The 72,089-nt window shown below is 42.1% G+C and overlaps 1 protein-coding gene across 1 annotated transcript; it reads left to right on the top strand.

The window, feature by feature from the left end:
* Positions 1 to 23,518: 23,518 nt before the first annotated feature.
* Positions 23,519 to 64,797, top strand: lman2 (lectin, mannose-binding 2). The gene is made up of 8 exons (XM_063053703.1): positions 23,519 to 23,952; positions 35,807 to 35,925; positions 45,299 to 45,416; positions 54,041 to 54,120; positions 56,165 to 56,326; positions 57,028 to 57,142; positions 57,611 to 57,730; positions 63,330 to 64,797. Exons 1-8 carry the CDS (start codon positions 23,754 to 23,756, stop codon positions 63,488 to 63,490), a joined length of 1,074 nt encoding a protein of 357 aa, XP_062909773.1. The 5' UTR covers positions 23,519 to 23,753; the 3' UTR covers positions 63,491 to 64,797.
* Positions 64,798 to 72,089: the final 7,292 nt, after the last annotated feature.

Raw genomic sequence — 72,089 nt, 5'->3', positions numbered from 1 at the left:
CTCCATTTAGATAATAATCTGCCTTCTCGTTCTCACCACCAAAGTGGATAACCTCACACTTATCCACATTAAACTGCATCTGCCATGCATCTGCCCACTCATCCAGCCTGTCCAACTCACACTGCATTCTCATAACATCCTCCTCACATTTCACACTGCCACCCAGCTTTGTGGCATCAGCAAATTTGCTAATGTTACTTTTAATTCCCTCATCTAAATCTTTAATATATATTGTAAACAGCTGCGGGCCCAGCACTGAACCCTGTGGTACCCCACTGGTCACCGCCTGCCATTCTGAAAGGGACCCGTTAATCGCTACTCTTTGTTTTCTGTCAGCCAGCCAATTTTCAATCCATGTCAGTACTCTGCCCCCAATACCATGTGCCCTAATTTTGCTCACTAACCTCCTATGTGGGACTTTATCAAAGGCTTTCTGAAAGTCCAGGTACACTACATCCACTGGCTCTTCCTTGTCCATTTATTGTCTTGATACAATTGCAAGCTGTCCAAGTGCTGAGGTAGCAAAGCAACCCCAAACTATGATGCTCCTTCCACCATGCTTCAGAATTGGGATGTGGTTTTGGTGTTGGTGTGCAGTACCCCTTTTCCTCCAAACATAGCCGTGTGCATTTCTGCAAAAAGTTCAACTTTTGTTTTATGTGTCCACAGAACATTGTCCCAGAAGCATTGTGGAATACCCAGATGGTCTTTTGCAAACTTGAGATGTGCCGCAATGTTTTTTTTTGGAGAACAATGGTTTCCTCCATGGTGTCCTTCCACGAACACTATTTTTGTTCTGTGTTTTTCTGTCGGTCTTTTGCTGTTACTCAGGGGTTCTTTTTCACCTCTTTCAGCATTGCATGTTGTGCTCTTGTTCTGAATTTCCTCAATTTCTTTTACTGTGGACTGATGAACACTCAGGTCTTTAGAAATGCTTTTGTAGCCTCTTCCAGCTTCATGCATCTCAGAATTCTTCTTCTAAGGTCCACTGAAAATTGCTCTGATCAAGGCATGGTGCATATAAACAGATCTTTCTTGAGAAGAACAGGCACTAAGAAGAACCTAACTTTGTGTGCCTTTTTTGTATGTAGGGTAGGGCACCTCTACAGCCCATACCTCCAATCTCATCTCTGATTGAAACACCTGTCTTCAAACAGCTTTTGTAAAAGGCAATACCCAAGAGGTTCACATGCTGTGATTTTTTAAATGTTGCACTCAGTATTGACGAGAACTACAATTTTCTGTGAGTTATTAGTTTTCTGTGTCTATTAATGTGACTTAGATTAGACCACATTTTATGAGAAATTAATGAAGAAAACCAGGTAACTGCAAAACTGCAAAGGGTTCACAAACTTTTTCTTGCAACTGTACATAATACACCAGGAAAAAATACTCTGTCTATGCAATGAAGCAGGTTTCAAAAGGTGAAATTCTTAATTTGTAGGTTTTCTGGCCAGGGAAATCAAGAACCTAATAGAACCTTAAGAAATAGAAGCACAGTTGTCCATCTGGCCCGTTCAGCCTGCTCTGCTCTGCCATTCAGTAAGATCATGGCAGTTTCTCAATGTCTCTATATCTCCATCCTGAATCTTGAAACTATTTCCCAGTATTAGTCTCACTTACCAGTGGAAACAATATTCCTGTCTCTATCTTATCTATCCTTTTCATAATTTTCTAAGTTTCAATGATCCTCTCTCATTCTTCTAAATTCCAGTGAATAGAGTCCCAAATTACTATACTTCCTCAGACTAGCCCCATCATTTCTGGAATCAACCTGGTGAATCTCCTTTGCATTGCCTCCAAAGCCATTGTGTCTTTCCCAAAATAGAGGCCAGAACTGCATGCAATACTCCAGTTGCAGCATAACCACCCTGCTCTTAAATTCAATCCCTCTAGCAATGAAGGCCAACATTTCATTGCCTTCTTGATAACCTGCTGTACTTGCCAATTAACCTTTTGCCATTCATGCACAAGTACTCCTGAGTCCACCTGTACAACAGCATGCTGCAATCTTCCACTGTTTAAATATTAATCTGATTTTCTATTATTACTTCAAAAGTGGACGACTTCACATTTATATATAAAAAAAAATCGCACTCCATCTGCTGAACACTTGCCCACTCATTTAATCTATCTATATTTCTCTGCAGTCTCTTCACATCCTCTGCACAATTTGCATGTCATCAGCAAATTAGCTATGCTACACTCATTTCCCTTTTCCAAGTTGTTAATGTATACCATGAACAGTTACAGGTCCAGAACCAATCCCTAAATCACTCCACTCACTGCTGACGGCCAACCAGAGAAACAACCATTTTCCCAACTCTCTGCTTTCTATTGGTTAACCAGTGCTCACCATGCCAACACATTACTCCCAACTCAATGTGTAACTTAATGGGAGTAACTTAACTTCTATTACAGCCAAGACATTTATGTGGCACCTTATCAAATGCCCTCCATTTGTTTCCCTCTGTTCACTGTGCTGAACAGATAGATACTTTATTGATCCCAAAGGAAATTACAGTGTCATAGTAGAATTACAAGCACCCAGATATACAAACATTAGAAGAGAAGTAAGAATGAATACAAAATGAGTTACATTAGTCTTAACAGGAGGGGGAATCATTTCCACAGTTATAGGTTGACTCATTATAGAGCCTAATGGCAGAGGGTAAGAATGACCTTGTGTAGCACTATTTGGAGCTGCACAGTTGTCAGCCAAAGTGGCATGCAGAGTGTGAGAAACATCGTCCAGAATTGCCAGGTTTTTCTGTAGGATACTTTGTTCTACCGAAGCCTGTAGTGTGTCCAGTTTGACTCCTATAACAGAGCCAGCCTTTCTAATCAGTTTATTGAGCCTGTTGCCATTACCCCAACACAACACTGCATAAAAAAAATTGTACTGGCGACAACAGACTAGTAGAACATGTGAAGGAGAGGCCTGCATACTCCAAAGGACCCCAGTATCCTCAGGAAGTACAGGCGACTCTGGCCCTTCTTGTACATAGCCTCTGTGTTGGCGCTCCATTTCAAGTCTGTCATCCAGTTGCACCCCCAGGTATTTGTAGGTCCTCACCGCATCCACTCCTCACCATCAACAGAAACAGGGAGCAGTGCAGGCTTAGTCTTCCTCAAGTCCATCACCATCTCCTTTGTCTTACTGATGTTGAGCTGCAGATGATTAGCTTGCACCATTTGACAAAGTCCTCAACCAGGGCCCTGTCTTCATCCTCTTGTTGTCCCTTTATATCCTCAAAGAACTCCAGCAAGTTTATCAAACAGAACCTGCCCTTCATGAACACACACAGTGCCTGCCTGAGTGAACCATGTCTATCCAGATATCTCGCAAATTCTTCTTTAACAATAGCTTCAAGCTACAAATATTCCAGACTACAAATATTAAGATAACTGGCCTATACCTACCTACTTTTTGCCTACATCTTTTTAAAAATTAAAACAGAGGCGTGATACTCGCTGTCTTCTAATCTGCCAGGTCCTGCCCAAGTCCAGAGAATTTTAGTAAATTACCATAAACACATGTGCTGTACTGTATCGATTTCATTCAGTACTCTGGTATTCTTCCCATCAGGACCAGAGGACTCATCTACCTTTGGGCCCACCAGTTTGCATATCACAACCTCTTTAGTGACAGCTATTGCGTTGAAGTCCTCACTTGCCATCACATCCAAAACATCTCCCTTTGGTGTGTTAAGACATTTCATCCACAGTAAAGACCAATGCAGAATAGTTATTCAAAATCACCCAATATTAATTTCCCATTCTCATCTTCCAAGGGACAACATTCCCTTTAGGCATCTTTTTCCACTTTATACAAATCATAAAATCTTTTTCTATTCAGTTTTATATTTTGTGTTAATTTACTTTCATAATCTACCTTCCCTTTTCTTATTGCTTACTTAGTGGTTCTTCGTTGCTTTTAAGATTTACCCGATCTTCTAGTTTCTCACTACTCTTAACAACTTTGTATGCATAAACTTTTAGGTTGAGGCCTTTATTTCCTCAATTATCCAACACTGGCTCTCGTGCCCTTACTGTCCTCACTTTCAACTGGAATATCTCTAGGAAAAGTTTTCCACTGTTTCTCAACCACCCCACCATATAGCCCATCTAACCTGGCCAGCTCCTCCCTCACCCCCTTATATCGTCCATCGTTAAGGCCTAATACACCGATTTTAGATCAAACTATTGCATACTTCATTTGTACAACAATATCATACTGTAATCACTCTTCCTAAGAGGATATCTAACTATCAGATCATTAATTTTACATGTCTTATTGCCCGGGATCAGATCTTAGAAATCATTTTCCCTTATTCATCCACTAACATGCTGCTCAGGAAAACTATCACAGATGCATTCCATGAATCCCATGCTCCGATCCTCTGGGAACACAGAAAACATCAAAGCATCTCAAAAGGCTGAGAGATTTGATTATAAAGAGGTAATAATAGCAGTTTGTGATGGGTACAGTTACCAAAGATAAGTTGAATAACATTTGTATAGTCCAATGCAGTAGCATCATATTGCAAAATCTTTGACATGATTGTTCAGTGATTGAATAAGTGAGGCAGGAGCTTGGAAAAAAATGTTAAAACTCATCTCTGCAAACAGATGCATTATAAATTTGGTTAATCACAAAGCAGTAACCGCTTTGATGTACTTGTGAGTTTAACTGGCAGAGCTTTGTTACCTTTGAATGGAGGTAATTCACTTAGGCATTTCACTTAGAGGATATTAAGATCATATAGAGTAACATATAGGCCAGACTGAATAAGGATAACTGATTAATTTCCAAAATGCATATGAACTAGAAGGGTTTTATGAGATTGCAAAAGTTTACAATATCATTACTGAGGGTAAACCTTTACATCTGGATTTATATAATTAAATTTAAATCAACCAGAATGATCTTCTGTTTAGGCCTTTAAATTACTTGTCAAGTAACTTACTAACAAACCAGAAGATATAACTTTAGTTATGCCATCAGAATCATAACATCATTTAAAATATATGATCAAAGATAAACTTTACAGGCACTCCCATCTCTCTCCAAAGGAGAGTTCTCTGGAGGATGATAAACAGGATGATTTGCCAAGCTTCTTGGTCTCTTGCTTTGACTCTTTGAATAGGCTTTACCTGGTATATCTACCTCTCATGAGAGAAAGAACAAGTCTTATCTGGTCTACTATACTATACTACTACAGGTCTTAACAGCTAGTATGTCAGTGGGCCAGTATTAGAGTGGAGAGACTTTGGCTCCTCAGGCTTGGGCGAGGTAAATTTTGTGTTCTTCATTCCTCATCTGTAAGTGCAGTGAAAACGGCTCCAGTGACTTTGTTGTGTTTTTCATGTGAGATATGGGAATTCTGGGAGACCTTCGGAGGAGGGAGGGGGTGCGTAGTGACCAGTTCTCGGGCACTGAATCTGACATTGTGGCTCAGAAGAAAAGAGAAAAGGCCTGGAGTAGCAATAGGAGATTCCATACTTAGAGGAATAGAGGTGAGATTCTGTGCGTGCAATAGGGACACATGGATAGTACGTTGCCTCACAGATGCCAGGGTCAGGGATGTATTGGATCAGGACTATGACATTCTAAAGAGGGAGGGTGAGCAGCCAGAAGTCTTGGTACATATTGGCACCAATGGCGTAGGTAGGAAAGGAAAGGAGGTCCTGAAGGGAGATTTCAGGGAGTTAGGTAGAAGACTGAAAAGCAGGACCTCCAGAGTAGTAATCTCTGAATTTCTGTCTGTGCCACACATCAGTGAGGGCAAGAATCACAGCATTTGGCAGATAAATGTATGGCTGAGAAACTGGTGCAGGAGGCAGGGCTTCAAATTTCAGGATCATTGGGGAGGTCCTGGGGAGGTCACAACCTGTACAAAAGAGACGGGTTACACCTGATCCCGAAGGGAACCAATATCCTTGCAGGTAGGTTTGCTAGAGCTGTTCAGGTGACTTTAAACTAATTTGGCAGGGGGATAAGAATTGGAGTGATAGGGCTGATGACAGGGAAGTTGGTTTACAAACAGAGGCAGTGTGTAGTGGACACCTAGCAAGGACAGACTGATGATAGGACAAAATTGCTGTCAATGAGATGAGTTATAAAGTAAAAAGGGAGACAAAACACAGAAAAGGATGATGAATACAGGACCAAAGGTATTGTATTTGAATGCACAATATCTGGAATAAAGAAGATGATCTTGTAGCACAGTTAGAGATTAGCATGCACTAAATTCTAGAAAGAAGTGACATAAGATCAGAAGATTAGAATCAGTGTGGGTGGAGCTAAGAACCTGCAAGGATAAAAGACCCTAATGGGACGTCCGAAGAGTAGCCAAGATGTAGGCTACGAATTACAACAGGAGATAGAAAATGTACAACAAAAGGGCAATGTTACAATAGACATGGGGGAGTTTCAATACACAGATAGCTTGGGAAAAAACAGGTTGGTGTTGGATCCCAAGAGGAGGGATTTCAAGAATGCCTACAAGATGGTTTTTTAGAGCAGCTTGCTGTTGAGCTCACTGGAGCATCACCTATTCTGGATTGGATGTTGTGCAATGAACCTGAATTGATTAGACAGCTTAGGGTAAAGGAACCCTTAGGGAACAGTGATCATGATATGTTAGAATTAAACCAGCAATTTGAGAGAGAACAGCTAAAGTCAAATGTATCTGTATTACACTGGAATACAGTAAAGGGAATTAGGGTGGCATGAGAGAGGAGCTGGCCAAAGTTGATTGGAAGGGGACACTAGCAGGGATAACAGGGCAGCAATGGCTGCAATTTCTGGGAGGTAATAGGTAAACACAGGATAGATACATCCCAAAGTAGTACTTAAAGGCAGGATGATGTAAATGTGGCTGACAAGGGAAGACAAAATCAACATAAAAGCAAAAGAGAGGGCATATAATACAGCAAAAATTAGTGGGAAGTTAGAGAATTGGGATGCTTTTAAAAACTAAGAGAAGGCAACTAAAAAACTAATAGAGGGAAATATATGAAGGTAAGCTAGCCAATAATATTAGATTATGAGAACACTCAGTCCTCTTTTATTGTCATTTAGAAATGCATGCTTGCATTAAGAAATGATACGATGTTTCTCCAGAGTGATAACACAGAAAAACAGGACAAACCAAATTCTAACACTGACAGAACCACATAATTATAACATATAGTTACAGCAGTGCAAAGCAGTACCATAACTTGATAAAGAACAAACCATGGGCACTGTAAAAAAAAAAAGTCTCAAATTCCCCGAGTCAATCGACTCCCAAGTCCCCGATAGCAGGCGGCAAAAGGGAGAAATTCCCTGCCATAAACCTCCAGGCACCGACAACTTGCTGATGCCTTGGAAGCAGCCGACACCGAGTTCGTCCATCCGAAAACTTTGAACCTCCCACCAGCCCCTCCAGTGCAGCCTCCCGAGCGCTATCCTCTGCCGAGCGCCTTCGACCTCGCCCCGACTGCTGAAACAAGCAAAGCCGAGGATTCAGGGCCTTCTGCTCCGGAGATTCCAGTTACCACACAGTAGTAGCGGCAGCGAAGCAGGCATTTCAGAAGTTTCTCCAGATGTTCCTCCGTACTTACACGTCTGTCTCCATCAAATCAGAATTGTGCACGGTACCCTACTTGACAGATTACAGATATCATTCACCGGAGAGGCCGCACGCGCTGCTGTCGCACCGTCATCTTCTCCCCCTCCTATTAAAGAGCATACCAAAAGTTTCTTCAGACAAAAGAGAAGCTATGAATGTTGTGTACTTGGGTTATCAAAAGGCCTTTGAAAAGGTGCCACACATGAGGCTGCTTAACAAGAGCCTATGGTATTACAGGAAAGATACTAGCATGGACAGAGCACTCACTGGCTGATTGTCAGGAGGCAAAGAGTGGGAGTAAAGGGGGGGCTTTTCTGGGTGACTGTCAGTGACTAGTGGTGTTCGAAAGGGGTCTGTGTTGGGACTGCTTCTTTTTACGTTATATGCCAATAACTTGGATGACGGAATTGATGACTTTGTGGCCACATTTGCGGACAATACAAAAATAAGTGGAGGGGAGATAATTTTGAGGAAGCAGAGAGGCTGCAGAATGACAGTCAGATTAGGAGAATGCGCAAAGAAGAGGCAGATGGAATACAGTGTCCAGTCGTGTATGGTCACGCACATTGGTGGAAGAAATAAAAGTGAAGACTATTGAAGAGAAATGAAGAGAAAATTCAAAAATTTGAGGTTTCAAAGGTTTCAAAAGGACATTTAATGTCAGAGAAATGAATATCCTGAAATGCTTTTTCTTCACAACCATCCACGAAAACAGAGGAGTGCCCCCAAAGGATACATGACAGTTAAATGTTAGAACCCCGAAGTCCCCCCAGCTCCCCTCCCTCCTGGGCGTAAGCGGCAGCAAGCAGCAATGCCCCCTTCCCCCCACCAGCAAAAAGAAGCATTGGCACCCGGCACCAAGCATTCAAGCATGAGCAACAGTAAAGACACAGACTTGCAATACCCCAAAGACTACTTGTACACCCAGTATTCAAGATACTACAGGCTCTCTCTTTCCCTGGTGCAAAGAGACTTGGGACTCCTTGGGCAGGATTCCCCAAAGGTTAATTTGCAGGTTGATTCAGGGTGGTGAGTAAAGCAAGTGCAATGTTAGCATTAATTTCAAGATGACTAGACTACAAAACCAAGGATGTAATGCTGAAGTTTTATAAGGCACTGGTGAGGCCTCACCTGGAGTACTGTGAGGAATTTCCAGCCCCTTATCAAAGAAAGGATGTGCTAACATTGGAAAGAGTTCAAAGGAGGTTCGCGAAAATAATTCCAGGATTGAAAGACTTATTACATGAGAAGCATTTGATGGCTCTGGGCCTGTACTTACTGGAATCCAGAAGAATGAGGGGTGATTTCATTGAACCCTCTTGAATTTTGAAAGGCCTTGATAGTGTGGATATGGAGAGAATGCTTCCTATGGTGGGGTGGGGGAGGGGGGGCGGGTCTAAGACTAGAAGACACAGCCGCAGAATAGAGAGATGTCCATTTAGAACAAAGATGAGTAGAACACACAAAATACTGCAGGAACTCAGTAAGGCCAGGCAGCATCTATGGAAAAGAGTACAGTCAACGTTTGGACCTGATAAAGGGTCTCAGCCCGAAACGTCAACCGTTGCTCGGATTTCCAGCATCCGTAGATTTTCTCTTGTTTAAATCAGTAGGAGTTTCTTTAGCTGGGGAATGGTGAATCTGAGGAATTTGTTGCTGCGAGCGACTGTGGAGGCCAAGTCATTGGGTATATTCAAGGTAGAGGTTGATATATTCATGATTAGTCAGGGCATGAAGGGTTATAGTGAGAACATAGGGGATTGGGGCTGAGAGGGAAATGGATCAGCCATGATGCAGAGCAGACTCAATGGGCCATATCTGCTCTGCTCCTATATCTTGTGGTCTACTTCAATCTCATACCCGTGTAGTTAATTATTAAAAGTTGGAAAATGAAATGTCTTAATTCATTCAGTAGGAAAACTGTAGAAGAACACAGAACACATCCATAATTAAATGAACAAACTTAGTCGGACACCACAATCTCAAAGAACAAATTCTAAAAGAGAGCGGAAGGAACATCACCAATTTCAGAAGTCATCTTACCAGTCAGTCATTTGGCCATCATGTGAAGATCATAAAAGCAGATGACATTTGTCAGCAAATAGAAATGCAAGTTACCAGCACATAAAGTGGATTAACTCATTTCCAGATGTCAAGAAGAATGGATAAAAGCTCTGTTAAGGGAGATGCATTGTTCTGACACCATTGCCCAGAGGAAGAAGCAATCCTTTTAACTAACAAATAGGAATAATAAGGTGGTAGTAGTTGCAGGAAATTACTCAGTGTATCCACAAGCACTGACATGTTCAATCAACTGCCGTTCAACTTGAGTTGACAGCTCGCAAGTGAATATGATTCTAAATTAATCCATTAGAAATTAAGTCCATCCGAGACACCAATTTCAGTGATGAATTGATAATCAGCACTCAGTTAGCACCTCTGTCACATAATTGATGTGTTTTTATAACCTTCCTAATTCATTTGTTAGTTAACCTCAACCAATTACTAGCATTTCTAATGATTACATTTAAATATGGCTAAATATAATTATGCAGTCAATACACATCTCACTGACTTATTTTATTTTAATATTAGAGTTGATATGATTACCATATAACTTCTGTATGTTTCATTATAGATTGGAAAGATAAAGACTAAAAATCTCAACCATACAGAGTGGATGAGTTAGAATTTGTCTGGTCCTTGATGAAATATGTATCAGATTGTTGTTCTATTACCTTTCTTGGTCTTTTTGTGATCTGTATGTTAATAGAAAAACATTTACATCATGAGTTTTCTAATTTCAAACTTGCTGTAATTCTGTAATAAGTCCTTGTTAACATCACCAAGGAATGAAAGCTTCATACTGTTCTAGATCAACTAACAGCCAATGTTAAACATAAATTCCAATGAAAATTGTCTATCAGTTTCTCATGCTTTGTAACTAAAACTAAAAATCACTCATGCTAGTAGTGGGGACTACATCACAATGTTTACCACCAGCATAAAGTACGGTGACTGGAGATCACACCATCTCCAAATTACAGGAAATACAGTACTGGGGTAGTATTACAACCTCAGGCAAAAGGAAACACACATACACACACACACACACACACACACACTCTGAGTAAAAATGCACAATCCACTCAATGTTAAAACGTTCCTTTTAAAATGTAATTCACACAACTTGGTAAACAGTTGGCATCCGCACCCACCTATGAGGCGAGTAGTCCGAGTTTATAATCCAGCTGACTCCTTGCACGCTTGCTATCTGTGCTGGCTTGAGCGTCAAGCTAGCAAATTGGCCTTGTAAAAAGCAGACAAATGCTAAAGAAACAACAAGGTTACTGCCAGATGTCCCACAAGACGTGGAAAGGAACAGTTGTTATAAGTAAAACTTTGGGAGTAAAGTATTGCAACTTTAGAATTAAGCTGTTAATGACTTGGTATTTCTTTGTGCTTGCAGATGTCTAGTGTATTATCTGCACCATTGAATTGTACATGTACATGCCTTCTTGTCACAAAAGTTTACCTCCAACTACACCATATATCATCTGGCCATTTTTTCAGTTTCCCCAATTGAAATGAGTTGCTGAGTCACATAGAAGTGGAGCCCCAAAAATGTTCAGTGCTAAGTTAGTCCATTTTTGCTCTATCAAGAAAAAGGCCTATCAGATGTCCTGGACTAAAAAAAAAGGGAGAAAGTGGTCACAATTCCAATGTCTGATTGCTAACACATCACACTAAAAAGAATATAAACATGAAGGCATGTTACCAAGATGTTGGTTGAAGGGCAAATATTGGCCAGAACACCACAAGAATAGTTTTGAGGCACCACTTAAGTATCTCTTTTAAAAAGACATTACCTCAGCAAAGTCTCAGGAGTAACCTACTTCAGCTATCATTGAATCATCAGACATTAGACTATCAGCTGATTGACAAGTAGATATTGGTGATACAAAGCATGTCCTATGCTGGCATTGACATCTGGTACGTGGGAAGATAATGAGATTAATGAAGGCTGTTTATAGAAACTGGAACAACCAGAACATGCTCCAGTCTTTTGTAGCAAATTCCATGCTGTGTCTCCAGAATAAAATTGGCTTGAGAGTGCATTTGTGAAATCTGTCCATTTCAGTTAGTTTCATGGAATTAGTTGAAAAGTATCCTGTTCTAATAAAAGATCACTAACGTGAAACTCTAGCTTATTTTCCCTTTATGTGGATGCTGTCTAACTTGTTAGATGCTTCTCCACTTTCCTTAAAATATCCATGTTTACTTGATAAAGTATCTTTCCCTCAAGTCTGTACAAGTTTTCTTTTCGACTTTCAAAGAATTTCTGTTAAATATTTACCATTTACAATCCACTTTGTACACCTAGAGTATTATTTAATCTTTGCAAAAATTGAGAAAATATTTTAACATATGTCCATTGAACAACCATTAATATCAATCTGTTCCAATAAAACATTAACACTAACAGCTTATTCAAAGTAGCTTCAAAAATATCCTACCTGCCTGATAACTAACAAATGGGAAAAAGTTTAAATAGTTTTAATTATGTTTGTTCCAATATTTCAGAGGGATTTGAATGGACTATATGGTTACATCACTGTAAGACTGTACAAATCCAGTCTGAGGCTCATGTCATCCACAGGAGAGGTCATTTCAATTTTTAATTGAGTGGTGCTGCAAAACTGCCTTTGCTGCTTGGAAATGTCAAGCCAATTGTACTGCTTTGCAAAGGACAATTCATTTACCTGTGTAAGATCATTACATTTGCAACACAGAGTTGGAGCTTTGATCTAGTAGTGCATAGTGGTGGCAGGTGAGAGATTATTGCAAACCATTCTACTGTGGCCATTCGCTTTCAACCATCAGACCCACAACACAAAAGGTACAGGTCAGCTTATTGTCTGTGAAAATGCAAACAAAACACTTTGAATTGGAATATTATTGTTGCTTGTACTGAGGTAGAGTGCAAAGCTTCATACAGATCAACTCAGAACTCAGTGCATGGGATCATACAAGGTAAAGCAATAATAGAATGCAGAATAAAGTGCAACATCTAGCACCAGATCTCACAGCCATTAAACAGGTCATTTGTCCTCAATCATTTATCCTTTACTTCATCACTGCATGCCTTTTCACATTAAATTCACTTTCACTTTTTGAACCTTTCAAGGACTCTTCACCACACATTTTCAAAATGTATTACTTATTTTTTTCTTTTGTATTTCCACAGCTTGTTATCTTTTGCACATCGGTTGTTTTGCCCGTCCTGTTGCGTGCAGTCTTTCGTTGATTCTATTATGTTTCTTTGATTTACTGTGTATGCCTGCAAGAAAACAAATCTCAGGGTTGTACAGGATGACATGTATGTATTTGGATAATAAATTTACATTGAACTTTGAAAACCTTTTAATTATTTTGTGACTGATGTGTATCCACTATTTTTGTAATTTTTTTTCCATTCAAGGCATTGCTGTTTCCATACCAGGCTGTGATGCAGCCAGTCAATACAGGTTTCCCCCGCTATCCGAAAGTACAGTGTTCCTATGAAACCTTTTGTAAGCCGAAATGGCATAAAGCAAAGAAGCAATTACCATTAATTTATACGGGAAAAATTTTTGAGCGTTCCCAGACCCAAAAAAAAACCAAATCACACCAAATAGCACATAAAACCTAAAATAACACTAACCTATAGTAAAAGCAGGAATGAGACTCATTCCACCGAGATGCAACACTGAGCGTCTTAGGAAGTCATTCCTGCCTGTGGCCATCAAACTTTACAACTCCTCCCTTGGAGGGTCAGACACCCTGAGCCAATAGGCTGGTCCTGGACTTATTTCCTGGCATAATTTACAAATTCCTATTTAATTATTTATGGTTTTATTACTATTTAATTAATTATGGTGCAACTGTAACGAAAACCGATTTCCCTTGGGATCAATAAAGTATGACTATGACTATGTTATGATAAATACACAGCCTATATAAAGTAGAAATAATATATGCACAGTGTGGTTTCACTTATCAGAATTGGGAAGATTTAGCCAAAACTGACTTGTAGAGAAAAAAAAAAATCGGAACATACATGCAAGCGCACACACCTGCACGCACAAGGCTTCATGGTCATGGTAGTCTTTCTCGGGGTAAACACCAGTTTAGAGCAGGCACCTTTTCTCGTAAAAGCGAAAATCCTCTTCAGATTTCTTTCGGTTAGCAAAAACAGGTACTAGTGTAGGTCTTTCGTAAAAGCAAAGTGGCGTAAAGCGAACTTTCGTAAAGTGGGGGACACCTGTAGACTCTCCGTTACACATCTCTAGAACCTTGTCAAAGTTTTATATCTCATGCCAAATCTTCACAAAATTCCAGGGAAGTAAAGGTGCTGTGCTGGACCCAGAACAGATCATTTGAAATGAAAACACAAGGAATTTAAAGCTGCTGACCCTCTCCATTCTGATCCCCCAATGAGGACAATTTTCTGTTCCTGAATTCAATAAATATCTCTTTGGTCTTGATGACGCTGACAACAATGAGTAAGTGGTTGTGGTACACCTGTGCTGCTGGAGATTGTGGAGGAGATATTGTTGCCAATGCGAACTGACCGTGGTCTACAAGTGAGGAAATCAAGGATGCAACTGCACAAGGAGGTATTGAGGCCAAAGTCTTGAAGCTTATTGATTAATTTTGAGGGGGTGATAGTATTAAAAGCAAAGCTATAGACAAGAAAGAACATTCTGATATACAAGCAACACACATAAAAGTTGCTGGTGAATGCAGCAGGCCAGGTAGCATCTCTAGGAAGAGGTACAGTCGACGTTTAGAGATATCAGAATGGGAATGGGACGTGGAATTAAAATGTGTGGCCACTGGGATATCCAGCTTTCTCTGGCGGACACAGCGTAGGTGGTCAGCGAAACGGAGTCCCGACGCCAATATATAGAAGGCCACATCTGGAGCACCGGACGCAGTATATCCACGGCCTCCTATACTGTAAAGCTGAAGCCACACTCAGGTTGGAAGAACAACACCTTATGTTCCATCTGGGTAGCCTCCAACCTGATGGCATGAACATTGACTTCTCAAACTTCCGTTAATGCACCACCTCCCCCTCGTACCCCACCCGTTATTTATTTTATAAATGTATTCTTTTTCCCTCTCTCCTTTTTCTCCCTCTGTCCCTCTCACTATACTCCTTACCCACCCTCTGGGCTTCCCCCTCCCCCTTTCTTTCTCCCTAGGCCTCCCGTCCCATGATCCTCTCATATCCCTTTTGCCAATCAACTGTCCAGCTCTTGGCTCCATCCCTCCCCCTCCTGTCTTCTCCTATCATTTTGAATCTCCCCCTCCCCCTCCCACTTTCAAATCTCTTACTAGCTCTTCTTTCAGTTAGGCTTGACGAAGCGTCTCGGCCCGAAACGTCGACTGTCCCTCTTCCTAGAGATGCTGCCTGGCCTGCTGCAGATTTCCTCATGTTTACATTCTAATGTATGAATCTTTGCTGTTCAGATGGCCCAGGATTGTGTGAAGATCGATGAAATGGCATCTGCTATGGACCTGTTGCACTGGTAGATAAATTGGAATAGATCCAAGTCACTTCTCAGGCAGGAGTTGATATGTTTCATCACCAACCTCTCAAAGCACTTCATCACAGTGGATGCAAGTTCTACTGGGAGATAATCATCGAACAGGTCACCATGTTCTTCTTGGGCACTGGTATAATTGAAGCCTGTTTGAAGCATGTGGGTACCTCAGCCTGTTGAAGCAAGAGGCTAAAGATCTCAGTGAACACTCCAGCCAGTTGGCGAACACTGGTCTTTAGAACTCGGCTGGACCGCATGCTTTCCGTGTATTCACCCTCCTGGTGGATGCTCTCACATCGGCCTCAGAAACTGCAGTTATAGGGTCACCTGGGGCTGTGGGAGTTCATGAAGGTTCCTCCATGTTTCATCGGTCAAAGCAAACATAAAAGGCATGGAGTTCATCTGGGAGTGAAGCCTTCTTGTCATCCATGTCACTTGGTTTCACGCTGTAAGAGGCAATAGCATTCAAGCCTTGCCACAGCTGTTGAGAATCCTTCAGTGATTCAAGTTTGATCCAGAATTGCTTTCCATACGTTGTACCTGGACCTCTTATTTTACTTGGTCGCCAGACCTGAATCCTACTGATCTGGTCTTCAGCAGACTGCAGATCCCGTGGTTCATCCAGGGCTTCTGGTTAGGGAAATGTCTGACTGATTTTCTGGGACACACTTGTCTATAACTGTTTTTATAAAGTCCGTGGCAACTGATATATTAATTCAAATTCTCTCATTCCAAGCATTTCATGACAAGATGGCATCAGTGATGTGTTGCGGGCTGCTAACAAAGCTTTTAAATATATCTCTTGTCACGTGATTGGCAACAATGAATATAAAATTGAGTCAGGTTTTATAAACAAATAAACATTTATTCAACTCTGCTCAATATAAAAAAAACAAATGAAAATCTTAACCGGAAGTAAACTGCTATGCAGCCATTTAACAAACCGCCACTCAGTACTAGTTCTTAAAGCGATAAATGCTAAAACAGTTCTTAAAGTGGTAAATTCAAACACAGTTCTTAGAATGGTAAATTTGAAAGTCCAAGAGATTTATACAGTCAATTAGGAGAGACTTTCCTAAAGTACAGAATTCCTCAAAGACACCATGTCACTACCAATCCCAGCCAGATCCTGCCTTGTCTGCAGGATTCACGACGACGGAAATAAAACGGTTTAAAGGCACTGACCTTTCCCTCTGGATACTAGATACTGCACAGTCTTTTCTGCTGCTTTTTAGCAGAGGCCATCTCATGCAGATCACTCTTTCTTGAACGAATTCAATAACGGTCGATACTATCCAAAACCGCTGAACAGCTCCTTCAGGTTCCCGTATTCACTCTCCAATAATACTGAAAAGGTATATCAACAAATCTGGCAGCGATTGGTTAAACTGCCGGCCCAACTTTGTTGTACCCTACAATAGAACGTAAAACTCCGTTTTAAATCAAAGCTGCATCATAGAGCAAATACACAGCGGAGCGGAGTCTCTGGCTAACGTTCTAATTGGAAAACCAACTACATCATCAGGGGTCTACACTTATATACCTGGTGAGAACAGGTCATCATGTGACCTCACATCGGTAGGAAAATTACATCATGTGACCTTCGCAAGACCATTACATTATCCTCACAAGACAGTCACAAGAGATCCATGAGGTATGTAACACTCTAAATTTCTAAGTACCCTCAGTTTACTGAACACTATTTTTAGTGCAAGTCATGGGGTGACAACACATCACCTTACCGCCATAATGGCAGACAGAATAAACAAACCAATTTTGCAAGGATTGGCTACCCAAAATATACAGTGTTGGACAACATTGCGTATGTGAAGTGAACTGGGAGATGTACTGGAAACAAAGTGAATTCACCCTGTCAATATTCAAGATAATATCTTCTTAGGCTATTCTTCGAGAGAATGACTTGTTCTCACTCTAACCCTGTGTAACGAGGTATTAGGTGGAGCTAAATTGGAACCTACAGACTCTGCAAAGGTATGTAGCTAGGGAGCTTTTCCTATGTTTTTTTTACACTGGACTTCTGTGTTCCTGATGCATAACTAGGGATTTCAATGTCGTCCTGAATGCTTTTATCCACTTTGAGTGATCACAGATCAGGGATTCCGGTAGTTAGTTGATGAGTCGCACCTTTTCATAAAGGTTTTGAGAACATTATACAATCTTTTTCTTTGTCCACCTGGTAACCTCTTGCTGCAAGAACTCAGGATAGAATCTGCCCCCAGACAGGAGAAACACATAATGAGTCAACCATTTGTCACTAGGACTACGATGCTGATGAACTTGGTGTGGAAGAAGATTTAACTGTCAATTTAATTTATGCTGCTAGTCCATTTGAATAATTGAAACACACTGACTGCAGATGTTGGAATCCAGAACAAATAAAGGGTCTCGACACAAACATCAACTGTCCATTTCCCTCTACAGATGCTGCCTGACCCACCAAGTTCCTCCAGCAGTTAGGTTTTGCATTTGAGGATAGTTGCAGAGACACCTTTAGTGTCATCTCTCCATTAATTTAAACGGTGCCAACTGTAAAGCAGTTTAAATCTTAAGAGCATCCAGAAATACAGAAATCACTGCTATTCAGTAGACCAAGAACTTTGTGCTGAATTTTGTCCCAAAGATGGGACTAGGCGCAGTGGATGACCAGGACGTCTTCTGTGTCTTGTCCTGCTCTACACATTCCACGACGCTTGCAGAGACCGCCTTCTTAACCGTTGGACCTTCCATTGGTCTCGTCCGCTCAATCGGCCGGAGTCTGTCTTCGCATGCTGGGGTAGACAACTCCCTATCTCACCGAGGGTTTGAGACCCGTCGGCTACCCACACCTGGTTTAGCCGGCTTGTCGAAGCCATTGCCCGGGGTGTGGCCGCTGTTGCATGCAAACTGCTACGGGGAGCCACAGGTGAGAGCTGAGTGCCAGGTGGGGACCAAAGGTGGACAAACCGCCCTGAAAAGGACGCGACATGTTCCCCCACCAGAGGTGCTACCCCTCCCTGACACCCCATATACCCTCCCTGACACCCCAGGGACATCAGTGGATAAGAGCGGAACAAGTGCTACACATGCCCTTACACTTCCTCCCTTACCACCATTCAGGGCTCCAGATAGTCCTTCCAGGTGAGGTGACACTTCACCTGTGAGTCGGCTGGGGTGATATACTGCGTCCGGTGCTCCCGATGTGGCCTTCTATATATTGGCGAGACCCGATGCAGACTGGGAGACTGCTTTGCTGAACACCTACGCTCTGTCCGCCAGAGAAAGCAGGATCTCCCAGTGGCCACACATTTTAATTCCACATCCCATTCCCATTCTGACATGTCTATCCACAGCCTCTGCTACTGTAAAGATGAAGCCACACTCAGGTTGGAGGAACAACACCTTATATTCCGTCTGGGTAGCCTCCAACCTGATGGCATGAACATCGACTTCTCTAACTTCCGCTAATGCCCCATCTCCCCCTTGTACCCCATCCGTTATTTATTTTTATACACATTCTTTCTCTCGCTCTCCTTTTTCTCCCTCTGAATATACCCCTTGCCCATCCTCAGGGTTTCCCCCCCCCACCTTGTCTTTCTCCCCGGACCTCCTGTCCCATGATCCTCTCATATCCCCTTTGCCTATCACCTGTCCAGCTCTTGGCTCCATCCCTCCCCCTCCTGTCTTCTCCTATCATTTTGGATCTCCCCCTCCCCCTCTCAAATCTCTTACTAACTCTTCCTTCAATAAGTCCTGACGAAGGGTCTCAGCCTGAAACGTCGACTGTACCTCTTCCTAGAGATGCTGCCTGGTCTGCTGCGTTCACCAGCAACTTTGGTGTGTTGCTTGAATTTCCAGCATCTGCAGAATTCCTGTTGTTTGCGCTGCTAAGTTTGATGTCGGATTGAGTCAAGGATACTCATCTCATAGCAGAACAGCACTTAGGGAGTTTCTTTACGAAGTACTCAGTGGGTTGGGGTATGTGGGGTGTCCAGGGACGTGTAGTACTTCCTGATGAAGAGGTTTATGTCCAATCTAGGGCAGTTAACTCACCTTTGGTCCTAACTGGACACTTAGCTCTCACTTATGGCACCAAGTAGCTGTTTGCATGTGACAGTGGCCACACCCTGGTACATTGCTTTGACTGGCACTCTCACCCAGGTGAGGGCAGCCAGTGGGCCTCACACCCCAGTGAATTATGGACATGTCTGTCCTAATGTACAAGTCAGCCCTGGCAGACTGGGCAGATGAGATCTACAGTGAGATCCAATGGCGAGGAAGGTGGTTCTGCAATGCTATGTGGAAAGCAAAGGGCATGATGAGGCACAAAAGAAGTCCTAGTCATCCACTGCAACCAGTTGTGATGACTACTTGTACCCAGACAGCTGAAATGGAGAGACTGGAACTGTCCCAACGCAATGGCTTTTCCACTTTAAACGTTGTCCCGCACAGATTTCCTGTCACCGGTGGATAGGACAAACAACTGCCACCATTGCCAGTGGGTGCCTCCTTCCTTAATAAATTAACTATCATTGTTCGAGGGGATCTGAAGTATTTTTTTCATCCAGTGGGTAATCTGAATCTAGAATACACTGCTTTAGTGGATGGTGCAAGGGTGCAGTCTCACAATCTTTAATGATCTAGATGAACACTGGAATTACTATGGCTTAGAAGCCCACAAGGCAAGTTATTGATGGCAGGCATGATGAGATGCACTGAGCAGCCCGTATGTACGAGAAACCTGTGTTGTGGCTCTAGGTCATGACCCTTCATACGCCTGAGGAGTCATCCTTGAAAAGGCGGATGTCAATGTGGACTTTCTCCAATACCCCTTGCCCATCCTCTGGGTTCCCCCCCCCTTTGTCTTTCTCCCCGGAACTCCTGTCCCATGATCCTCTCATATCCCCTTTGCCAGCTCTTGGTTCCATCCCTCCCCCTCCTGTCTTCTCCTATCATTTTGGATCTCCCCCTCCCCCTCCCACTTTCAAATCTCTTACTAACTCTTCCTTCAGTTAGTCCTGACGAAGGGTCTCGGCCTGAAACGTCGACTGTACCTCTTCCTAGAGATGCTGCCTGGCCTCCTGTGTTCATCAGCAACTTTGATGTGTGTTGCTCAAACTTAGTAGCCCAGCTTCACTGCTAAATGTGTCATTGAAACAGCAGTATAAATACAATACTTAAGTTGTCATAATCATTATCATCTTCAAGAAAGATTGCAGTAGCCACAGCTAAATATGTCTGCTGAGACGGGGTCCTGAATTATCCCTATGAACCGTGCTTTTGAAAAGAGAGAGACAGAGTTATTTAACACCGACATGAGGGAGAGGGAGAGGGAGAGGGAGAGGGAGAGGGAGAGGGACGAAGAGTACTCACAGTTTTGTTTATACTTTCCCAAGGACATTGCCTGCTTGTACGTTCTTACAGACAGCGAAGAGAGGAGCTGTTTGAATGACAGTTGGTACTTAGTACAGGGAGATAAATAGAAGGTCAGATGATAGACCTCAGACACATGATTTTGGACACTGAATGAGCTTTGTTGTGCCCACAGAAAAAGTGGGTTTTGGAGGATCGATCAGTGGCTCTTGCAGTGTGGAGAAGGTGTGACCAGTGGGGAGTTATTTGTGTCCAACCCTCGCCTGGGTTGATAGCTCCACCACAGAAGAACGGTCCCCTTTGTTGTGGTCACAGTCGGTGACTTCTAAAGGATTTCGAAGGACAACGGGAAGATCGACGGCATCAGCTCACCTGAAGACTCAAATCTCTCCCTCTCTCTCTCTCTCCATCACTAGTCAACTCAACACCACAAACTGAACTGAACTTTACTCATCATCGTAAGACTGTATCTATTTACCCCCCGACTTGAAGAAGCTTGGCTTTCATATATATTCCACACTTACATATAGATAATCATTGCTGACCTGTTTGATTTATCTGATTTTATATCACTGTATTGCATAGTTACTAATAAATACCATTAGTTAACAGCAATACCAGACTCCAAGGTGTTTTCCATTTCTGTTGGTTCTTTAACCCGTCACGGGGTACATGACACTGCCATCTACCACAGAGAAAGCTATTGGCTCAGTTGTGCTCTCCCAAGGTTCAAGCAGCTGTTCATTGAATTCTGGCATAGCTTTTACCCATCGAGGAGCACAATGGAGTTAATGCTCAACAAAGATTATATGTCCAAAGGATCAGTACAAACTGTACTCATAGCCTTTCTGATTTTGCAAATGTCCTCGACTCCGCCCCCCCCCAACCCCCTCGGCTGTCTCCTCACCTTATATTTGCTCAACGATTATTTGGATCCACCACACATCCACACGGATATCAAGCAAACCTGTATCATTGCTCCAATCAACTTTTCTCTGGAGTGGAGCTGATCCAAAAGGCTAATGGTTCTGGATTGGACACCCCAACATCAGCAGCATGCGACCATACAGAGCACATTATGGCTGCCACTGTCTGAAACATAACATATTTATTCTTTGCTAGTATCCTGCTATGAATCAAAGCCTCTTTTACAAACAAAAGGGTGACGACTAACTGCAGAGTTGGCAACTCTTCTACAAAGTTCGAACACATTTAACAAATGCCTGCAAAATGATAAAATGGACTCACGCAATGGCTCCATTGACTGAAGCACCATACACAAACTAAACCACACTACAGTCACGAGGCCATATTTAGTAAGAAACTACTGCAGAGCAAGAAAATGGATGAGGGAATGAATAGTCCTTATGCAAGATTCCCTACTTGCAGGTTGAGTCAATGGTAGGAAGGCAAATGTAATGTTAGCATTCATTTTGAGTGGTCTAGAATATAAAAGCAAGGATGTAATGCTGAGGCTTTAGAAGGCAACGCCATAACGGTTTGAGCCCCACTATTGATGACGGTAACCGCCCCCCCCTTCCACGGGAATAAAATGTCAAAATGTTGTCAGTCATGTTTGTTATTGCTGTCAGCAGTTATGCATTCCCTTGCCAAGTAATCTACACTACACTAATTAGGTCTGTATACTACATCAAATGGTGTGTTTGATCACTAGCCAACAGTGTGTTCAAGATGTGAAATACGGTTGCAATGTTCAGGAGGTATGTAATTAAGTATGTGAATGTCAAATCCAAGTCTACAGTTGCTTGACAAGACCGTTATTCAAATGTACGCACTGCAATCAACTGGACAATCCATACTAATTCCATTTACTGGAATTTGGTCTGTAACCTTTTTTACTTTTGTAACTATAGGTATACCTTAAACAGTTCAGTATCGATCCCACCTCCAAAAGTTTTCCAGTTTCTAGGCATCCACTGGATTAAACAAAAACTTCTGAGCTACCCACTAAACCCTCTGCCCTCTATCCTAACTTTTACTTTCTGCTCAGTTTCTTACTATCTTTCTATACCCGTCATAATTTTGTTTACTTCAAACAGTTTCCTCCGCTCCGACCAGAATATATATCTCACGGTATAGTTGAACTGCTTCATCCCAGACAAATCCTAGTACTCTTGGCCCCCTCTCCAGCGCTGTCACATCCTTCCCGACAGTATTTCACAGTGACCTGCAGTTATCCCAAGTAAAAAGCGGGGCCACCTTAAGGCAAACCCTGCGATCTGGACGCAGAATTAGAAATAAGAGAGATACTGCACATGTTGAAAAACTTCAGCAACACACACACACATCTTAAGCATCTATGAAGATGAATAACAGTTGAGATTTCGGGCCTAGACCCTTCATGAGGGCGCCTCGGCCCGAAACGTCAACTGTCTATTCCCATCCACAGATGCTGCCAGACCTACTAAGCTCCTCCGGCATTTTGTGGGTTACCCCCATATGAGAGGTTACCTCCACCGAATGATACCAAGGTCCAACGTTATCATCTCCCTGCAGGACTGTCTGCCTCCACTGTTTGTTCGGGGTGTGCCAGACCGGACAGCTACACGAAACAAGCCTGCTATCGAGGCCTTCAAGAGCAGCCATGGTGAGTTGAGAAATCCATTCATTCCCTTCTGCAGGATTTGCAGCGTGGCCGCCAGTAAACACACTAGGCGACTGCAGACATAACCCCCGCCCACCACTGCTCACGAGCACGCTCTACCGTCACTGAACGCCGCGCTGGTAACCGGCGCTCTGGTGTCTTAACCAATTAGTGATCGAGGCGATTTCTTAGCCTATCGCCGGCGACCAGTCGTGACATCATAACCAATCGCTGGCGACCACGCCAACGCCATAGCGAATTGCCGGCGACATTTCTGACGCCTTAGCCAATGGATTATGGCGATACTCCAGGGTTGTTCTCTCACGATTGGCTGACAGTGTTGTAGCTGCGTTTATCTTCCGGCTTTTCCGTCGCTGGTTTTTCCTCCTCGGGTTGATGCTTACGATAGGTTTTGCCCATTTACAGAGCGCGTTTGCGGGAGGTAGAAATTCTCTGGACGGGAAGAGTGTCACCCACCACATCCCCCTCGAATTTCTTCCTTTACGCTGTCCATTTCCGGGCGGCACCTGGAAACAGGGGACTAACTGGAAGTGTCTGAAATAGAAGATGGCGGCTGGTCGGCGAGGTTGGGAGTGTGTGTGTGGCAGCTGGCGGGTAGACTGGCCCTTCTCCCGGTCTAGGCTGGGCTGGGTGTTGCTCCTAATACATTATCTGAGCTTGGCTCTGGTCCCGGCGAACGCTGACATGACGGATGGGAACAGCGAGTACCTGAAGCGGGAACACAGTTTAATGAAGCCGTACCAGGGTGAGTGCGGGGAGGGAAGCAAAGGCAGCGAGAGAGGCTTAGGGCTCGGGTATTACACGCTGACTCCAAGCTCCGAAGCGATGAAGTAACCCACCATGCTTTCCTCTGCTTCAGCACGCTGCCTCTCTATAAGTTCATGGTTGGTTTATTTCTGTTAGAGATACAGTATGAAACAGGCCTTTCCCGTCCAACCAAGCCGGGCTGCCCAGCAACGCAACTATTTGACTCTAGCCTAATCATGGGACAATTTACGATGACCACAGCTACGTAGTAACTTGCAGTCACCATTACATACGGAGAGGATATTTTCTATAGTCCATTGATTAAAGATTGGGTAGGGTCAACAGGGATGTGACTAATTTCTTTATTCACTTGAGGGAGAGGCATTGGTGAGCTTCCTTGACTATGGTATCTACATAGGTTGAGCTAGGACACTGTGATGTGCACTTTTGGAAACTTGAAACTTTTAACCCTCTCAACCTCAGCACCGCTGATGTAAACGGGAGTACCCCCCCCCCCCGGTCCTCTTGAAGTCAATAACTAGATCTTCTGTTTTGTTGATAATGAGTGAAATGATGTCATGACTAAGCTCTGTCTCCTGTATTCGAAATTATCGTTAATTGCGATTAGGCTGCTATGGTGGTATTTAACCACACAGTCTTGAGTGTATAGTGAGTAGAGGCGCGGCCATTGTTGAGAACATAGCTGCATACAGGTATTTGAAATATTTAAGTATCCTGTTAAATCAGTTGATCTGCTGGGTGCCCTCTCTCTGCCCAATCATCATTGTAAACAGTTACATTATGTCACTCTGCAGTGACAGCAGAGATTCACATGTTCAAAATCATATGATGGCAAAAGATGGGGGTTATACAAGGCAGCTGAGCACAAAATTGAGGAATATGTGTTAGTATGGGTTAAAGACTGATTTAACTGTCTTTTTGTATGATACCTATAAAGAGTATTCACCTCCATCCCACTGGAAGTTTTCATGTTTTATTATTTTACAACATTGAAACACAGTGGATTTAATTTGGCTTTTTTGACACTGATTAACAGAAAAAGACTCTCGTGTCAAAGTGAAAACAGATCTCTACAAAGTAATCTAAATTATAAAAAACAAAATTGATTGCTTAAAGTATTTACAGCCTTCAAGTCAGTATTTAGTAGATGTACCTTTGGCAGCAGTTATAGCCTTGAGTCTTTGTGGATTGGTCTCTATCAACTTTGCACATATGGACACTGCAATTTTTCCCCATCTTTATAAAACTGTTCAAGCTCTGTCAGATTGTGTGGGGGTTATGAGTGAACAGCCCTGTTCAAGTCCAGCCACAAATTCTAAATTGGATTGAGGTCTGGACCCTGACTTGGCCACTCCAGGACATTAACTTTTGTTGTTTTTAAGCCATTCCTGTGTAGCTTTGGCGTTATGTTTGGGGTCATTGTCTTGCTGGAAAACAAATCTCCTAAGTTGCAGTTCTCTTGCAGACTGCATCAAGTTTTCCTCCAGGATTTCCCTGTATTTTTCTGCATCCATTTTACCCTCTACCTTCACAAACCTTCCAGGGCCTGTTGCAGTGAAGCAGCCACCATCATCCTTCATGGTAAGGATGGTGTGTCTTTCATGATGTGCAGTGTTTGGTCTGATGACTGAAAAGCTTGATTTGGGTTTCATCAGACCAAAGAACCTTCTTCCAATTGACTTCAGAGTCTCCCACATGCCTTCTGACAAGCTGTAGATGAGATTTCATTTGAGTTTTTTTTCCAACAGTGCCTTTCTCTTTGTCACACTCTTATCTTAGCCACCGAAGCTTCTAACTCCTCCAGAGTTGCCATAGGTCACTTGGTGACCTCCCTCATGAGTCCCCTTCTTGTACAGTGTCCCAATTTTTGAGGACAGCCTGCTCTAGGCAGATTTACAATTGTGCCATATTAGATTAGATTCAACTTTATTGTCATTGTGCTGAGCTCAGATACAAAGCCAATGAAATGCATTTAGCATCTGACCAGAAATGCAAAGAAGTGTTATTTGCAAAATAACTGCAAATAAAAAGTGCTACAGCACACAAATATAAAAGTACTGAGACAGTACAATATGAATGCAATACTGCTTAGTGCTGTGATGAGAGGTTCAGCAGTGTCACAGCCTCAGGGAAGAAGCTCTTCCTGTGCCTGCTGGTGCGGGAGCAGAGGCTCCTGTAGCGCCTACCGGATGGGAGGAGAATAAAAAGTCCATGGTTAGGGTGAGATGCTTCCCTGATAATGCTTTTCACCCTGCCCAGGCAGCGTTTATAGTAGATGTTCTCAATGGTGGGCAATTCTTTCCATTTTATGATTGACTTGCCTGTATAGGTGTCCCCCGCTTTTCGAACGTTCGCTTTACAAAACCTCACTATTACGAAAGACCTACATTAGGTACCTGTTTTCGATAACAGAAGGTGTTTTCACTGTTACGAAAAAAGGAAGTGCGCGCCCCGAGCAGCTGCTCTCCCCCGGATTCGGAAAGGCATTGTCGCCAGCATTGCTTAAACACGTGCCTGTGAGTAGCCGTTTGCAAGATCAGTTCTGAGGTATCGGAAAAGCCTGAAAGAGCTCGTAAGGGTGTTACACTTAGCGTAAAACTAGACATAATTAAGCATTTTGATCGTGGTGAACGAAGTAAGGACAAAGTGAGTTTGGCTTGTGGAAATTGATGAAGATGATGTTGAAGAGGTTTTGGTATCCCATGGCCAAGAACTGATAGATGAAGAGCTGATGCAATTGGAAGAGGAAAGGATAACAATTGAAACCGAATGCAGTAGCGAACAGACCGAAAGTGAAGTCGTCGAGGAACTGACTGTGAGGCAACTGCATGAGATTTTTGCTGCAATGATAAAGTACGATTTTAATTTTGAAAGGGTACATTGGTTTAGAGCATATTTGCAGGATGGTTTGAGTGCTTATGATCTAAAAATGCGTGAGGCTAAGTAGTCAAGCAAGTCTTCCATATCAGCCACAGACGATGAACCTCGACCTTCGACCCCGGGCCGCGGACAGATACTGATTCGCGGAGAATGCAGCGATAGCCGGGATGCACCCAGCACATCCTTAAGAAAAAAGCCAGAATAAACAAGCTAATTAATTAGGTGCCGCCTGGCACGTAAATGTCGGCGCAGATCAGAGACGATTGCAGATTGCGTCACCTCTGATCTGGGTCGACAATTACGTGCCGGGCGGCACCTAATTAATTAGCTTGCTTATTTCGGCTTTTTTCTTAAAGATGTGCTGGGTGCGTTCCAGCTCCCGCTGGACTCCTGCATTCTTCACAGATCGATATCGTTTCGCTGCCCGGAGGGTGGGGGCCACTGCACCACTCCACCCTCCGACGACACAGCATGACACAGCATAACACACCATCATCAGTGTGCTCGATGTCTTCCTGATACCTGTAAGTGATACTACACTGTACATACATTATTTCTACTTTATATAGGCTGTGTGTTTTTATGTGTTATTTGGTATGATTTGGCGGCTTCATAGCTTAAGGTTTACTGGAGAGTGCTCGCGCCGTGTTTCTGCCGAGAGCGCTTGCATGAGATTTTCGCTACGGAGAACAGTGCGGCAATGATTGTGGAAAAGTATTTCTACTTTATATGGGTTGTGTATTCATCATATCATTCCTGCTTTTACTATATGTTACTGTTATTTTAGGTTTTATGTGTTATTTGTCATGATTTGGTAGGTTATTTTTGGGTCTGCGAACGCTCACAAATTTTTCCCATATAAATTAATGGTAATTGCTTCTTTGCTTTACGACATTCCAGCTTACGAACCATTTCATAGGAACATTCTACCTTCGGATGGCGATGGAAACCTGTACTCAAAGGAATATTCAGTGTCATGGAAATTTTCTTGTATACATCTCCTGTATTGTCTTTCAATTATCTTTTTGCGTAGTTGCTTGGACTGTGCTTTTGTCTTCATGGTCTAGCCTTTACCAGCAGTTGGACCCTCTAGATACAGGTGTATTTTTACTACAATCAATGAAACACCTTGACTGTACATAGGTCTCCTAAAACACTTCCATTTAACCAATTATGTGACTTCTAAAACCAATTGGCTGCACCAGTGATGATTTGATGTGTCATATTAAAGGTTGTGAACACTTGTGCAATCAATTTTTTTTGTTGTATATTTGTAATTAATTTAGGGCAGTTTATATGGATCTTTTTTCACTTTGACAGAAAGTCTTTTTCTATTGATCATTGTCAAAAAGGCCAAATTAAGTCCATTGTGATTCAATGTTGTAAAACAATAAAACATGAAAACTTCCGGGGGAGGGGGTGAATACTCTTTATAGGCACTATATAACCAATGGTTCTACAGCTGAATAGGGTGACTAGAAATGTAGAAATATTCCTAGTGCATCTTAACTAAAGTTTATACTGGAAGGGCATTTGCAGTGCAATGCTTTGAGATTTGTTCCTGTTCCTCATTATTTGTTAATAATGTGGGGGAAGGGAGTAGTGTAAAGATTGCAGAATAGTCTAGGAAAAAGGTAGAAGGGCATGTTGCAAGGAGGATGGTTGGCCTCTGGAACAGAATGAGAAGTGGAGGGTGTGAGTGAAAACTTGGCAACTAGAGTTTAATGTGTAGAAAGTAAGAAAGGAATCTACCTATTTATGTAGAAATTGTGAAAATAAAGTACAGAGAATAGTATAAGAATAAGTAAAGTATTGGAATCACATTTTTTTAAACGTAACAGAATTGGGCATTTGACCTATCGAGTCTGCTGCACTATTTCATCATGGCTGATCAATTTTCCCCTCTCAATCCCAGGTCCTCCGTTCTCTCTGTATCCCTTTATGACCTGGCCAATCAAGAATCCATCAATCCATCAATCCCTGCCTTAAATATACATACACACTTGGCCTCCACAGCTACCTTTGGCAATGAATTCCACAGATTCACCACTCTGGGAAACAACTTCTCCACATAGACTCTATCAAGGCCACTCATATGAACTGGAAAGTTAGGATTGTCACAAACGTTTTGGAATTTTGGCCTTTATTGCCAAAAGGCCAAAGCTTGGGGTTTAGAAATGAAGTATTATTACAATTATATTGGATATAGGAGAGACTACATGTGGAATACAATGTGATTTTGGTCCCTTTATTTAAGGAAGTGTCCACTAGAAACGGATAGGGTTTAAAGGAGATTAACTCAGGAAAAAAAAAACTTAGGATGAGAAAGTTATCCAGTCAGAAGTGAAGTAGACAGTATACCTCTGACAGCATAGATGTGGAGAGGTTTCTACAATTTTAATAGAAACAAGAGGATTTAGTTATCAGGTAAAGCAGCAGACGTATAAAACAATTGTATTGGATTTTTTGCAGAGGGGAATGACAATGGAATTCTTTGTTTGATTTATGGAGATACTTGAGATTAAAAATGTTTGTGAATTAAGGGTTGTGGAGAACTTGCACAAGACTTGTGGCCTGGGGCAGATCAGTCTGATGTTAATTGAGGGGCAAGCTTCAGAGGCCAGGTGGCTTACATATGCTGTTTCTTCTCAAATGTGAAAAAACCATAAGTGAGGGATGGAATTAGGCCATTCAGCCCTTCGAGTCTGCTCAGCCATTCAGTCACAGCTCTTAAAGTGGTGTAACCCTGCTTATGTAAATTTGCAAAATCATGTTAGACTTCACCCTTGGTTAGTTGCGAGTTCAGGAATTTTGTGTTTGCTCCTGCTTTTCACTGATAGTTAGCAGTGGAGTCTTTATTTATCTTTACCCACCTGAAGCCTCCTGTATTCTCCAGGTGTTTGAGCAACTTAGAACAATTGATCCAGGGTGTGGAAAAAACTGTTGAATCCTGATGTTTTTGATATGAAGAGACCCACATGGCAGGGAAAACAACATGGGATGAGAGCAAAAGGACTGGTCCAACTAAGTCTGGTTCTCTTATACCAGTTTGCCACTTCCATTGAATTTTCATGGATAACAGACATTCCAATCAAATTCCATTGCTTGAATTAACCAATAAGTTAACCCCCATTCAAGTGATGCAGCACCTGCAACCACTTAAAAGATGAATGGTTACAAGTTTATACATAATTGTACGAGAATACAAATAAGCATAAGGAAGTTAAGCTGCAGGGAAAATAACAATTATAAAGTCCAATTCAACATTACTCCCTTTGACTCCACATCACATATTTAGAATTATTACATTTGAAAATTCAGAGGCAGAAAAATGTGCATACCTGCATTAAATATAACAATAATCAAAATTTCACCTATGTTATGGAAGTATCACAAAGTGTTGATAGGATTATGTCATTGCTAGGTAGATTATTTTTGCACGTAGGCATACTTACATCAGATTGAACTGCTCTATAAATGATTGCCTATGTAGGTTTTTTTAAAAAAGGTAAATTATGGTAAAGCATATTAGAACTAATAATGGCTGATCTGACCATGGACTCATCCCCACCAGCCTGCCTTTTCCCCATAATCCTTAATTCCCCGACTATGCAAAAAATCTATCTAATCTTGTCTTAAATATACTTACTGAGGTAGCCTCCACTGCTTCATTGGGCAGAGAATTCCACAGATTCACTATTATTTGGGAAAATCAGTTCCTACTCTCTCCGTGGTAAATTTACTCACCCAAATCTTGAGGCTATGTCCCCTAGTTCTAGTCTCATCTACCAGTGGAAACAACTTTCCTGCCTTTATCTTCTTGATCCCTTTCATAATTTTATGTTTCTTTAAGATGTCCTCTCATTCTTCTGAATTCCAGCGAGTACAGTCCCAGAGGACTCAATCTCTCCTTGTAGTCTAACCCCTTCATCTCAGGAATCAACAGTGTTAGCTGTTTCTTTACAAATATCATAAGACATAGGGGTGGAATTGGACCATTTGACCCATTGATTCTGCTCTGCCAGTCCACCATGGATGATTTATTATCCCTCTCTACCCCATTCTCCCGGTAACCTTTGTTAACCTGATTAATCAATAACCTCCTGCTTTAGATATACTTAATGACTTGACCTCCACAGGCATCTGTGGTAACAAATTCCACAGATTCACCACCCAATGGCTACAGAAATTCCTTCTCATCTCTGTTCTAAATGGATGTCCCTCTATTTTGAGGTTGTGCCCTCTGGTCCTAGACTCACCCACTATAGGAAACCTCCTCTGCACATCCACTCTACTGAGGCCTTTCAATATTGAATAGGTTTTGATGAGATCCACACCTCATTCTTCTGAACTCCAGCTAGTACAGGTCTCGAGCCATCATATGATAATCATTTCATTCTTGGAATCATTCATGGACCTCCTCTGGACCCTTTGTGATGCTAGCACATCTTTTCTTACATAAGGGGCCCAAAACTGCTCTCAATACTCCCAAGTGTGGTCTGATCAATGCAATGCCTTATAAAGACTCAGCATTACATTTTTGCTCCTGTATTCTAGGCCTCTTGAAATGAATGCTAACATATTTGTCTTCCTTACCGCTGACTCGGCCTGCAAATTAACCCTTGGGGAATCCTGCACAAGTCCCTTTGCACCTCTGATTTTTTTTTTCTCCCCATTTAGAAAATAGTCTACACCTTTATTCCTTCAACCAAAGTACATAGTTCATCTGCCACTTCTTTGCTTATTTTCCCAATCTAAGACCTGCACTCTGCTTCTTCAACAGCCTCATGTGTCATACCTTGTTAAAGGCCTTCTTAAAATCAAAGTAAACAACATCCACTGACTGTACTTTATTTATCCTGCCTGTTATTTCCCCAAAGAATTGCAATGGTCAGGCGGGATTTCTTAGGCAAGATTTCTCCCTAAAACTATGCTGATGTTGGCCTACTTTATCATACGCCTTCAAGTACCCCAAAACCTCATCCTTAATATTGGACTCCAACATCTTGCCAATCATTGAAATCAGGCTAATTGGCCAATAATTTCCTTTTTTCTGCCTCCTGCTCTTCTTGGAGAGTGGAGTGATAGTTGCAATTTTCCAGTCCTCTGGAGCCATCCCAGAATCTAGTGATTCTCTAATGCCTCCACAATCGCTTTAGCTTTCTCCTTCAGAACCCCAGGGTGTAGTCTATATGGTCCAGGGTACTTATGTACCTTCAGACCCTTCAGCTTCCCAAACACCTTGTCCTTAGCAATAGCAGTTCTCCACCCGACACTCACGCCATTTCTACCTCTCCAGCATCATTTTCCAGATGCACACTCACCTTTCTTTTATTCTTTGTATATCTGAAAACAACATATGGTATCTTTCATATTATTGGCTGGCTTGCATCATATTTCTTTTTTTTCTCTCCTTATAGCATTTTAGTTGCTTTCTGTTGGTTTTTAAAAGCTTCCTAATCCTCTAACTTTCCACGAATTTTTGTTATATGCTCATCTTTTGCTTTGATGCTGTCTTTGATGTCCTTTGTCAGCTATGGTTGCGTCATCCTCCCTTTGGAATACTATTTCTGTGGCATGTACCTGTGCCGTTTCCGATTGCCCTCAAAAACTCATGCCATTGCTGTTCTTTCATCTCTGATGCTGTTCACTTCCAGTTAACTTTGGCCAGCTTCTCTCTCATGCCTCTAATTCTCTTTACTTCATTGTAATACTGATACATCTGACTCTGTCTTCTCCCTTTCAGAGTGCAGGGTAAATTCTATCATATTATGATCATTGGCTCCTCAGGGTTCCTTGACCTTAAGCTCCCTCATCAAATATGAAAAATTACACAACACCCAATCCAGAATTGCCTTTCCCCTCATGGTCTCAACCACAAGCTGCTCTGAAAAGCCATTCCACAAATTCACTCTCTTGGATTCCAGCACTAACCTGATTTTCTCAATCTATCTGCATATTGAAATCCCTGATTCTCTTTTTACATGATTTTTCTATCTCTCGTTGTAATTTGTGCCCCACGTCCTGGGTACTTTTCCGAGTCCTGCATATCACATCTATCAAGTTCTTTCTATCCTTGCAATTTCTTAACTCTACTCAAGGATTCTACATCTTCTTATCCTATGTTACCTCTTTCTAAGGATTTGATTTCATATTTTACCAACAGAACCATCTCACCCCTCTGCCAAGGTGCCTGTCCTTTCAATTTAAGATGTATCCTTGGACATTGAGCTTCTAACTATCATCTTTCAGCCACAACTCAATGATGCTAACAGTGTCGTACCTCCCACTCTCTAATTGCGCTACATGATCATATACAGTTTCTGTATACTGCATGCATTCAAATATAACATCAGCCTTATATTCGCCACCCTTTCCAATTTTGCTTCCATGTTACACTTCAACTCATTCCACTGACTGCAATTTTTCCCTATCATCTACCTGTCCTTCCTCAGAGTCTCACTGCACAGTGCATCAACTTGTATACCAATTGCCCCATCCTCAGCCCTATCACTCCAGTTCCCGTCCCCCTGCCAAATTAGTTTAAGCACACTCCAGCATACTTTGCAAACCTGTCTCCCAGTCTCCCAATTTTTCTGTTGTCTGTCTTCTTTCCTATACCAACAACTTCAAGCCCAGTGTCTTTTTTCACTACAGTGACATTTTGTTTTAGGGGATTGTCCTCGGAGGTTTGACTCAGACTGAGAGTGCTGCAGTGCACATGGTGAATTCCAGTCCCACTTCTCCTGTTGGTGAAAGGGTGTTTGCTGTTGACTCACCTATAGTAGCTGTGGCTGTTGACCCATGGTCAGTGGCTGTTGATCAGCAGGTAACTGACCCACCTGTAATGATCTTATTTGGGTTTTGAGATCCCATTCCACTTGTTTGGCAGCTTGCACTGTCTCATTATATGGAACACCAACTTCACTCCAATTCATTTTTGTCACCTTCACCATCTTTGCAATACCTGGTTTCAGGCCATCCATAAAAGTCCAATAAAAGGGACTTCTGTTATTTTCATTTACTCCCTGAATTCCTGAGTAACTTAACCACACTGGCCTTTTGAGTTTTTATTTCCAAAAATATTCCCAAACCTTTTATCTACCACTTTCCTCTAAACAGTCTGCATTGGGGCCTGTTCTTCCATCCACCTCTTAACTGCATCCCAACCTCCTTGTATGTTTTGTTTACCATCTCTCATGTCATTGTCAGCTCTGCAAGTCAATTGTCTGATTTGTTGAGATTACATAGTTGCCAAAATTTGGATGCCATCATATGGGTGCAGTTTGTTTCTGTTAATATGTTGAAGCTCAGCCCAGACCTTTAAAGTTTTTTTATGATGTGGAATTTCTTTGGAGCGTTTATCAATCTTTTCCTTGGGAAGTGATTGACGGAAACCATGGAAGTTCTTTCATAGGTTCCATTTTCAGTGCTGCATGTCTTCATTTCTTCAGACTTTATTGGAGCAAGCCGTGACATAGTACCCAATCCTGTTGTTACATCACTGTCATCCTCACTTGAGTTGCTAGAGGTCGCTGTAGAGTCTCTGTCCATGTCATATCCATACCTTGATTCCTTGGAGTTCAGAAGGCAGCATTGTTCAGCGTAAGGGGTTTTTCCCAAGGAGAAGCATCGCTTGGAGGACTGCCCACTTAAGGTCCTTGCTGGTTTTTCTGATACTACTTCAGTTTACTTGAAAGATCCATACAATGCACTTCTATTCACTTGTTCACTTAATGCAAAGATTTACTCTTTAGACTTTTGAGTGAAAAACAGGCAGGAGAGTTGGTGGATGTTGCTTGCTTGGATTTTCAGAAGGCCTTTGACACAATGCTGCACATAAGGTTGCCTTAGAAGATAAGAGCCCATGGTATTACAGGAAGAACACGAGCACGGATAGAAGATTGGCTGATTGGCAGGATGAAAAGAGTTGTAATAAAGGGGGCCTATTCTGGTTGGCTGCCAGTGCCAAGTGGTTTTCCACAGGGGTCTGAGTTAGGGCCGCTTCTTTTCACATTTTATGTCAATGATTTGGTTAATGGAATTGATGGCTTTGTGGCCAAATCTGCAGATGATACAAAGATAGGTGGAGGGGTAGGTAGTGTTGAGGAAGCAGGGAGTCTGCAGGAAGTTTTGGGCAGATTGGGTGAATGGGAAAAGAAGTGGCAGATGGAATATAGTGCAGGAAAGTGTATGGTCATGCGCTTTGGCCGAAGGAATAAAGGCATGGACTATTTCTAAATGGGGAGAAAATACAGCAAGATGTGCTGTGAGGTTAATGGTTACTGTAATTTGATAATTAGTATCGGTAAGTAGCATAAGTATCAAAGATGGACATGTGAGAAGTAGATTGCAGGGCCACAGGAAATACGGAATGGGTCTAATGGGATTGTGGGTACTGGTTCAGAACAAGTTATCAACAAAATGGCCTATTTTTGCAACATAATCCTGTCATGATCGTAACTCTTGTAGATGGTGCAAGTGTCATGAGAGCAGAATTACAATTACAATTATGATTGGAAGTTCCTTTAAAATGAGTGGCAGCACTTTTTGAGAAATCTCAGCTGAGTTTTCTGTGTCGACGTGGAATAGTGGTATCTTGTAGAGGTGTTTGAATTTAATCTGAACTCTTAAGACAGTGATTCTTAAAAAGAAACTACAGTGGAGGAGAAGTAGGTTCACTGGCTTGTTTTTATTGTTTTATTTGCTTCCTTTTTCTTTTCTCCACCACTAATTAGCTTTTCAGCACCTTGTGTTTACTTCTTCATTCACTTTCAGGTGTTCCCTGAAGACCATCTCTTCTAATGTGCTTTCAGGTATTTCTAGACAGTTTAGGGGTGTTAAAGATAAATACAGTTGAAAATATCCTTGCATTGAGGAACAGTTACTAGTAGCTTTTGAGAAAATGTTAATCTTAGTGCATAGCTCTTGTACTTCTTCCTTTTCTACAGGAGTGGGCTCAAGTTCAATGCCCCTGTGGGATTTTAGTGGGAGCACAATGCTAACAGGCCAGTATATTCGTCTAACACCTGATGATCGCAGTAAAAGTGGATCGATCTGGAACCGAGTGGTAAGTGTCTGCATGCATTAGTAAACAGTAGTTTCCTCATGAGTCGACAATCATAGTGAAGTAAGTCTGAAGTAATAAAACTGAGCTAAATGTTGAATAATTGGAAGGATGAGAGAATTGTCTATCTCATGACTCTGGTATTTTTACCAGCAGAAAACCTTGCTAATTGTTTTTTTCTTATTGATGCTATTGGTCTCCCTTGCTGGATTGTTAGCCCAGAGGGATTAACTCTGTCAATCACATGAGCAGTTTTGCTCTTCTGGGCTAAATTTACTGATTTAGTCTTGTATACTAAGTAAGATAAAAACGACAGGACCAGACTTTACCCAGGTTTCTCCAAAGACGTACCATGCGACAGTATGAATATTGAAATCATCATTGGTGTCTTTGAGGCTGTCCTGCTGTTTACTCATGGGAAAGATGTGAAGTTAAAAGGAACCTGATTCTGTTCCTGTTACACAAGTTTAGCTTGAGCTTCAGTAATATTGATTCCGTGTTTAGGTAAAAAAAACAGTTTACGTATATGAAGTCTGCTGCAAGCTCTATTTTTTGAACAGTAAATGCTAAGTTTAGATTAGATTAAGTTTAGATTATGAGGACACTCAGTCCTCGTTTATTGTCATTTAGAAATGCATGCATTAAAAAATGATACAATGTTCCTCCAGAATGATATCACAAGAAAATCACAGGACAAACCAAGAATAAAACTGACAAAACCACATAATTATAACATATAGTTACAACAGTTCAAAGCAATACCATAATTTGATAAAGAGCAGACCATGGGCATGGTTTAAAAAAAAAAGTCTCAAAGTCCCGATAGACTCATCATCTCATGCAGGCGGCAGAAGGGAGAAACTCTCCCCACCATGAACCTCCAAGCGCTGCCATTGGAAGCACTCTACTGCAGCGGACTCTGAGTCCACCCGAAAACTTGGAGCCTCCGACCAGCCCCTCCGACACAGCCTCTCCGGGCACCATCCTCTGCAAAGTGCTTCGACCCCGCCCCGGCCGCCAAGCAACAAGCAAAACAGAACTCGGGGCCTTCTCCTCTGGAGATTCTGGACCACACAATAGCAGCAGCAGCGAAGCAGGTATTTCAGAAGTTTCACCAGATGTTCCTCCATGCTCTCACGTCCGTCTCCATCAAATCAGAATTGTGCACGACACCCTTCTTGACAAATAACAGACATCACCACCGGAGTGGCGGCTGCGCGCTGCGTCACGTCGCCATCTTCTCCTCCTGCCTAAGTTTTGCATAAGTTTTGTTTAACTTGTTCCTCGTCCTTTTATTTAATTTAAGTTCAAGGTGGATCTATTATCAAAGTACTTAGATGTCACAATATACTACCTTGATTTGTTTACTTGCAGGCATTTACAGGGAAAATAATACGATAGAATTTACGAAAAATATATAAAGAGACTAGCAGACAATCCATGTGCAAAAGAAGACAAATCATGCAAATTATTTAAAAGAAGTAAATAAATAGTACTGAGTTGTAGAGTCCTTGAAAGTGGGTCTATAGGTTTTGGAGTCATTCAGCATTGAGGTAAGTGAAATTTTCCACACTGGTTCAGGAGCCTGATGGTTGTAGGCTAATAATTGTTCCTGAACTTTGTGGTGTGGGACTCCTGTACCTCCTGCCTGATGGTAGTAGCGAATAAAGAGCATGGCCTGGATGATGGGGGTCCTTGATGATGGATTCTGCTTTTTTATGACTGCGCTCCTTGTAAATGTGCTGAACAGTGGGGAGGGCTTTGTCTGTGATGGACTCAGAATCAGAATCAGGTTTATTATCACCAGCATGTGTCGTGAAATTTGTTAACTACAAATGGGCTGTTTCCACCAATTTTTGTAGACTTTTCTGTTCCTGGATATTTGTGTTTCCATACCAGTCTATGATGTACAAGTACTCCCAAGTCCCTCTGCACAACAGCATGCTGCAATCTTCCACTATTTAAGTAATAATCTGATCATATTTTTCTTTCCAAAGAGGACCTCACAGTTAAAAAAAAATTGCACTCCATCTGCTAGACACTTGCCCACTCACTTAATCTATCTATATCTTTCTGCTGACTCTCCACATCCTCTGCACAATTTGCATGTCATCTACAACTTAGATATGCTACATTCATTTCCCTTTTCCAAGTTGTTAATGTATATCATGAACAGTTACAGGTCCAGAACCAACCCCTACATCACTCTGTTCACTGCTGACGGCCAACCAGAGAAACAACCATTTTCCCAACTCTCTTCCTTCTATTGGTTAACCAGTGCTCACCATGCTAACACATTACTCCCAACTCAATGCATCCTTCTATTACAACTAAGTCTTTTATGCAGCACGTTACTGAATGCCTTCTGGAAATCCAGGTACCGACCTGTGTTCCCCTCGGTGTTCGTTATATCCTGAGAGCTCCAGTAAGTTTGTCAAACAGGACCTGCCCTTAATGTATCTATGCTGTGCCTGCCTGACTGAACTATATCTATCCAGATGTCTCACTAATTCTTCTTTAATGTTAGCTTCAAGCATTTTCCCGACTATAGAAGTTAAGCTGGCTGGCCTATAGTCGTAGTTCTTTTATGTACTCCTGCTGCTTAATAACAAATTTCACAATATATTGCAGTGATATTAAACCTGATTCTGACAATGCTTTCTTTGTTGATGTGTGAACTGATGCTTGGGGTTGATGTTGAGTCTCCCAGGGCTACTTCCAACTCATGATTGCCATCTCTGGGTCTGTCCTGATAGAACAAGAGCTACACAAGGATTGTTTAGGAACCTGGTACATTGATTCTTTGAGTACAGCTGTGTTGATATCCTTTTATTCTCTCAGTTTAGACTTCAATTCCCGGTGTGAGGGGATTCATTGTAGTGTTAACTGGTTTAGGAGATCTTGCTACATAGGAATTCAATATTAAAAATTACTGTCAGGTGATCCATCAGTTTTGTAGAAACATAGAAAACCTATAGCACAATACAGGCCCTTTGGCCCACAAAGCTGTGCCTAATTCCTGTCCTTAGAAATTACCAAGGGTTACCCACAGCCCTCTATTTTTCTAAGCTCCATGTACCTATCCAGGAGTCTCTTAAAAGACCCTATCGTATCTGATTCCACCACCGTCACCGGCAGCCCATTTCACGCACTCACCACTCTCTGTGTTTAAAAAAACAACAACAACAACAACTTACCCCTGTACCTACTTCCAGGCACCTTAAAACTATGCCCTCTCGTGCTAGCCATTTCAGCCCTGGGAAAAAGCCTCTGACTATGGAGGCCATATGGGTGGAGCTGAGAAACAGGAAAGGCATGATCACATTAATGGGTTTGTATTATAGATCACCCAATAGTCAGCAAGAATTGGAGGAGCAAATCTGCAGAGAGATAGCAGACAACTGCAGGAAACATAAAGTTGTGATTGTAGATCTCCTCACCCTATTACTGCTATCTTTGGACTACCTAAAATTTCTAGTAATCTTTCCCCTTCAGCCCGTAGAATGATTGCATTTCTTACTTTAATGGCGAAAAGATGTATTTTACAACATTGGAAAGAGCTTAATGCTCCAACTACCTTTTTTTGGTTTTCTCAGACGATTTTATGTTTGAATCTGGAGAAAATTAGAAGTAACCTTTATGATTCTTCATTTAAATTTGAACAGATTTGGGGACCTTTTATTCGATATTTTCATTTAATGTAATATTTACCCTTCTTGTTTTTTTTCACTGTTTTAATGGAGGTCGGGATTGAGGACGTGATTTTAAGTTTAACTCTGTTTGGTTTCAAGTTAGCCCATTGCTTTGCTTTGCTTTTAGTTAGTTGCACGGTGGGTTTTTTTTGGGGGTTTTTTTTTCTTTTTTTCCATTGATATATATAAAATCTAGTATACTATTATGTTATCTTGGTTTCTTATGCTTAAATTACTATGCCCTCTCGTGCTAGCCATTTCAGCCCTGGGAAAAAGCCTCTGACTATGGAGGCCATATGGGTGGAGCTGAGAAACAGGAAAGGCATGATCACATTAATGGGTTTGTATTATAGATCACCCAATAGTCAGCAAGAATTGGAGGAGCAAATCTGCAGAGAGATAGCAGACAACTGCAGGAAACATAAAGTTGTGATTGTAGGGGATTTTAATTTTCCACATATTGATTGGGATTCCCATCCTGTTAAAGGTCTAGGCGGGTTAGAATTTGTAAAATGTGTTCAGGAACGTTTTCTAAATCAATATATAGAGGTACCAACTAGAGAGGATGCAATATTAGATCTCCTATTAGGAAACGAGTTAGGACAGGTGATGGAAGTGTGTGTAGGGGAACACTTTGGTTCCAGTGATCATAACACCATTAGCTTCAACTTGATCATGGATAAAGATAGATCTGGTCCTCGGGTTGAGGTTCTAAACTGGAAAAAGGCCAAATTTGAAGAAATGAGAAAGGATCTAAAAAGCGTGGATTGGGACAGTTTGTTCTCTGGCAAGGATGTGATTGGTAAGTGGGAGGCCTTCAAAGGAGAAATTTTGAAAGTGCAGAGTTTTGTAAGTTCCTGTCTGGATTAAAGGCAAAGTGAGTAAGAACAGGAACCTTGGTTCTCAAGGTATATTGGAACTCTGATAAAGAAGAAGAGAGAGATGTGTGACATGTGTAGGAAACGGAGCAAATAAGGTGCTTGAGGAATATAAAAAGTGCAAAAAATACTTAAGAAAGAAATCAGGAGGGCTAAAAGAAGACATGAGGTTGCTTTGGCAGTCAAGGTGAAGAATAATCCAAAGAGCTTCTACAGGTATATAAAATTGGTCCTCTTGAAGATCAGAGTGGTTGGCTATGTATGGAACCAAAAGAAATGGGGGAGATCCTAAATGGGGTTTTTGCATCTGTATTTACTAAGGAAACTGGCATGGAGTCAATGGAAATAGGCAAACAAGTAGTGAGGTCATGGAACCTATACAGATTGAGGAGGAGGAGGTGCTTGCTATCTTGAGGCAAATCAGAGTAGATAAATCCCCAGGACCTGACAGGGTATTCCCTCGGACTTTGAAGGAGACTAGCGTTGAAATTACAGGGGCCCTGACAGATATATTTAAAATGTTGGTATCTACGGGTGAGGTGCCAGAGGATTGGAGGATAGCTCATGTTGTTCTGTTATTTAAAAAGGCTCTAAATTTAATCCGGGAAATTATAGGCTGGTAATTTTGACGTCAGTAGTAAGTAAATTATTGGAAGGAATACTAAGAGATAGGATCTACAAGGGATTGGATAGACAGGGACTTATTAGGGAGAGTCAACATGGCTTTCTGCGTGGTAGGTCATGTTTGACCAATCTATTGGAGTTTTTCAAGGAGGTTACCAGGAAAGTGGATGAAGGGAAGGCAGTGTTGTCTACATGGACTTCATTAAGGCCTTTGACAAGGTCCCGCATGGGAGGTTAGTTAGGAAGATTCAGTCGCTAGGTGTACATGGAGAGGTAGTAAATTGGATTCGACATTGGCTCAATGGAAGAAGCCAGAGAGTGGTAGTGGAGGATTGCTTCTCTGAGTGGAGGCCTGTGAATAGTGGTGTGCCACAGGGATCAGTGCTGGGTCCATTGTTATTTGTCATCTATATCAATGATCTGATGTTAATGTAAACTGGATCAGCAAATTTGCTGATGATACAAAGATTGGAGGTGGTGTGGACAGTGAGGAAGGTTTTCAAAGCTTGTAGAGGGATTTGGACCAGCTGGAAAAATGGGCAGAAAAATGGCAGATGGAGTTTAATACAGACAAATGTGAGGTATTGCACTTTGGAAGGACAAACCAAGGTAGAACATACAAGGTAAATGATAGGGCACTGAGGAGTGCAGTAGAACAGAGGGATCTGGGAATACAGATGCAAAATTCCCTAAAAGTGGTGTCATAAGTAGATAGAGAGCTTTTGGTACATTGGCCTTTATAAATCAAAGTATTGAGTATAAAAGTTGGAATGTTATGATGAGGTTGTATAAGGCATTGGTGAGGCCGAATTTGGAGTATTGTGTTCAGATTTGGTCACCAAGTTACAGGAAGGATATTAATAAGGTTGAAAGAATGCAGAGAAGGTTTACAAGGATGTTGCTGGGACTTGAGAAACTGAGATAGATTTAGATTAGATTATGAGGACACACAGTCCTTGTTTATTGTCATTTAGAAATGCATGCATTAAAAAATGATACTACGTTCCTCCAGAATGATATCACAAGAAAACACAGGACAAACCAAGACTAAAACTGACAAAACCACATAATTGTAACATATAGTTACAACAGTGCAAAGCAATACCATAATTTGATGAAGAGCAGACCGTGGGCAGAGTTTAAAAAAAAAGTCTCAAAGTCCCGATAGGCTCATCATCTCACGCAGGCAGCAGAAGGGAGAAATTCTCCCTACCATGAACCTCCAAGCGCCGCCAACTTGCCAATGCAACACCATTGGAAGCACCCGACCGCAGCGGACTCTGAGTCCGTCCGAAAACTTCAAGCCTCCGACCAGCCCCTCCGACACAGCCTCTCCGAGCACCATCCTCTGCTGAGCGCTACAACCCCGCCCCAGCCGCCGAGCAACAAGCAAAACTGAGGACTCGGGGCCTTCTCTGGAGATTCTGGACCACACAATAGCAGCAGCAGCGAAGCACGCATTTCAGATGTTTCACCAGATGTTCCTCCATGCTCTCACGTCCATCTCCATCAGATCAGGACTGTACACGGCACCCTAATTGACAAATAACAGACATCGCCACCGGAGTGGCTGCTGCGAGCTGCGTTGCACTGCCATCTTCCCTACAGAGAAAGGTTGAATAGGTTAGGACATTATTCCCTGGAGTGTAGAAGAATGAGGGGAGATTTGATAGAGGTATATAAAATTATGATGGGTATATATAGAGTGAATGCAAGCAGGCTTTTTCCATTGAGGCTAGGGGGCGAAAAAACCAGAAAACATGGGTTAAGGGTGAAGGGGGTAAAGTTTAAAGGGAACATGGGGGGGGGGGCTTCACACAGAGAGTGGTGGGAGTGTGGAATGAGCTGCCAGATGAAGTTGTAAATGTGGTCTCACTTTTAACATTTAAGAATAACTTGGACAGGTACATGGATGAGAGGTGTATGGAGGGATATAGTCCAGGTGCCGGTCAGTGGTACTAGGCAGAAAAATGGTTCGGCACAGCCAAGAAGGGCCAAAAGGCCTGTTTCTGTGCTGTAATGTTATATGGTTCTATCCACATGATAAATGCCTCTCATCATCTTATACACCTCTATCAGGTCACCTCTGATCCTCCATCGCTCCAAGTGGAAAAGGCGGAATTCACTCAACCTATTCTCATAAGGCATGCTCCCCAATCCAGGCAACTTCCTTATAAATCTCCTCTGCACCCTTTCTATGGTTTCCACATCTTTCCTGTAGTGAGGCAATCAGAACTGAGCGCAGTACTCCAAGTGGGGTCTGACCAGGGTCCTATATAGCTGCAACATTACCTCTTGGCTCCTAAACTCAATCCCACGATTGATGAAGGCCAATGCACCATATGCCTTCCTAACCACAGAGTCAACCTGCGTAGCAGCTTTGAGTGTCCTATGGACTCGGACCCCAAGTTCCTACACACTGCCATTAATACTATATTCTGCCACCATACTTGACCTACCAAAATGAACCCTCTCACACTTATCTAGATTGAACTCCATCTGCCACTTCTCAGCCCAGTTTTGCATCCTATCAATGTCCCGCTGTAACCTCTGCCAGCCCTCCACACTATCCACAACACCTCCTAACTTTGTGTCATCAGCAAATTTACTAACCATCCCTCCACTTCCTCATTCAGGTTATTTATAAAAATCACGAAGAGTAGGGGTCCCAGAAAAGATCCCTGAGGCACACCATGGGTCGCCGACCTTCATGCAGAATATGACCCGTCCACAACCACACTTTGCCTTCTGTTGGCAAGCCAGCTCTGGATCCGCAAAGCAATGTCCCCTTGTATCCCATGCCTCCTTACTTTCTCAATAAGCCTTGCATGGGGTACCTTATCAAATGCCTTGCTGAAATCCATGTACACTACATCTTCTGCTCTACCTTCATCAATGTGTTTAGTCACATTCTCAAAAAAAATTCAATCAGGCTTGTAAGGCACAATCTGCCTTTGACAAAGCCATACTGACTATTGCTAATCATATTATGCCTCTCCAAATGTTCATAAATCCTGCATCTCAGGATCTTCTCCATCAACTTACCAACTCACTGGTCTATAACTTCCTGGGCAATCTCTACTCCCTTTCTTGAATAAGGGAACAACATTCACAACCCTCCAATCCTCCGGAACCTCTCCCGTCCCTATTGATATTGCAAAGATCATTGCCAGAGGCTCAGCAACCTCCTCTCTCACCTCCCACAGTAGCCTGGGGTACATCTCATCCTGTCCCGGAGACTTATCCAACTTGATGCTCTCCAGCTTTTCAGTCCATTGTAAGTCATCCCTACAATCACCAAAATCCTTTTCCGTAGTGAATACTGAAGCAAAGTATTCATTAAGTACCTCTGCTAACTCCTCTGGTTCCATACACACTTTTCCACTGTCACATTTGATTGGTCCTATTCTCTCATGTTTTATCCACATACTTGGAGAATGCTTTGGGTTTTCCTTAATCCTGTCCACAAAGGCCTTCTCATTGGCCCCTTCTGGCTGTCCTAATTTCATTCTTAAACTCCTTCCTGCTAGCCTTGTAATCTTCTGGATCTCTGTCATTACCTAGTTTTTTGAACCTTTCATAAGCTCTTCTTTCCTTCTTGACTAGACTTACAACAGCCTTTGTACACCACAGTTCCTGTACCCTACCATCCTTTCCCTGTCTCATTGAAACATACCCATGCAGAACTCCACACAAATATCCCCTGAACATTTGCCACATTTCTTCCATGCGTTTCCCTGAGAACATCTGTTTCTAATTTATGTTTTCAAGTTCCTTGATCTGTTTTTGTTTCGTGAATGTATCCTGTTTGTGCATGTTAAGTGGCAGCAGACCTACATGCTCATGCATCTAGGTTTGGAGTGAAATTGATAAATAGGGTAGTGGGTTTCTTCCAAGAAAGATTTTATTTATTGTAGTTTGTTATTTTCATTTTGGTCTTTAGGGCAGCTTCTTCATTCTGAGATTACATAAATGGCAGAAATTAAATTTGTCAGCTGTTATGGTGGGATTTGGTGTAACTGACTTTCATACACATCTGCAAATTGCTAGACATGAATCTAACCACTGTACTGCCACCACCTCTACAAATTCTAACTTTTACAGCTTATGTAATTGATTATGTAAAGAGCAAAACATAATCTTTTTCTGTAAGGTCTCAGCCATTGTTGTCTCTCTTGGCAGCCTTGTTACCTCAAGGACTGGGAGCTTCACGTCCAGTTCAAAGTTCATGGAGCAGGGAAAAAGAATCTTCACGGTGATGGGTTAGCTGTATGGTACACAAAGGATCGATTAACACCTGGTACAGTATTTCTCCTATGTTATCAGATTGAAGTGTGAGTAGGAAATGAAATCCACTGATGTATGCCATGAATAAGAGTTCAGATATTTGAAAAGTGGTATAAGGTGATGATGCCTTTTGTAAATGGGGATACTTAACTTGAGAAATTTATCTTAACTGCAGTTACAACCCCGGCCTCATTTTACAGAGAGAACCTGCATTTATATTGTGCAATAGAAGACACTTAACAGCAGTCCCTGGTGTGAGATAGCTGATACAGTAGCCAATCTGTAAGTCGGGTTTGAACAGTGGTTGTGAATGGAAAACTGTAACATTGTTGGCAGTTAAGTATGGAGAAGAGCGCCCTGATTTGCTCACTGTTGCAGAACCTTTTGCTTTGTATTCAAACTCAAATCTTTGCGCAAAGTACTTCCTTGTGAATTGTATGTCCCTGTTTGCAAGTCGCAATTTTGCCAGGCTGATTTTGTCCATCATCCTTTGCTCAGCTTCCTTGGGTGTGGATGGAAACAAATGTGATTGTAAAATAACAGGCTTTTGACAAGCCATCTGGAACAGATGATCTTGTACTAGGCACAGGATGCAACTGAATAGCAGCTGTAAGTCTACAAAACAAAAACACACACTAATATTTGTTTATCCACCCCTGCAGAAGTTAGTTATTTTCCATTCTTAATTTGGCTGTGCTGAAAAGCATTCATTACCTATTCCCAGTTTTTCTTGAGAAACTGTTAATGTGGATTCCTGTCAAGCTCCAGATTGAGAGTAAAGACATTCTCACACTGCTGTTAGGGAGTTCTAAAAGTTTAACCCAGAGTTTGTAAAGAGATGATATTTCATATTCAAATTAAAACAAAATTGCCTTTGAGGGAGCCTGATGATTTTTCTTGCATCTGTTGCCATTAACGTTAGAATTGGGTTAGTATCTGCTCTGAAGGAAATGACGTTTGATAGTGCAGTCTCATTTATTCACATTGATTTAAAACTTTCTGATCAAATTGCTGACGTCTCTTGTTGCCAGTGAGTAAAGCATTGGCAGACTATCCATGATGGCAAGAGGTACGTTGTATCTCTGCTCAAAGGTGTGTATGTGGCGCCATGGTAGCACAGCAGATAGTGTGACGCTATTACAACTCAGGATGTCAGACTTTGGAGTGGGGTTCAATTGTGGTGTTATCTGTAAGGAGTCTGTACATCCTCCGCGTGGAATGTGTGGGTTTTCCCTAGCTGCTCTGGTTTCCTTCCACAGTCCAAGGACAAATGGCGTAGATTAATTGGTCATTGCAGGTTAGAGTTAAATTGGGGCTGCAGAGTCAGAAAGGCCTACTATCCTGTACCCCTAAAATGAGAATCTGTGCTAGCTTTGGACATGGAATAATAGAGAATTCGTTTTAACTGAGTTTGACACTACTGAATTTGACATTCAGTGTGGAGCTCTAGGATTTTGCTTTTTTTCCTGCTCGTGCTGTCAAAAGCAGTCCTCTTGGAAGCCACGAAGTCATATTGGGTTGATATTAAAATGTTTTTATCATTCCCAAAAGATCCGACTGACAGGACTGACCTTACCAAGTGAACACTTCCAACCTGGTTTTGAATATCATGATGCATCGACACCGCTCAATTTTAGCATTTCATTGACTGCAGTTATCACTTTTCTCTCTCACTGACCCAGTTTCTTTATGTCCCTTTGCTGCATTTTCTTCCTTATCAGTGACATAGATGAGTTGACTTAAGCCAGTCATTCTGACAACCAGGTAGGTCATGCCCCTGAATTTTACCTGGTTAGGCTTAGGGCTTTAAATGCATTTGAATATTTTTGCCTTCCAAAACTGCTCAAACTCTATGAAACAATTCAAAGTTATTTGAATTGCTACATTGATGTACATTAAAATGCTACATCACCTAAAATTTTTGTAACAGCAGAATTTGCCACTAGTCCTTGCCTGCACAAGCAGCACAGTGCTCGTACACATTTCATAAATTGTCAGAGAAGCTTGCCCTATGGGTCAACAACTGGTTTGGAACTTGTTTATGTTGAATCATAAACATGGTGGTATTATCTTGCTGAGACACTTACCTTGCAAGGTCCAATGTGGTACTCAGTTACCTAGATTATGATGCAATCTTGAAGAACTGAAATCCAATATCTTTTCAGTCTCTCATTGAGACTTTTGGCAGGAGGCTTGGCCATTTCAAGTAACATGAATTGATGCAGCCTTTATTTCAATAATGGGCTGGGAATTGTTGCCTCTGATATTCTTCATTCAACTTTGCCCACCTTCATTTTCTGTGTATTTTACTGTGTCGTAATATTGTGGATCTTAATGCAATCATGAGTCCTCTGAGTTGTACTATTCTCTGATTCTTTTGTTCGTCTTTTAAGTCTCTTTTACATTCACAGCTCTGCTGGTAAGCGCATCAAGTACTGCAAGATTATCCCATCAGCGAGTTGTTTGATAGTGATGGAGCTGGACTCATTACGTATCATTGTAGTATTGTTGCCTGGACTCATTACATACCATTGTATCAAGGTGGTGCCTGATCCAACAAATTGAGCGAGTGTTTATCTTGGTCATTTTTATTGGATCGCAAGACCCTGCTGGACACTTAACATGTAATACTGCAAGTCGGTTCAGTGGTGGGGCCAACAGTGGGGGAGCTGCATTGCCGTGGCAGTGGAGTTGCCAGTAATGTAGCAGCCTATTGTCGCTGTCCAGGGAAGAGAGCAGGAGTTTTGCTGGGTGTGCTGAGTTGGGAACTAGCCCCTCCTGTCAGTGCTGCCCTCCAGTGTTCACTCGGTGGAAGAACAAGCTGGGCCAGGATAATCTGCAGTCATGCCACTTCGGGATTTGGGCTATATGTTTTTCTGAAATTGTAACTATATTTGTTATTTATGCTATTTGCTGTGTGCTGTTGGTAATGTCTTTTGCACCTTGGCCCCAGAGGAACGATGTTTCGATTGGCTACCCTCATGTATGTGTGAATGATAATTAAACTTGAACTTATGCAGTGCATTTCTCGGTAATACGGACTTGATGCATACTGCACGGTGTCATTTGAAATTGTCCATACCGGTTTAGTGGCATAGGAACTGGCAAGGTTTATTCTGTGCAATAGCATTTTGTTTACATACCTTTGGATACAGCACAGTTCATTCACCATAATTCTCTAGGAGTTGAGGATGCCATCGTCTTCCTGCTGAACCGTGTCTACGCCCACCTGGACAAGTCAGCGAGCACTGTGAGGGTCATGTTTTTTGACTTCTCCAATGCGTTCAACACCATCCGCCCTGCTCTGCTGGGGAGGAGCTGACAGCGATGCAGGTGGATGCTTCCCTGGTGTCATGGATTCTTGATTACCTGACTGGCAGACCACAGTACGTGTGCTTGCAACACTGTGTGTCCAACAGAGTGATCAGCAGCACTGGGGCTCCACGGGGGACTGTCTTGTCTCCCTTTCTCTTCACCATTTACACCTCAGACTTCAACTACAGCACAGAGTCTTGTCATCTTCAGAAGTTTTCTAATGACTCTGCTATAGTTGGATGCGTCAGCAAGGGAGATGAGGCTGAGTACAGGGCTACGGTAGGAAACTTTGTCACATGGTGTGAGCAGAATTATCTGCAGCTTAATGTGAAAAAGACTAAGGAGCTGGTGGTGGACCTGAGGAGAACTAAGGTACCAGTGACCCCTGTTTCCATCCAGGGGGTCAGTGTGGACATGGTGGAGGATTACAAATACCTGGGGATACGAATTGACAATAAACTGGACTGGTCAAGGAACACTGAGGCTGTCTACAAGAAGGGCCAGAGCCTTCGCTATTTCCTGAGGAGACTGAGGTCCTTTAACATCTGCCGGATGATGCTGAGGATGTTCTACGGGTCTGTGGTGGCCAGTGCTATCATGTTTGCTGTTGTGTGCTGGGGCAGCAGGCTGAGGATGGCAGACACCAACAGAATCAACAAACTCATTCGTAAGGCCAGTGATGTTGTGGGGATGGAACTGGACTCTCTCACGGTGGTGTCTGAAAAGAGGATGCTGTCTAAGTTGCATGCCATCTTGGTCAATGTCTCCCATCCACTACATAATGTACTGGTTGGTCACAGGAGTACATTCAGCCAGAGAGTCATTTCACCGAGATGCAACACAGAGCGTCATAGGAAGTCATTCCTGCCTGTGGCCATCAAACTTTACAACTCCTCCCTTGGAGGGTCAGACATCCTGAGACAATAGGCTGGTCATAATTTACTGGCATAATTTACATACTACTATTTAACTATTTATGGTTCTATTACTATTTAATATTTATGGTGCAACTGTAATGAAAACCAATTTCCCCCGGGATTAATAAAGTATGACTATATAAGCATTACATTTTGTAAAATAATTATGTTTATGTAATTGGTTTGCTCTCACTCCTTTCGACTTTCTCAGTGAAATATTTGTACATATACCTAATGTAGGCAGACAGAACTGAATAACTTGGAGTTGGGAGTTGAATTGTTTTACCTACTATTCGTCCAGTGTAAAGCTGAACTTGATCAAGCCTTTATATTCTGGGCGCCATTAAGCAGTTTCTACGAAAGTCAGACAAGCCATCCTCAGATAGTGAAAAAAGAATTTTCTTCAGATGTATGATCTGTCTTTGATTATCATGGGTGAGAAGCACTAGGATGGCCTTATCTCAGAGCATTGTGTAAGAAGGCCATGAAACGTTTCTTCACAAGAAGAAAAGTGGAGCTGAAGGATGGAAGAGATGAAAGTTGGAGGCAGAGGAAGCCAAGAAGTCGAGCAAGTTCTTCATGCCCTTCTTTGAAAAGCCCGGAAAAAAGTAGTTTGACACGTCCCATGGAGCCGCTTGCACCTGCTACAAGTTTGTTAGAATATGAAGGTGGATCAAGTACAAGTGTGTCACAAGCCGAGGAGGAAGTCAAGTCAGGTAAATCCGAGTATGATGAGATTAAGAGTGAGGCTGCCACAGAGAACGTGGACATGACAGGAGGGGAAGACGACGATGGTGGTGATGTTGAACTTATTGACGACATTGAACATGACGACACTGAACCTAGTGAACTGGATGGTGTCAAAGAGCCTCGAACTATCATACCAGAAGTGATTGAATAGCATGACATTGGACTTCTGAAGTTCGTCAAGGATACTGGAAAAGCAATTCTGCTTGACGCGTTGAGAACAGAAATAATAAAGCTGGGTTCGAAGTATTTCCAGAACAGTGGGGGGCCTTTCCTATAAATAATCGCTCAATGAACAAAACTTGGTTCAAGAGGAAATTGGGAAATGGTCGTGGTGAGGAAGTGACTCGCTCATGGCTGGTCTATTCCCCTTCTAAAAAGTCTGCATTTTGTATCTGTTGTCTTCTCTATTCCCGGTCAGACCATCAATCCTTATTGGAGCAGGAAAATGGATTCAACCAGTGGAAAGCACCTGAAAAGATCAGTGTTCATGAAAATGCCAAGAATCATCGGGAATGTTTCACACAGTAGGAGGAAATTTAGCTGGAAACAGAGGAGTTATTGACGCAATATTTCAGTCACAGATTGAGAAGGAAAAGCAGAAGTGGCGTGATATCTCGACGAGAATCCTTCACTGCATAAAATTCCTTGCGACTCAGAACCTGGCTTTGCGAGGACACAGGGAGTCACTTCAGCCTAACGATGACTTCAATGTGGGAAATTTCCTTGGCTTACTGAAACTACTGGCCATCTTTGACCCTGTCATAAAAGAACACCTCACTCATTTGGAAAGTCATCCTGGATCCACGTCTTATCTTTCACCAGGTGTCCAGAACGAATTCATCCACATGATGGCATCTACTGTTCACCAGAGGTTACTGAGAAGCATTCGTACAGCCAAGTACTATGGTCTCATGTTTGACTCGACTCCTGATAGGCACACCGTGAGCAGATGTCAGAGTAGTGAGGTATATGGAAGTTGATTTTGAGAGGAAAACAGTCCGTGTTAGAGAGTTCTTCCTTGGTTTTATCCAGATAAGCCAGAATGATGCTGAGAGCTTGGTTGAAGATATTTTGAAACAGCTAGAGAAGGTCAAAATGGAGCTACAAGATTGTTGGTCACAGTGCTATAACAACGCTACTGTGATGGCTGGACGCAGAAATGGTGCTTATCAAAGAATAAGTGAGAAAAACAACCTGACAGTGTTTGTGAATTGCGACAATCACTCACTCAACTTGGTGGGTGTACATGCAGCCAAGCAGGATACAATGATGGTCACGTTTTTTGGAACCATCAAAGCTCTCTATGTATTTTTCTCTCGTTCAGCACAGCGCTGGGAAAACCTCAAAAACGCTGTGCCTGTGATTGTTAAGTCGGAGTCCGACCACCAGGTGGAGTACAAGGACAGAAGCAGTGAAGCCTGTCAACGAGTACCTTGAGGAGATACTTTAAGTTCTCCAGGACATGATAGACAATGAAAGCGAGACCAGTGAAACAAGCAACTGTACAACCACATGTTGAGTTACGATTTTCTGATTTTACTAGGATTTTGGAACAATGTACTCATTCGCATTGAACATATTCAGAAGATGCTGCAGGTTCCTAACATGAACTTCCACGATGCTGCCCTGGATTTGAAAGCCCTCCGAGATCATTTTCATGATGAAAGAGAAGTGTTGGTCGATGAGTCACTCAAAGAAGTCGGTCTCTGTCAAGAATAGAATATTGAAGTTGAAAGACGTCAGAGACGAAAGAAACGAATGGCTGATGAGAAGTTGAGAAATACTGGGTTAACAGCTAAGGAAGAAATGGAGAGAGTTATGAAGGGAACACAACCATCTTCACAGAGAAACGGATGAAAGGTTCACTCGTTTGCACAACACTGACACCAAGTTTGGGTTCCTTCTCGATGTTGAGGGACTGTGTTATGGCGCCAACAGTAACGCCCTAAAGAAGAAGTGGGAAGATTTGGACGAATTGTACAGCTCTGATGTGGATGGACAGCAGCTATATGAAGAAATTTTGGATTGCGGAATGTTGCTATCAAAGCGGGTCAACATTGAAATTTCAAGACCTGAAGAGCTTCTTGAATTTATTGTTCAGTATGAAGATGAGAGCGTCTTCCCCAGTCTTTGCATTGCTATTCAGATAATGCTAACCATCACAGTTCCCATTGCCAGCTGTGAGAGATCATTCAGCAAGTTAAAACAAATACTTTCGTATTTGAGAGCCTCATGGGTCAAGGCAGACTCTGTGATCTTGCTCTGCTGAGTGTAGGAAGAGAAGAAACTGAAAAAACTGACTTTGATCACATCATAGACCAATTTGCATCAGTGAAAGCAAGGAAGGTGCAGCTATAATTTTCATGTAGTGCCATAATTTGTTAATTAAAAGATTAACAAACTTGAGTTGTATATTTGAGCTGATATTATGGTAAAGTTACCTAAAAGATGGGTGTCAGATGTTTGGACAGGGGCGCAATTTCAGTGCTTGCCATTGGCGCTATTTTCCGTAGATACGCCCCCGAGTGACCCACAGAGTGATGCACTTTGCTTCAACTTATTCTTGTTTGGAAACATGCCCTGATACCAAAATCAAACTAGCTTTGCAACTACGTTCCCCAACTCATCAAAAACCTTTACAAATCCTCTGCAGGAGCCTACACACCTTTTTTCTGTATACTGTTACTGACTGTTCATCTCCTGCAGCTGTTACTTACCTCTATAGCCCCTCACTATGCCTGCTCCCCATCCTGTTGCTTCACCTTCATGCCTTACAGAAAAACAATGCTGTTTAAGAGTAAGTGGTGTGCCACATAGCCTTTGCAGCTCAGGCTAAAGTACTGCAGTGTATGCTAAACATTGCAGAATCTGTAAATTCTGGAGGAAATTTACAACCTAGATGGTGCCTTACACAATAGTCAGTTTCTTTAAACATGTCAGTCTAACCCAATGCTGATCATCTGGTATTCACTTAAGCAGTTCTGAGTTAAGATTGGAGGAGCATAGTCATTAAGTAGCAATTCTGTTCAGGACCTCGGTGATTTTCCTCAGTTCCCTTTCCTTTTTCATAGTTGTTGAAACTGGCTTGTTTTCCCAGTGGTTTCTTAGCTACCCAGGTCACTATGATTTTTTTAAAACTATTTATTTATATAAATGCACAATTTTGTAAGAGTGAAAATAATTATCTAGGTGAGATATTTAATCCAAGGATCCAGCAACTCATTCTGTTACATACGGCCATGTGAGGTTGCTTGTAATGTTAAATATTAATTCTGTAAATCATTGAACCGTAACTCATCAGGAGTCCGTTCAAAAAAGCAGGAAAGTTCAGTGTTTCGATTGTTGTTTAATAATATTGCAATCAGAATATCCCTGTTTGTGAGGTAGGCAAGCTGTGGTTTCATTTGCAGCTGGCACCTACTTGAATTTGCATATTTTGAGCAGGAGGGAAGCAATAATGGGGTAGAATTGCAATGAATTCTTGGTTATGTATGCAATCTTATTTCTTCCTCCTTCAGCCAACCCTACTATTTTGCAGAAAGGTATCCAATAATGAGTGATTCATAAAACATGCTTGGTGACACCTATTACAGCAGGAGCTCATGTTGAGGATCTAAGTGCAGAAGTTCACACACCCTTTCATTTTTACTTGCAGGCACCGTATTTGGAAGCAAAGATATGTTCCATGGTTTAGGACTTTTCATTGACACATACCCAAATGATGAGACTGCTGATGTGAGTGCCAGGTGATACCCTAACCTTGTTCTATGACTGCTCTGTTAATACCTCTTAAACTTAACGTCAACAGATTTATGGTTGGTTATCAACTTGAGGTTGTCCACTTGAACAATCCACTTTAGGTAGCCTTTGAAAGAGATTTAACAGAAGTATTCAGTTATGAAAGGACTTGCAGTGGTGTGTCTGATTAAATGAATCAGTAACAGAAGAACATAGATTTGGAGTGGTTAAAGAGCTGTAATTAAAGAATTTTATAACTTCAAAATATGATTTGGTGATCACAACCTGAAAAAGCGGCAGAAGTGCATTTGGTAGCATCTTTTCAAAGGGATTTGGATATAGGTATAATTCTAAATAGGAAAATTTTGCAGTAGAGTACTACTACATTGTGTACTATGATTCTATCATCATACAGTAGTTAGTTTTATGCACACTATTCGGCCCCAGATAAAAACAATCACCTGTAAATCACAAATTTATCAAGTCTCAATTCTCAGCTCCATTTGTGTCGTAGCATGAATGGCTTCCCTGCAGCACTTTCTCAACCTGGTGTTAAGCACTGTCATGACTGTTTACATACTATCTATGGGCAGCTAAATTTGAGCATCATGCCTTCCTGGTTGATACAATTCAAAGGACCATTTTCTTAACATTTCAGAGTCATTCTGCAGAATTGTTTTTATTGGCATTACAGATAATGCTAGTGTTTAATATCCATTTCTTGGTACTTAGAAGAAAATGGGAGAAATGTAAAATTTCTTCATTGTAGCAGGTTATTTGAAGGTGCCATGCTTCTGTATGCTTGCTAATGTGATGGCCACCAAGAAGGGCTTAATTTGGAAGGTCATTCAGTTAGTACTTTTCGTATTTCTGCAATCTTTGGTTTGTTCATCGAGACTTCTGAAATTCCTGTCCTTTCAGCTAAGTTAGTAGCAGTCAAGTGTGTATTCAACCCCAAATGAGAACATGTTGTATATAACTTTGTAATGTTGAGGCTCGGTAGCTATTTGGACTGAAACTCAATCTGTTTTCTGAACATTAGGATCAGAGGCAATGCTCAGAAAAGCATTGAGTTTTCCCAATATTGCTCCCCAATCTTGCTCCTTCTGCCAGCACCACTTCATGGTGGAAGCACCTCCCTGATATATTCAACAATGGAAGTTCTTTTCAGAACTTCAAGAATGTAAAATGTTCATATTCCTATTTAAAGGGGGGATGGTGACAAATGGTAAATTATTCTATATTTATGTTTGCTTTTAACTGTGATACATGACATAGAATTGTTTAGAACATAAGACTCTAGAAATTATGCTATTAACTTATCAGTGTATCATTGTCCTTGTATATTTAACTGACTTCTCCATAAATATTTCCCTCAGCGGCTCTAAATGCTAACAAGTTCTGTGTGATAGCCACTTTTGCACGCATTCCTTGCTGGATTTGTGCATCCATTGTTAAGGGGACCCAATGTTTGATGGTCTGAATTGCCTTGTCTTATCAAACCACACAGTTTTGAAGACCTGTTGAAGAGGAAAGAGCCTTGTTAATGAAATTTATCAGTATTAGTCTTGGTTGTTGATGATTTGCAAACTGAATTTCAATGCTAGCCTGAAATATTATTCCCATGCTTTCCTTTATGGCCACCCACTATTATAAATGCATGTTACTGATACTCTGACTCCATACCGATTGTTTTCTTTTTATCCACCTTCCCTGTGTTGGCATTGATTTCTGGTCATTTAACATAACCATTGTAAAGTTCGTGTTCCTGACCAGTTTATACCCTCTGTAATGTCGTCCAACCATTTAACTCCCAGCAGGTCCTCTTGCCTCTGAACTCCCCGAATTCCATTGTTCTACCGTGGCAACTGTGCATTTAATTGTATTATCCCCAAAATCTGAAATTCACTCACTCAAACTACCTGACTCCCTTTGAAGTCTTTCCTTAAGCACTTCGTCAGCTCTTCTAATGTAGTTTGGGGTTCTCAATTGTCTAAGGATTTCTTTATAACAATGTTAATAACCTGTCATTTGTCTACAGCGGGTTTTTCCCTACGTCTCAGCAATGGTCAACAACGGATCTTTAATGTATGACCATAGCAAAGATGGGCGCACCTCTGAGCTTTCTGGATGTCCAGCAGAACTTCGAAATGTTGACCACGACACTTACTTAGCAATTCGTTACTCAAGAGGCAGATTAACAGTAAGTGACAGATGTTCCCAATATCTAGCTTTAAATAACCGGCCCCAGAGTGCGGGCTATCTTTTCTGAGAGTATGGGTCTTGTAAGTCTCTTCTTCACAATACAGTGGAAGGAAGTTTTTATCTACTTTTAAGAAAAAGCTAGATAGATTCTTACAAAACAAGAGGGGGCAAAGTTATCAGGTGTAGGTGGATTATCTGGATCTATTGGATTGAGCATGATCTCATTGAATGGTGGAGGAGGCTTAAGACTTCGCTCAGTAAGACGGCCTGTTCTGCTCCTAGCTTGTCATCATAGTTATGTGCCGTGTTGTATGACATTGGCAATCATAGTGTTCTACATGACCATGATTGTTCTTGGCAAATGTTTTCTACAGAAGTGGTTTGCCATTGTTTTCTTCTGGGTAGTATCTTTACAAGACGGATGACCCCAGCCATTATCAGTACCCTTCGGAGATTGTCTGCCTGGCGTCAGTGGTCGCATAACCAAAACTTGTGATATGCACCAACTGCGCGTACGACCGTCTCCCACCTGCTTCTAAAAAGATAATATGCCCAAAGGTGACCTGCAGGCTAGCGGAGGGAAGGAGCACTCTACACCCCCTCTGATAGAGGTGTATCCACCCCAGCATCTAGTTTATATGTTTGTAATTTCCCCATTAGCAGTTCCTCAGTTGTTTGAATTTTGTTTCCTATTCTCAGGTGATGACAGACGTTGAAGACAAGAATGAGTGGAAAGAGTGCATAGATATTAGTGGGGTGCGTCTTCCCACTGGGTATTTCTTTGGTGCATCTGCAGCTACGGGAGATCTGTCAGGTAGGAGCAACTTTTGGCTTTATTACCTTATTGTAGTGTATATTGCACATTCAATACTAGTACTCCTACCTCTGAGATGATAGACTATGGATTTAAGTCTTCCTCCTCAACTCAGGGCAGAATTGAAGGAATGCTGCATGATAGGAAGTACAGTGTCATTAAACAATGCCTTTTTGTGCTTTTGGATAAAGAAAATACTACTCGGCTCTCTGAAAGGGAGTAGCGGAGTTGTCACTGGCATCATGGACAATATAGCCTGATGTCAACTGCGCAAGTCATGTTGCCATCTGGAGTTATTGTCTGAAAATTACCCTCCATGTATTCTGAAGCCTTTAGAGATTATGTAAATCACTTCCCTACCTAGATTTCACACATTACTTTTCAGTTATTCCCAATCTGATGATGTTTGAGATGCAAAGGTACTGGTACTTGAAACAGTTTTGTATTGAAGTGTTCCATTTCTTTCAGACAACCACGATATTATTTCCATGAAGCTCTACCAGCTGACTGTGGAACACTCACCTGAGGAGGAAAACATAGACTGGACAAAAATTGAGCCCAGCGTCAGCCTTCTCAAATCTCCTAAAGGTTTGCCAAGTCCTTAATTTTTTTTTCTGAAGGAAGGATGAAGTAGACAATAGACAACAGGTGCAGGAGTAGGCTATTCTGCCCTTCGAACCAGCACCGCCATTCACTGTGATCATGGCTGATCATCCACAATCAGTACCCTGTTCCTGCCTTCTCCCCATATCCCTTCACTCCGCTATCTTTAAGAGCTCTATCTAACTCTTTCTTGAAAGAATATAGAGAATTGGCCTCCACTGCCTTCTGAGGCAGAGCATTCCACAGATCCATAACCCTCTGTGAAAAAGTTTTTCCTCAACTCCGTTCTAAATGGTCTACCCCTTATTCTTAAACTGTGGCCTCTGGTTCTGGACTCCCCCAACATCGGGAACATGTTTCCTGCCTCTAGCGTGTCCAATCCCTTAATAATCTTATGTGTTTCAATCAGATCCCCTCTCATCCTTCTAAATTCCAATGTATACAAGCCCAGTCGCTCCAATCTTCCAACATAAAACATTCCCGCCATCCCTGGAATTAACCCAGTGAACCTACGCTGCACTCCCTCCATAGCAAGAATGTCCTACCTCAAATTTGGAGACCAAAACTGCACACAATACTCCAGGTGGGGACTCACTCGGGCCTTCTACAACTGCAGAAGGACCTCTTTGCTCCTATACTCAACTCCCCTTGTTATGAAGGCCAACATGCCATTAGCTTTCTTCACTGCCTGCTGTACCTGTATGCTTACTTTTAGTGACTGATGAACAAGGACACCCCGATCTCGTTGTACTTCCCCTTTTCCTAACTTGACACCATTCAAATAGTAATCTGCCTTCCTGTTCTTGCCACCAAAGTGATAACCTCACATTTATCCGCATTAAACTGCATCTGCCCATTCACTCAACATGTTCAAGTCACCCTGCATTCTCATAACATCCTCCTCACATTTCACACTGTCACCCAGCTTTGTGTCATCTGCAAATTTGCTAATGTTACTTTTAATCCATTCATCTAAATCATTAATGTATATTGTAAATAGCTGCAGTCCCAGCACCGAGCCTTGCAGTACCCCACTAGTCACTACCTGCCATTCTGTAAAGGACCCGTTAATCCCTACTCTTTGTTTCCTGCCTGCCAATCAATTTTCTATCCATGTCAGTACCCTACCCCCAATACCATGTGCTCTAATTTTGCCCACTAATCTCCTATGAGGGACCTTATCAAAGGCTTTCTGAAAGTCCAGGTACACTATATCTACTGGCTCTCCCTTGTCCATTTTCATAGTTGCATCCTCAAAAAATTCCAGAGGATTAGTCAAACAAGATTTCCCCTTCGTAAATCCTTGCTGACTCGGACTTATCCTACTACTGCTATCCAAATATGCCTCTATTTCATCTTTTATCTTTTATAATTGACTCCAATTATAATTGAGTTAGAGACCTATGTAGAGCAGTGAATAAAACAACTTTATTGGATTACTGACCTCTTGGTTCCCAGACCACATTCCCATGCCCACACATCCTTCTCTGGCCATTAAATAAAAACTATAATAAATTTTGATTTACCTTGCACAGTGAAAGAAAATGAGAACTGCAAATTCTCAAAGCAGTGACAAATAATTAGAAAAATTATTCAAATCTATTTAAAGCAACAAATACACTTTTTTATTACAACAAAAGCAATTTTAGAGCATATATTAGCTGACCAAGTGTTAAGTTCATTGCTTTTTCACCTTTCAATGAGATGGATGTGCTTGGTGTAATGATATCAGCTTCTCAACATCAGGCTGAATGCCTCTCAAGGACTCTCAGATCCCTACATTGAGTAATCTGCAGTCTGTTTTGTTGGTTTGAAAGAAGTGAACGACTGCACTGAAATCACACTCCACTACATATGATGTTGGAAAGGCAATAAAAACCATCCTGACCTTTTTCCACAGTGCAGGATGGTGTTCAGAAATTTCTATCTACAGCCAAAAGTCTTCATATGATTTTTTGAACCTCGACTTCAGCTCAGAGTTATTTTGCAGCAACATCAGTTCTTCCTCCATTCTTTCTGTTAATTCTTCATTACAAGTGTTCAGGAAAGGATTTATTACCTAATCTGTAACGTGGATTGAAAGGAGATCCTGAAATCTCTCTGACATGTCTGTATGCAGCTCGCCCAGATGGGCACAGTATGCATCATCTTGTATTCTTGTCTTCCTACTCAGAGAGGTTTGGAAATTGGAAAAGGTCATGACGGCTATTGTTACACTTAAATAGGGCTAACCTGAACAGAAATGTGGAGAGGATTGATTTGAACTATGCTTTCATTTTTTGAGGCAAGCATAACAAAGAAGCAAAGATTCATTGCCTGGTAAAGTTGACTCATCCAACTGCAGAGCAAGTTCTGTTCTCCTATGCATGTCACACAATGTGTCCTCCATATTCTTGACATTTCATCGATTTGTTTTTGAGCAGAGTTGTCACTGAGCAGAACTGCTTAGTTGTTTGCTCTGGTGACTCGTGCAAAACCATATTCAAAACCACCTTTGCTGTTGGCAGAATCAGTTCTTCTCCAATTGTATGGAGCTTTCCAGATTTATCAATGAGCAATGAAGCATACAAGCTATCACTGTTTTATTGTGAAGTACTGGTAAACATGTTTTCAAGTATTTCCCATTTCTGAAAATTTTCACGAAGTGATTGAAAATAAGCTAAGTTTCTCTTCAAATATTCAAGGAGCCAGAATGGTTTCATTGCATCATTTGAAAAAACTTTTTAACTTTTTCACACAACAGACACATTGGTTGCTTGGTTCTGGTATAAATCCATATTTCAGATACTCCACACTATACTGTCCAACTTCGAGCTCTGCGATCAATAAATGTTAAAGTTATGATGTCGTCATAGTTCAGGTCTAAACTGACTCTCTGCCTGAAGGTATATATAGTGAGGTATTGATATCTTGGTTGGGCCATGGGCTAGAGGAATGTGGTCAAGACCATTCACAAGGGAAGATTCTGAACTTCACCCATTGAACACCATAGTCTAATTCAGAGGAATGTATGGGAATCATAATAGCAAACACTGTACTGCAGTAGTGAACGGCAATAATGCACGGACCGGGTCTGAGAATAACACAATATCTTCAATCCAGATTTCTAATAGTATGCCAGGTGACATAAGTGTCACATGACTTTTCGACAAGTAGAACATGCTTTGAGCAAAGTCCAAGAGAAAAGTGGGTTAGCAAGATCTGAGGTAATTAGATGATCATTGTAATCAATTATGAGGCACTGAGGATCAAATGCTTATAATAAGTAATTCATTTCTTAAATTAAGTCTAAGGAGGAGGAGGAGAAGATGGCGGCGCGATGCAGCGTGCGCAGCCACTTCAATGGTGATGTCTGTTATTTGTCAAGTAGGGTACCACTTGGGGAACCACTGAAGTAGCATTAGGAAAAGGAAAGGGTATTTTCTGGATCTAAATTTCTAATCTAACGCTCTGGTTAAGATATTTACTGCTATGCCGCAGTATTTCATTTTAGTTCTGTAAGAGCCGTCTGTTCTGCATGTTTGGGTTTGAGCTAAAGATAAGGCTATGTTGTTCAACTTAGAAATGTTGCGTCAGCCAATCAGGATAGTGGAATTTGGAGAAGATTCTAGAGAAGGATGGGCAGAGGGATTTTTGTGACAGACACTGGTGTGGGTCGAGGACTTTTTGGCGGGAGCTGGGAGAAGACAGGAGGGAAGATGGCTGAGGATGCTGTCCCTGTTACACAAGATGCTTTGTGCAGATGAATGGCTTCGAGCAGGAAGGGCCAATACTCCCGTGGGGAAGCCCGTTTGTTCAAGATGATTTCGAGTGATATTCAGAAGGTAGTGTGAACTTTCACACAGACAGTCCAATGCGTGAGTTAAAGACGGCTTGAAGATGAGCTCCAACTTGTGTGCATATTTGGACTCAGTTAACTGTAATGGACCCTTTTTATTTTCTTTTTTTCCTACTAACTGTTTGATAAAGCTGACATATGTAAATACAGTTTCTTTATAATTGTATGCAGTGTACAATTTGTTATTTTTTGCCAACAGCTAATAGCAGAGGGACAATATTTACACAGTAGTCACACAGATCGGGGTTCGGGTGGTCACAACAACCCAATTTCCCAGTTTAGGTAGGACCGAAGTCATACCGACCCTAGACGTACAGAGTCTGAGAAAGGTGGTTTTCTCCCTGCTGAGTCCAGTGGCTGTTAGCGAGGGGCTAACGAGCTGCATCTCGAGAAACACCTGGCATAAGGCGTTTCACTAATTCAGAAGTTTTAGTGAAGTTTTCCTGCAATAGATCAGTAAATTTAAAACGTTGCCAGGTGCAATACTTGCACTGAGTGCAAGCCCAGTTTCCCTTCATTTTTAGATTGATTCTCAAGCCCATTTGAAATGGGTCAATTAAAAATTTTAGAAATGGTTACATCATGAAAGGGGGCCAATTGGTTCATCAGGTCCATATCAGCTCTATGCAAGGGCAGCCCCCTCTGCTCTTCCATGTAGAGTAGCTCCAGTATTTCTGTCATCTCTGAAATCATTAGTGTACTCATGTCTGACTAACGCTTTGTACCATCAGGCTGGCTACAAGAGCTGGATGCCATTCTCTGACTGGAGTCAATAAAAAAGAAAGTTCATCATAACTTCCGAGCTCTAGTACCTATTCCCTCTCATAATAAACCCTAACTCTGGATCTCACTGAATTGAATTGAATTGACTTTATTACTTACATCCTTCATATACATGAGGAGTAAAAATTTTTGTGTTTCATCTCTGTCTAAGTGTGCAATGTGCTATTTATAGTAATTTGTAATAAATAGTATGCACAACAGAACAGTCAATATAGTATACAAATACAATTGTATCAGCATGAATTAATCGTGAACTAATGGATTGGCAGAAGAAGCTGTCCCGGAGCCTGTCGGTCCTGGCTTCTATGCTGCAGTACCATTTCCCAGATGGTGGCAGCTGGAACAGTTTGTGGTTTGGGTGCCTCAGGTCCCCAGTGATCCTTCAGAACCTTTTTACGCACGTGTCTATGTAAATGTCCTGAATAGTGGGAGGTTCACATCTACAGATGCGCTGGGCTGACCACACCACTCTCTGTAGAGTCCTGCGATTAAGGGATGTACAGTTCCCATGCCAGGCAGTGATGCAACCAGTCAGGATGCTCTCAATTGTGCCCCTGAAGAAAATCCTTAGGATGTAGGGGCCCATACCAAACTTCCTCACCACACAGCCAGTATGTACAAGACCACATGAGATCCTCGGCAATGTTTATGCTGCGGCAGTTCAAGCTGTTCTTCCTCTCAATCCCAGATCCATTGATACCAGACCTCGTGTTACCTTGTGCAATGTGAGGGGGGAGGGGATGGTCTTTGGGGTTCTGATGATTCTATGGGGTTTCTTGTTTAGTGGATGTCTGTGAGGAGTAATTTCGGGTTGTATGCTATATACACTCTCTGATATTAAATTGAACTATTTGAACCCAATATTTCATCCAGTGGGCAACCATTTAATTTAGGTACAAGCTGCTTTTATATATGGTAAATGCCCTACAGAAATTGCAATCCTATGGTATTTTTGTCTTGCAGATAACATTGATGATCCAACGGGTAATTTTCGTAGTGGGCCACTGACTGGTTGGAAAGTCTTCCTGCTGCTGCTTTGTGCATTGCTTGGGATCATTGTGTGTGCAGTGGTGGGTGCTGTGGTCTTCCAGAAGCGTCAAGAGCGCAACAAACGATTCTACTGAATGACAAGCTCTGCAGCAGGCCTTTAAAATGTGAAGTGTTCCTTTTCTACACTGTGGTTTGTATCACACAAGGTGTTTATATCCAGAATGGAGAAGACAAATCAAAACTATTTTCATATGTTTCTATCATAGATGTGGGACTTGTGATATTAACAAGTAGAGAAAACAATGAACGGATATCACACAGCTCCCTCCCTCTGTCACTTTCTGATGGGGACCGTGCTTCCTTTTTTAACAGACATGGTTGTTAAGAGTACAAATGATTTGGGTTTTTTTTTAACTATTCCTGAAATGTTGGGCTTGTTTGACCTGATTCCTTTATCTACCTTTTATCAGATGCACAGTCATCAGGGTGAGAGTTTGCTTAAGTGGTTTTGTTCTTAATTGGGGCTGCATGTTCTGTTGCTTTCTCCAGATTAGCCCCTATCCTGTTCATTGTTGCTCAGAGTCTGCCTCTGGCTTTACCACTATTTGAATTTGATTCTGGCTCTGACCTACTGCTCTTGCTCTCAAAGGCACACTAGTGTGGAAGCAGGAATGGATTGGGAATTTCAGAAGTTCCATTTTGGTTGTGGAAATTTGTTTAGAATTTTAACAGTATTGGACACAGGACAGTTAATGAGTTGTGGCATGTTTCCCCTAACTTTCCCAAATGGGGTTCAGTAAACATTCAGCTATTCTGTTCAGAAACTGGACTGTGCTGTGCCATCCACTCATCACTAGCTTTGAATCAAGACACAGGCCATTTTTTGTAAAGCCTTTTTTAATCCTGGAACTTTAAAACTTTATCTTCATCCTGATTCTTTTCTCTTCCAGTGATTTACAGCTTTAAATCCCAACGTTGTTATCAACTGGCTGCTGCCTCCTGATTTAATTTTTTTTTAACATCACAGTAGGATCTTTTATTATTGAACTTCAGTGAAAGGAGCAAACTCTAGTTTCATCCTGCCATGTTAGAAGGATTAACAAAGTGATTCTATTTTAATTGAGTTATACAAGCTGCTGCACTTGTCAGAAGTTATATTGGGATTGATCAGCTTTTAATGAACTGATGTATTTTCTTGCACTCTTCTGTGGGCCAGGGAAAAACTGTTTTAAACCTGATGGCTCCTTGATAATCAGTTCACTTGGGCAGTGCATAGGAAGTTGAAGATGTTCATCTTTGGGAAAAGGCAACAACACAAGTTGTATTCGTGTGTGATTGTAGTTACAGTAATGTAAATTGGAATGTAAGGAGCAACTTTGTGTGATGGGTACTGATAGAAATAAACTAATTCCCAATTGCCTTTGGCTTGAGACTTTATTCTTCCCTATAATATCTGATGTTTCAACATTCAAAGCTACTTCCTTGAACTCTTGACCTAAGGAAAATTAATGTATTATTCTGGTCAAATTCTTTTGCTCCAAAAATATTTGTCTGATGGATTCACAGTGATCTCTGAAATAATTGTTTGGTGAGTTCCTCCTGCTCCTTGTGTATTTTTAATATTGTTTGTACTGAGAAGGCTTTTGTGCAGTGCTGTCAGGTATGGAGTTAAGAATTATGATTAAAGATAGGGTGTTAATTGTTGGTATTCATTCTCCTAAAACCAAGCAATTTGCATGCTATTTACCACCTAGCAGCCAAAGCCAGAAAGTTGTCCAGCTTCTGCAGCATATTGGCTTTAGACTACTTCATGTGAAAAGTTAATCAGGAGCCAAGCACTGCAATCATTGCAAGCTTTAACTTTTCTGGTACTTAAAGTGGAGGGAGTTGAGTATGAGAAGCAGAGCGATATGGAGAAAGAGCTCAGAGGAGGAGTGGAGGCCTGCATAGATCAACCATGATCACATTGAATGCTGGAGCAGGCTTGATGGGTCAGATGGCCTGCTAGTGTTTACTTCTGTACCCCCAGGTAATTTGGTTCTCTCCACATGATATTGAGGAATATTGAGAGCATCTGATAGTGTTACAGCATTCTTCTGCTGTAAGACTATTGCTTGTATAATATTGCCCTTTTACAAAGTGCTAGAAGCCTCACTGGTTATGCTACACAGATGGAAGTGTGAGCACATGCCATTCATAAATGGGGAATGCCATGGTGAGACTCAGATACAGGGAAACCTGGCATTGCTGTTGTATGTAACTTGCATTTGAAATTGTCGCTCTTTAAGCAAAAATATTAATATGTAGCTTTAATGCCACAAAAAAGACCTAGCATGGAGTAGTTTCCAAGCCCGGAATTGTTCATGCACTGTCATTACAGAGGTAACACAGTCAAAACACATGAGCAACTTGCTATTTATGAGGGGTGATTGATAAGTTCATGGCTTAAGGTAGATGGAGTTAATTTTAGAAAACCCAGCACATTTATTTTTCAACATAGTCCCCTCTTACATTTACACTTAGTCCAACGGTTGTGGATCCCTTCTTTGTAAAAGTTGGCTTCTTGGACCTCCAAAAGTAGTCCACAGCAGAAGTGATTGATAAGTTTGTGGCCTAAGGTAGAAGGAGATGAGTTATACAGCGCTCGCTACTTGCACTTGCAGTTCAATTCTTTGAGTGATTATACAGAAAGTTTGAAGTTAATCATCCACAATCAGTACCCCGTGCCTGCCTTCTCCCCATAGCCCTTGACCCCGCTATCATTAAGAGCTCTAACTCTTTCTTGAAAGCATCCAGAGAATTGGCCTCCACTGCCTCCTGAGGCAGAGCATTCCACAGATCCACAACTCTGTGTGGAAAAAGTTTTTCCTCAAATCTGTTCTAAATGATCTACCCCTTATTCTTAAACTGTGGCCTCTGGTTCTAGAATCCCCCAACATCGGGAACATGTTTCCTGCCTCTAGCATGTCCAATCCCTTAATAATCTTATATGTTTCAATCAGATCCCTTCTCATCCTTGTAAATTCCAGTGTATACAAGCCCAGTCACTCCAATCTTTCAACATATGACAGTTCTGCCATCCCTGGAATTAACCGCGTGAACTTCCGCTGCACTCCCTCAATAGCAAGAATGTCCTTCCTCAAATTTGGAGACCAAAACTGCACACAATACTCCAGGTGTGGTCTCACCAGGGCCCTGTACAACTGCAGAAGGACCTCTTTGCTCCCCTTGTTATGAAGGCTTTCTTCACTGCCTGCTGTACCTGCATGCTTACTTTCAGTGACTGATGAACAAGGACACCAAGATCTCGTTGTACTTCCCCTTTTCCTAACTTGACACCATTCAGATAGTAATCTGCCTTCCTGTTCTTGCCACCAAAGTGGATAACCTCACATTTATCTGCATTAAACTGCATCTGCCCACTCACCCAACCTGTCCAAGTCATCCTGCATTATTCAACATCCTCCGCACATTTCACACTGTCACCCAGCTTTGTGTCATCTGCAAATTTGCTAATGTTGCTTTTAATCCCTTCATCTAAATCATTAATATATATTGTAAATAGCTGCGGTCCCAGCACCGAGCCTTGCAGTACCCCACTAGTCACTACCTGCCATTCTGAAAGGGATCCGTTAATCCCTACTCTGTTTCCTGTCTGCCAACCAATTTTCTATCCATGTCAGTACCCTACCCCCTATACCATGTGCTCTAATTTTACCCACTAATCTCCTATGTGGGACCTTATCAAAGGCTTTCTGAAAGTCCGGGTACACTACATCCACTGGCTCTCCCTTGTCCATTTTCATAGTTACATCCTCTAAAAATTCCAGAAGATTAGTCAAGCACGATTTCCCCTTCATAAATCCATGCTGACTCGGACCGATCCTGTTACTGCTATCCAAGTGTGCCGCTATAATTGACTCCAGCATCTTCCCCATCACTGATGTCAGGCTAATTGGTCTATAATTCAAACAACAGGAATTCTGCAGATGCTGGAAATTCAAGCAACATACATCAAAGTTGCTGGTGAACGCAGCAGGCCAAGCAGCATCTATAGGAAGAGGTGCAGTCGACGTTTCAGGCCGAGACCCTTCGTCAGGACTAACTGAAGGAAGAGTGAGTAAGGGATTTGAAAGTTGGAGGGGGAGATCCAAAATGATAGGAGAAGACGGGAGGGGGAGGGATAGAGCCGAGAGCTGGACAGGTGATAGGCAAAAGGGGATACGAGAGGATCATGGGACAGGAGGTCCGGTAAGAAAGACAAGGGGGGAGGGTGTGACCTAAGAGGATGGGCAAGAGGTATATTCAGAGGGACAGAGGGAGAAAAAGGAGAGTGAGAGAAAGAATGTGTGCATAAAAATGAGTAACAGATGGGGTACGAGGGGGAGGTGGGGCCTTAGCGGAAGTTAGAGAAGTCGATGTTCATGCCATCAGGTTGGAAGCTACCCAGAAGGAATATAAGGTGTTGTTCCTCCAACCTGAGTGTGGCTTCATCTTTGCAGTAGAGGAGGCCGTGGATAGACATGTCAGAATGGGAATGGGATGTGGAATTAAAATGTGTGGCCACTGGGAGATCCTGCTTTCTCTGGCGGACAGAGCGTAGATGTTCAGCAAAGCGGTCTCCCAGTCTGCGTCGGGTCTCGCCGATATATAAAAGGCCACATCGGGAGCACCAGACGCAGTATATCACCCCAGTCGACTCACAGGAGAAGTGATGCCTCACCTGGAAGGACTGTTTGGGGCCCTGAATGGTGGTAAGGGAGGAAGTGTAAGGGCATGTGTAGCACTTGTTCCGCTTACATGGATAAGTGCCAGGAGGGAGATCAGTGGGGAGGGATGGGGTGGACGAATGGACAAGGGAGTTGTGTAGGGAGCGATCCCTGCGGAATGCAGAGAGAGGGGGGGAGGGAAAGATGTGCTTAGTGGTGGGATCCCGTTGGAGGTGGCGGAAGTTACAGAGAATAATATGTTGGACCCGGAGGCTGGTGGGGTGGTAGGTGAGGACCAGGGGAACCCTATTCCTAGTGGGGTGGTGGGAGGATGGAGTGAGAGCAGATGTACGTGAAATGGGGGAGATGCGTTTAAGAGCAGAGTTGATAGTGGAGGAAGGGAAGCCTCTTGCTTTAAAAAAGGAAGACATCTCCCTCGTCCTAGAATGAAAAGCCTCATCCTGAGAGCAGATGCGACGGAGACGGAGGAATTGCGAGAAGGGGATGGCGTTTTTGCAAGAGACATGGTGAGAAGAGGAATAGTCCAGATAGCTGTGAGAGTCAGTAGGCTTATAGTAGACATCAGTGGATAAGCTGTCTCCAGAGACAGAGACAGAGACAGAAAGATCTAGAAAGGGGAGGGAGGTGTCGGAAATGGACCAGGTAAACTTGAGGGCAGGATGAAAGTTGGAGGCAAAGTTAATAAAGTCAAGGAGTTCTGCATGCGTGCAGGAAGCAGCGCCAATGCAGTCGTCGATGTAGCAAAGGAAAAGTGGGGGACAGATACCAGAATAGGCACGGAACATAGATTGTTCCACAAACCCAACAAAAAGGCAGGCATAGCTAGGACCCATACGGGTGCCCATAGCTACACCTTTAGTTTGGAGGAAATGGGAGGAGCCAAAGGAGAAATTATTAAGAGTAAGGACTAATTCCACTAGACGGAGCAGAGTGGTGGTAGAGGGGAACTGATTAGGTCTGGAATCCAAAAAGAAGCATAGAGCTTTGAGACCTTCCTGATGGGGGATGGAAGTATATAAGGACTGGACACCCCCCCCCCCCCCACCGTCTTTCTTCCCGGACCTCCTGTCCCATGATCCTCTCGTATCCCCTTTTGCCTATCACCTGTCTAGCTCTCGGCTCTATCCCTCCCCCTCCTGTCTTCTCCTATCATTTTGGATCTCCCCCTCCCCCTCCAACTTTCAAATCCCTTACTCACTCTTCCTTCAGTTAGTCCTGACGAAGGATCTCGGCCTGAAATGTCGACTGCACCTCTTCCTATAGATGCTGCTTGGCCTGCTGCGTTCACCAGCAACTTTGATGTATGTTGGTCTATAATTCCCTGTTTTCTCTCTCCCTCCTTTCTCAAAAAGTGGGATAACATTAGCTACCCTCCAGTCCTCAGGAACTGATCCTGAATCTATGAAACATTGGAAAATAATTACCAATGCGTCCATGATTTCTAGTCACCTCCTTAAGTACCCTGGGGTGCAGACCATCAGGCCCTGGGGATTTATCAGCCTTCAGTCCCATTAGTCTATCCAACACCATTTTCTGCCTAATGTGAATCTCCTTCAGTTCCTCCATTACCCTAGGTCCTCCAGCCACTATTACATCTGGGAGATTGTTTGTGTCTTCGCTAGTGAAGACAGATCCAAAGTACCTGTTCAGTTCGTTTGCCATTTACTTGTTCCCCATAATAAATTCACCTGTTTCTGTCTTCAAGGGCCCAACTTTGGTCTTAACTAATTTTTTTCCTCTTCACATACCTAAAGAAGCTTTCACTATCCTCCTTTATGTTCTTGGCTAGCTTGCCTTCGTATCTCATCTTTTCTCCTCGTATTGCCTTTTTAATTATCCTCTGTTGCTCTTTAAAAGTTTCCCAATCCTCTGGCTTCCTGCTCATCTTTGCTATGTTATACTTCTCTTTCATTTTTATACTATCCTTAACTTCCCTTGTCAGCCACGGTCGCCCCTTACTCCCCTTAGAATCTTTCTTCCTCTTTGGAATGAACTGATCCTGCACCTTCTATATTATTCCCAGAAATACCTGCCATTGTTGTTCCACTGTCATCCCTGCTAGGGTATCTTTCCAGTCAATGATAATAAATGTGACTGCTTCTACCTTAGGCCACGAACTTATCAATCACCCCTGCTGTGGACCACTTCTGGAGGTCCAAGACGCCGACTTCTACAAAGAAGAGATCCGTATGCTCCACGACCGCTGGACTAAGTGTATAAATATAGGAGGGGACTATGTTGAAAAATAAACGTGCTAGGTTTTCTAAAATTGACTCCTTCTACCTTAGGCCATGAGCTTATCCATCACCCCTTGTAATAGGTAAGCGAAAAGAAAAGATGGCAAATAATACAGAAGTCTCCCTGGTATATATTGACAAGTAGATGACTACAGCAACAGGCAAAATTGACATGAATTTATGAATAGAAAACTACATTTGACAAACTTAGCACTTCCTTGGGATGCAGAGGGAAAGAATGTTTATGAAACCAGCTGCTATGATTCATAAGGATTTTACAAGGGCAAAAAAGACATTTTATAAGGTCCCATATTACATTTTGCTATACAAGTTGACTCAAATGGTGCTTCCTGTTAACAAATGGGACTAGTAAAAGAAATGTGAGGTATCTCCTTTGGAGAGAAAGAAACATTCTGTTTCAGGTTGATCAGATTTCCAGCATCTGAGTATCAGAATCACATTTATTATCATGGACATGTCGTGATATTTGTTGTTTTCCAGCAGCAGTACAGTGCAATGCATAAAGTATATGAATTATGATTTTTAAAAATATAAAAATGTAAGTAGTGCAAAAATAGTGAGGTAGGGTAGTGTTCATGGGTTCATTGTCCATTGAGAAATCTGATGGCTGAAGTGAAGAAACTGTTCTTCAAACATTTGAGTGCATGCCATCAGGCTCCTGTACCGTTTCTTTGGTGGTAGTTATGGGAAGACAGTATGTTCTGGATGGTGGGGTGGGAGGGGGGTGTCCTTGATGGATGCTACCTTTTGAAAATAAAACAGAACAGTACCGCACAGGAACAGGCCCTTCGGCCCACAGTGTTATAATCTAATGGTGAAAGAAACTCTTCTCCTTTGCCCTACACAATGTCCATATACTTCCACTTTTCTCTCATTCATATGCTTATCTAAACATCCCACAGAAGTCCCTAATGTTTCTGTCTCTGTCTCTGCCTCCACCCCAGGCAGTGCATTCCAGATACCCACCATTGTGCTTAAAAAGAAAAACGACTTGCCCCTCGTATCTCCTGTGAGATGTCCTCGATGCTGGGGTGTGCAGGATGGAGAGGTTGTGTTTAGGGGTAGGGTTAGGACCTGCGGGGGGAGGAGGGTTAGGTGATGGAAGTGAGAGGCTGGAGGGAGAGAGGTTTATGGTTGGGGGAATGGGGAAGAGGGGTCTGGAGGTATTTCAGAATGGACAATGAATCCATGAATATTTCCTCAGTATTTTTCCCTCTTTGCATTACTTATTTGGTTTATTTTTATATATACTTTTTATTGTCATTGATAGTTTTTATTACTATGTATTGCAGTGTACTGCAGCTGCAAAACAGCAAATTTCACAATATATGCCATTGATAGCAAATGATTCTGATTCTGATGAGGTGAGGGGATTGGCAGAGAAGGTTTTTTCCTGCCCTACTTGGGGAGTGAGTGCCCTGGAGCACCATGTTACAGTATAGTGCCGTCTATACTGATGGGGTTGGGTGCCATGTGAATTGGTCTGCATTGGAGGAATCTCGTGGGGGATGTACAGTGCATGATTTTGAAGAGGACATACCTTCCATGCCTTGTGTAGTTCTTTGGGGTTTATTTTGTATCTAGGTGTATAGGAGTGTCCTCAGTCTGGGTTAAATTTACAGGCATTGTGTGGCCCTAGTCTCAATGCTCTAATTTTAGAGATCCAATCAGTATTTTTAGGCCTAGTCATTGGGCTTAATTTAGACCATTTGGGGAGTAGTTTTGATTTTCAGGGGTTGTTGGCA

The sequence above is a fragment of the Mobula hypostoma genome, chromosome 7 (assembly GCF_963921235.1).
Source record: "Mobula hypostoma chromosome 7, sMobHyp1.1, whole genome shotgun sequence".
Lineage (NCBI taxonomy): Eukaryota > Metazoa > Chordata > Chondrichthyes > Myliobatiformes > Myliobatidae > Mobula > Mobula hypostoma.
This window is presented reverse-complemented; position numbering and strand designations above follow the sequence as displayed.

What these genes read in the sequence shown, in the direction of transcription:
- lman2 (XM_063053703.1), top strand. Translation starts at nt 23,754, where the DNA reads ATGGCGGCTGGTCGGCGAGGTTGGGAGTGTGTGTGTGGCAGCTGGCGG. An exon ending in TTTAATGAAGCCGTACCAGG is followed by an intron (nt 23,953 to 35,806) that starts GTGAGTGCGGGG and finishes CCTTTTCTACAG; the next exon opens with GAGTGGGCTCAAGTTCAATG. An exon ending in AGCTACGGGAGATCTGTCAG is followed by an intron (nt 57,143 to 57,610) that starts GTAGGAGCAACT and finishes CATTTCTTTCAG; the next exon opens with ACAACCACGATATTATTTCC.